Raw genomic sequence first — 71,816 nt, 5'->3', positions numbered from 1 at the left:
TCCACACTGCTACCTTCGTTTCTTGCATTTGCATTCCTCTTCAAAATATAAAGAGTTCCGGGGACAAACAACTCAGCATCGCCTTCCTGTCTCACAAGAGATGATGTATTGACTTTGGAGTTGGAGGTATTAGGAACACGTGGAACCGTAGACTCTGTACAGGTAATATTAACATCTGAGTATGTTGAAAATATTGAAGGATGTCTAGAATCACATACCCCAAAGTCCCCCGACAATTGACAAATAGGAAACATTTGTGAGTGTAATTGGAACATAGAATTAGTACAAGCCATTCCAATGCTCATGAACGTACCAGAGTGCTTAGTTTGGCCTCGTAATTTAGCATAATCAGCAAGTCTCCGAGCTACATCTTGCACAGAAGATACAACCTGCTTTGCATTGGTAAATAAGTCTACGACACCTCTCCAGTCTTCCTTCTGAAGAACACTCACCCTAGACAAGATAAAGAAGAAAACAAAAGGTTAGCGAATGTGATCTCCCTGGAATCATCCATTCAATTTTATACTTGTTCCTTCCACATCTCCTCAGTTGCATACATTAAAATGCTTAATTTTAATCTATGTAAACTTCTGACCCCCAAAAATCCTACAGGTGGTACAAGATGAAACCCAACAAAGAGGAAAAGAGAAAGAAGAAACAGAACTTGTGATTTCAGCATACAGCAAAGCTAGGTCTCGAAGTCTCTCTGCACTTGCCCCAGAGCATTTCATTAATTACCATGCTCTTGCTAGTGCCTTTTTCCCCTTTTAACTCTTTGTAGCAAAGCATTCTCATTATCTCTCTAGCTTATAATAACTTATAAGATTCAGATTACCTCCCTATGGTTTTAAACACTTCCGGTATTGGCTGGTAACATCACATGTTGCTTTCGAAACCATGCAAGCTACATCTTACAAACTTACATCATTAACTATAATTTCAAATGACCAGATCACTATTGCTCCTTCATTCCATTCCCTAGCCTCCTTCAATTCCATCCCCAACCAAGATCTGCTAACTCATGTCCTACTGACTTAGGCTGCTAGAATTCACGGCAGAAGCAATATCATAATCAATGGACAATGGGACAATTGTATGCCAATTTGAACTTCTACAAGGTAAGGTTAATAATAATTCACAATTAACATAACATACTGAACTACTTGACTACCACAAATCACTAAAAGGAAAAAGAAGAAAAGCTACTGCATGAGAGTGCTTCATGTAAAATTCTGGACAAGGTTAAAGGAGAGTAAAATTCTGGAGTTGCGAAGAGACCGAGTTTATCAGGAAACCAAAGATCTTTCATCTTCATTAGAGTGCTTCATGTAGCTTACCCCGTCAACTGACAAGCATCAAGATTGATGACTCTTTTCAACTTATAAGATTTGTATATTCCACGTGTAAGGAGATGTAAGCAAGAAAGGAGTTGTAAGGGGTGGGAAAAAGGAAAACACCATTTTGCAGACCCTATCAATTGTTACTCGTATGTTGTCCTTAATGTAAAAGTCATTCTGACTTTCATATATTGTAGCAACTAGTAAGAAACAGTTGGTTCTAGAATTTTTGAATTACAAATGCTGAAAGGAAAGAGAGAAGAAATAGCAGCAGGATTGAGATACTGAAATATAACCTATTAATTGCATGATATGCAAGTACATTTATATGCAATCTAGGGCCACACTGCCACAGATATCAGCTTTAATGCAACACCAGCAGAATAATTGAGATGAACCAAGGGCCATCCTTAACATTACATTTGCTTACCAGTTAGTTTGAAGAATTTCATTCCTAAGCCTCGTGAGGGAGGCAATACTTAACCTTGGAATAATATCATCCTGCATCACAAAACATAGTGAAATTCCAGCAGTCAATTCAATATGTGATTCAATAAGAACTTAGTTGGGAAACATAATAAAAGTTGATAAAAACAAAAATCTGAGAAAAGTATTCTGCTATTGATTCATTATTAAAATATCTTAAGAAGGAAAAAAAAAACAACAAAATAGACTGTATGGATCGGTTACTGACCTGCATTACCACTGTTGTGACATATTCAGAGCAACTTTCGGCAAGTTCTCTAGAAACACATGGCGGCGTAGCATATCCAACTGCTGACACAATATCAGGACTGAAACCAAGCTCTCGGGCCGACATATTTCGAAGCATGATAGCCAGCAATGAAGCTGTTGCACCTCCAAGGGAATGACCAACAAGCCTTAACCTAAATCCCTGTGGATGAATTAGTCATGCTAAATGGGGATATAAAAGAGGTTTACATACACATGAAAACTAGTCCAAGATTTTTCTTTTTTGTTTTTCTTTCCTCCTTGGTGGGTCAATATAAAGAAAACAAATTGCAAATGAAAAGATGTCCACCTTGTGTTTCTCAAGACAGTTCCTTATGGTGCCCATCTCATGAATAAGGAACCAACGGGCAGCCTCAGAAGTTCCGAAGTGAGTGGAGTAACCCTCGAGCGTGATTTCTTCATGACTTGAAGAAACGATGTCAGTTATAAGATCATATACTGTATGAGTTCCACGTATTCCAAGAATTACAAGTTTTTTCCGCTTGTCAATTCCTATATAATATCCAGGCCTCAACACACTGGAATTTTTTATGAATTTGACAACATTACTTTCCCGGAGCATACAATTCCTTGCAAGTGCTGCAGTGCAATCTTTATAAGAACCCTTAGCCAATTCAGTGTGGTAGATGAGATCTTGAACCTAATCAGAAAGGCTTATCTTGTTAGAGTCACAAATAGCAATACAAAAAAGTTGAATTTTGAGAAGGCAGGCTTAGTCAGAATTCAAACGCTTAATAAGGTTCTAGTATTTACTATCAAATCAGAGTATATCTGTTCACCCGTAACATCCTCAATAGGACTGGTGGATGCTTGCTGAAGATATATTAGATATAGGCCTATGGTAAGATCAGTGAGACTCCAATCCTGAAGTCCCAATTTACTACGTTGAATGCTGGCAAATATCTCTGCAAGAGATTTATTGGTCGGTGGAAGTTTGTCTCCATTTCCATTTCCTGCAACGAATTAAATCAGCCTTCACAACTGGAGCTTAGTTTTGGTAAGACGCAAAAGCATTCCTCTTAAACTTGACATCAAATTTGAACTAGAGTACAGATTAAACCAATTACTTGAAATCTATCGTGAACTTTTAAATCATTTTTCAAATTATCAATATGATCCTAAGGACCTGGAATTACTTTTCTTTAAATCAGCCTTCACAACTGGAGCTAGTTTTGGTAAGACGCAAAAGCATTCCTCCTAAACTTGAGATAGAATTTGAACTAGAGTACAGATCGAAGGGTCTGCATGTCAGCCGACTGGTTTCCAGAACTTAAAGCAAGATGTGAATTCATTTTAATTTAGTATCCATGCCAAGTTGATTGAATCCATTTGTTTTAGATCGATAAATACAATTGCAACCACAGTGTTAAAAACGACAGATGAATTCTAAACATCCTATACGTAGGAGGTCAAACAACAAGTAGAAACCACAGCAAAAATTGATTTATATTAAATATTCACAGCAACAAACTAGTTGAGGAATGTCCTAGTTCATTCTAAATGTCACAAGTATGACATTGGCGGTTCACCCTTTGCAACATGACATTGTTCTGTAGGTCCAAACTCTTGAAGCTACTATAGGAATGGAGCATCACAGAGAAACATCAATGCCTTGTAAAGTTGTAATAGTGGAGGTTAAACGAACCTGTTGACAAAGCCCATCTGCAGAGTTGGACCGCAGGTTCAACAGCTTTAGAGAGCCAAGCAAGCTCTAGTTTCCACTTATTATCATGAAAATCTCCATTGTCAATATTATATTTACCGTGCCCCGGACCATGGCTTATGCTCTTCTCTTCAGGCTTATGACCATCTGTGTTTGAATAATTTGATTGATACCGGTTAAGAATGTTGTAGACAGATCTCTGGTTGGAGACATGTTTCCTTGAGATACCAATACTGAATTCTGCCAGATACAATTACAATTATCTTTAAAATAATTCAAAAGATTAGATATTCTAAATTAAAAGAACAAACAATAAAATACCAACAGATCATTTATCCAGCACATATAACTAGTTTTCGCTTCTGTAACCTTTTAACTTACCCACAAGCCTCCCGATTCAACTGTGTACATACTATATAAGTGTCATTTTCTGTTTCTAACGACGGAAAAAAAAAAGTAGATAAGTATCTAATCAAAATTCTGCTTCGGACCGTGGATTTTATTCTTATGCATAAGAGTAGAAATGTCAATCTTTCTTCCCTAATTCATTTTGTTTTGGTTAACAGGGGAACCCCATTCTATCCGAAACAGCCTCTCTACCTTGTAGAAGTAAGGTCTGCATACACACTACCCTCCCTAGACCCCACTTGTGGGATTACACTGGGTATATTGTTGTCTGGTCGCAAATCACACAGAAGAGGTAAATCGCACTAGGCAAAGTGTGTGGGGATGAGCTCAAGCCAAAGGCCAACCCCCTACTGTCTTTCTTCCCCAATTCTTTTATCAGCTGATTTATCAACCAAACAAGCAATCAATCAATAACTACACCACTACCTGTAGCTAGTGTCAGATATGTGAACCCTATATATCCAGTCAGCTCTATTTCAGCCATCGAAGATCATAGAATTCAGAAAATGAACAAAAAAATATTATTTTTTTCTTGTCATGCTCAATCCCATAAATTGACGCAGCTGCCATTAGATGTTAGGTTTAGGAGAGGAGGAAATGCAGAGAGTTGAACTTCAGAAACTCAAAGAAAACCAAAAATTGGAAACATTAGGGGGAGTTAAACTGACCTATGTTGTTGAGAAAACGCTTCAGAGATCGATTAGCCATCAATTTCAATGCACCCACAATAACAGCCTCATCCAAAAGTGCGAGAATGAAGAAAAAGAAGATATCTTTGTACTCAAGAGTGGAACTTTGCTCCAAATGGAATAAAATTGAGGGGCAAAGTAAGATTATGAGAGAGTAATTTTATATAAAATTGGGATCATAGGCGGTGGAGTTTCGACGCTGCACTTGGGTGCGGCAAATTGGGGCGGATGGTCAAAAATTGATACCCGAAATTTTTTTCATATTCAAAACTCGATTAACGAAGGTTGGAGCACTCCACTATACCACATAGCTATAAGAAAAACCTATTTCACTACTCCAAACCAAATGCCACCTAAATGTAATATATTACTACTACTATTTTCATTTAATAAAAATTTAACTTACCATGAATCTAATAACAGAACTAAATTCTTTATCTACACCAAAATATATTGAGAAACTTTAATTCTAAACATGTCACTATATATTTGAAAATTTCTCTAAAACATATTTAAATATGTTATTAATTGTAAACGAGAATCTTATAAGAAATTTCAATTTTCAAGTTTAAAATGAAATAGGTTTTTCTTATAGCTATGGCCTATGTGGTATAGTGGAGTGCTCCAACCTTCATTATTCGAGTTTTGAATATGAAAAAAAAAATCCGATTAGAAATGCTACCAGTTTTACTACCTGGTTAAATTACTTTCGCATGCTTTCTTTAGCATTTTCACAATGGCAAGTCAACCTCCACATGGGGGCATATGTTTGTTCATAAATTACAACTGATGAGCTACCAGTTTGAAGGGAAAACAAAAAAAAGTAGTAAACCCAGTCTTGCATCCTAAATTTATTTTCATGATTGGGCTAAAGAAGTAGAGGGAATTTGAATCCACAAAAGCAGGTGTAAAAGGGCTTGTAGATTCTGGTATCACAAAGATACCAAGATTCTTCATTTACCCTTCACCCCTCTCTGAAATTCTCAGAGAGGGCATTGATTTCATATAGCGGAAGCTTTAGAGTACCGGACTGCCCTTTGTTTTAGAATTAGAACAAATTTGACCTGAGCAGAATTGAATAGATATAGATATTTTATATAGCATGCCCTAGTAGTTCCTATGTTTTTAAGAGTGGTACTTTTTATTGTTATTGTGTGATTTGCCTCACTTGTGCGATAACACTGGGTATGTTGTTGTTGTGTAATATTAATTTGAGATGAGTTTATTTGGAGCAATATGAGTTGTGAGGATTTTTATAGCAGACACAAACTTAATTGGGACCGGTTTGCGATTGAACGGTCCTTTGGTCTATTGACACCAGAATGACCAAATGATACTGTCATACAGTACAGCTGAATTTTCTTCGCTCTATAAGTCATCTCATTGATATATCATATAACTACAAGTGAATGATATGTATCCGTTGGAGGTGAGCGAGTGAGAGTAGACTAAGCTATGAATATTCAAGGCTCTTTCTTTCTTTGGGTGCTATATATATGGTCATATCATTTTGATACTTGCTTGCAGAAAGGAGATAATGGAAAATATGACCAAGGTCAGAAAAATATAATCGTGCTGGACTTACTTTCAGATGGACGGTCTGCAAAGTGGCAACGCTTTTTATACCTCTTAAAAGGAAGGAGTATCTACGGCCTTGGCCTGAGCCAGAACTGGCCCTTAGGCACAACCACTGGGATTCGACCGACCTTTCTAACAATGTTAGTTCAGGATTCTAGTGGTGGCGTCCAGGTTCTTTATCAAAATATCATAGGGTCGATGTGCCTCCTATACCTGATGCTAAACATTGGAGGTAATTTTCTGCAACATCTTTCCATTTGCAAGTATTTTAGAACTATAAGAGTACTATTTTGTCATGCATGGTATAGCGCAGCTGCTCATTTTACATATGGTAGCTAGCTTGAACTTCTCTCTTATTGTGTGAGGGAACTTTGTTGTATTTACTTACAATTAATTAATATTCAATGTTGTAAACTAAGGCGTGGTTTGAATATCTCTCTCTTCCTTCATGTAGCTTCTAACAAATTAAAATCCCTGTACACGAAACCTCTGTAAAGCTTATGGACTCCTTAACCACTACAACATTTTAGGCTTTCGCCTTAACTAGCAAAAAGTGTGGTCTTTGATAAAAGGCAACACTTTTTTTCTGGGTGGCCTAAAAAAGCGTAACCTTAGGCTACACTTTTCAAGTTTTGCCGTAGCAGCTACGCTTAAAAAGCGTGGCCGATGAGTTACAAAGGCAACGCTTTGTAGCATCTCATTGGCAACACTTTTTTTTTATTCCCTGTAGCCACACTTATAAAGTGTGACAACGTTGTCTAGAATTTTTATTGCCACAATTTCTAATTTTGATTTGGATAGATTCACTTATTACATAATTGTATAATATAAATGATCTCAAACATCAAATAAGCTACTAATAAATAATTCTAAGAATAGTGTTATTTTATAGGTAACTCATATATCATATGGTCCGAGATGAGCTTAAATGTAACACAGTCCTCACATAGTCGAGCCCAGTTTTCTGGGGTTTGAGTTCTATCGGTGGTTGTTGTAGTTTTAGTATCCAACAACACAATTTGGCTTTACATATAATTGTGAAACAGTAATTACTAAATTCTCATGAACGTACTGGAAATGACCTTAATTAAAGAATCCAGTATTAAACTTTTTTTAATATTTCTCCTTTCAATGATTGACCTTCGGAGGCTTTGGCCTAGAGCTGCAACAAATGATAGGTGGGGTAGGTGTAACGTCATGAATTTGACAAATAATATGTTATATGTCTCACTTATCAAAAAAAAAAATGGGGGTGGCAATAAGTAGAAACAAACTTGTAGTGTATTCCTTGTAATGGAATCTGATTCGTTTCAACAGCATTAATCATGTTTTGATTAATTGAAAGAGAAAGGCTAAAATAAAAATAAGGCAATTTGGCAACAAAAATCCAAACATCAAATCCTTTAATAATCGAATAAATATGACAACATCGATCTCTTTCAATCTTACATCAAAGCCATAAGTTAATTTTATTATCTAGACAAACAACTTTTCTTATTAATTTTGTATAATATGATCATAGACTTGTGTGAACTATTAGAAACTGTACGTACAACATCTAATTGATCATATGGAAAATAATTTAGTGTCAAGCTGGTGCAAAAATGTTAAAACTTTGCCTGAAAGTTACATATTCCCAGAAGATCAAAGACCTGGAGAACCTATTGTTCCTTTAAGTGGTAGCAGTCCAATTATAGACTTGACTATTCATGAACATGACCAAGCTCAACAAATAATTAAAGCCAGCCAGGATTTTGGGTATTTTCAGGTTTTCTAATTTCCTCTCTTCTCCATGTTTTTCTCTCGAGTTTAAGTTTTGTACACTGACAAATAAGACATGCATGTTATCTGGGCTGTTATAACTGGTTAATTAAATTATACTAATAGCGTAAAAGTTACTTATAACATATTTGTTGATTTTGTGAAAAACAGGTGATCAACCATGGGATTTCAGAAACATTATTGGAAGAGACAGTAGATGTGTTGAAAGAATTTTTTAACATGCCAGCTAAAGAGAAAGCAAAGTACTACTCAGTTGACCCAAATAGCAAATGCAAACTCTACACAAGCACCATTAATTATTCCAATGAAGATAAACATTATTGGAGAGATGCTTTAGCACATCATTGTCATCCTCTCCAACATTACTTGCCTTTTTGGCCAGAAAAACCAACTCGTTATCGGTAATTTCTTCTATCCTTTTATTTTTGTTGGTCAAGTTTATCGTCTCTACCTTAGATTACGTACAGTTTAAAATTACATATTTTCTTGTTAGTGTTGCCTATTTTGGGGCTCCAACTAATCTAGATTCGTGTCACATAAGGGCTCGAATCCAAGACTTTTGTAACTACTGAATCTTATCTATCCTATCACAACCCTTGGTGACACGAGAGAACATAACATAGGGTAATTTTAAAGCAATAGTTCAAATAGAGGGACAAATTTCATTTTGGTTGACCAATTTTACGTGACAATTAATATAGTGTAATTTTTTCCATGATACTTAATTTGTTTCCTAAATACAAATTTCAGAGAAGTGATTAGTGCGTATTCAATTGAAACAAGGAAGCTAATCACAAAGATTTCAGATGTGATTAGTGAAGGATTAGGACTTGAAAAGGGGTATTTTGGAGGTGAATTAAGCAAAGTTCAAATGCTATTAGTGAACTATTATCCTCCATGTCCTGACCCAAATTTGGCCCTTGGAATGCATAGCCATTGTGACCCAAATTTGTTTACAATTTTGCTTCAAGACAATGTTCATGGCTTACAAATCTTCAAGGATGGAAAATGGATTGCTGTTGAACCTATTCCTAATGCATTTGTGGTCATCATTGGTTGTCAATTACAGGTAAATGTTCATGTTATTATATTATCGTTAGCTTTAAATTTTTTTGTAACGGTAGATAACTTGTCTTATTTTTCAGATTATCAGTAACAATAAGCTAAAAAGTGTGATTCATCGAGCAGTGACAAATTCAAAAGAAACTCGAATTTGTGTTGGTAATTTTGTGATTCCTTCTTCAGATTGTCACATTGAACCTGCAAGTGATTTGGTTAAAAACACAACAAATATTCCAGCATACAAGCCTTATCAGTACAAAGAGTTCTTGCACACCTATGCAATAAACCATGGAGATTTCGAAGCTGTACTTCAGTCTTACAAGCTCTAATTAAGCTTAATTATGTGTGTGTGTGTGACTATATATATCGTTTAATTTGCAATAAAATATATTTCTACACTATGTATATGTTACTCTTGCTTATATATATGATTATTATTATGTTTTATCTATTGGACAGCCAATAGTTCTCTTCCTCTATATACTGACCCTGTCTCGTTTCAATATGAAAAAAACAACAATATTTAACTACGTCTCAGTCTCTCGAATAAATAAATGTCAGGAGAGAATGACAAAACCAAAGCAAATTAGGATAGGGTTTTATTTTTTATGTACTAAAGCATATTCTACTTTTAATAGGCCATGAACAAAAACTCTCTCAATGATTCTCAACCAGTTCATAAGAAGTACTGAACTCATTCTGATCATCTAACATTAAATATAGTTCTTGTTATAAACTTTGTTTAACTAATTAGGTGCTTTAATTTATTATATTTCTATATATAATATGCTTTGTTATTATTTTATATATATAGACTTCAATTTTTTATACTTTAGTATATCATTTTTTACGCAAAAGACATGGGAACAAGCTCGATGTAGAGCGGTCTTTCATAAAGGCTTTGGAAAAGCGTGTTGAATGATGCATATTAAATATCAATGTTAGATACTCGAAAGGTAAAAGTATAATCCATAAACGTATTTTAACTTCAACTAATTAATTGGTATTTATGTTTATGCACATATGATCATTTAAATTTATGTAAAATTAAATAAGTAGACACATGTGTTTTTACAACAATTTGCTTGAGATATACTTATCCATTTTAAAGTAAGTCATAGGGTAATAAGCTCTTTTAAGTATAGGTGTGTGCGTAGTTGGAAATTGGGTAATAGAAGAGTGTTGGTTTTGGAGACATTTGATGATTCTCTAGTTTCTCCTAATAATTCCAAAAGATCATCAATTACACATTTTTTCAGTTTGCTTTGGACTATTATATGAATAATTTCCATCTAATTCAATAATTGTTCTCAAAATTCTTTTTACGATTTCTTTATTTTGATTCTTTTGTCGGTTCTGTAGAAGAATTGCATAGTAATTTAGATTCTTGTGTTATTTTATAATATAGTATTAAATGCTTATAACACGGGTGAAATGAACCTGATCAATTTTTTCAAAATTAGCGTTGCTATAGTCTATGTTCAGTGTTCAGACAGAATATATATTTAACTCATATTGTTACAAATTTCAATCGACTGTCACTAAAAAATAAAAAAAATATATCACGTGTTTGATTCATGAAAGAGAATCAAACTAATAAAGCATACCTGTTGAGACATTCATTTGTTTTTGCGCCTATGTTTAAAAATTGTGTAAATATAGTCTTTTAAAAATTACCTTTTAGATATACGATATTAGACTCTAATTTAATATTTGTTGTTATATGGTCCGTCTAACAAATAAAACATTAAAAACGAGAGGAATGTGAATCTAATATGTTCAACAATGTTATACTAATAGCTATCTTGATGCAGAGCTTAGTATTAGCTTTTGCTTTAATTTCTAAGAGCTATGTGAACATATTTTAGTGTTTACATGAAAACAGGAATTTTTGCAAAAATGCAGAATAAAATTATATTTAACGTAAACTTAGTAAATCGAACTGTCATTTTTATAGTTGAATCAATTTCTGAAAAAAGATATTTCCAAACAAGTGTGATATTGATCAATACTTCTTATCTTTTGCTATATCAATGCAACCTTATGCGTAAAAAGTCTGAAAATTAATGAATTTTATGATTAATACGAGCTTATCAAATTAGTGAATTCAAAATATTGATTATTGTCAAATGAATTCAAGAATCTTGAAATTGTTAGGTATAGAGTTTTACATTATGTCACACATGTTATGAATAATACCTTATATAAGTGATAATTATATAGGATAAACGTTATACAAGTGGTCAGAACTCATTCATAAAAAACCCTCTAAAAAAAGTTAGTGAATTATGTGAGACATATTAAAATGAGAAAAATATGCCGCGTCGGGGGGAACGAATTGTGTTCGCAGTATATATGTCGCCCCACAATCACAATAATATATATATATTGCAAAATTGTCAACGAAAAATTTTGATAGTTGAATTGCTGTTTAATTGGTGGGACAAATATCGTACTAAAGATAATAAATATGGCTTTAGTTGTTGTAAAGCTTATGAAAAAGCAGACATATATCATTTCGTAATAACAATTATTGAGCTTGTTTTATTATATAATATGGTTTCAGCCAAGTTCACGTGATAATCTTTTTCATTTAAAATGTAAGTAAATACAAAAGAAAATTGAATTCTTCTGTACTTGATGTGAAATGTAATTGCTTTTAAAATGTAAAATCAACCCACGGAACATGAGAAATTTTAGTAGGTTAGATGGACGATTATTTGAGCTCTCAATTTATTGACGAAGATTTGATTTTTTAACCCATAATTCCTTTCTCATTTCTCTTACGGTCGGCTATCCAAATTTTTAAAAAGAAAAAGTCCACGTGAAATGCATGGTTCTTTTATCTTCCAACAAAAGGTTTCTTAGGAATAAATTAATAAAAACTATTCTTTTGTTTATGATTGTTGAGAAAGCATGTAAATGAGAAAATGGACTATTAATATGGGACGAAAAAGTATTAGTATTAATTTCTAGGGATGAATATGGCCACAATATTAGTCTCCGTGCTTATATTATAAGATCTTTTTTTATTTAAATTATATTATAAGATCTTCTTTTTTTTCAATCTAAAAAAAAATTACATTTGTTTTGGTCCACTACAAAAAAAATGATGTTTGGCTTAATGGGTTGCTGATCACATTCAATGATGTTTGGTTAATTATGGGTTACCCAATCTTACTCTTGATTTAAAAGTAGTATGATCGATTGCAAAAATAAATCTAATTATAAAAGTTGTGATCCTTCCCACGAGGAGTATGATTTAGCTATAGTGTGAATTCAAAAGTTCTGGTAATTATCTCCGAAATAATATAATGTTGAGATACATTTTAAATTAAAACTTAAATAACAAATTATATAAGCGTACGTTACAGTGGACAGTACCTAAATAATTGAATCAGGACCTACAAATATTATTAGAGCAGAACTTTGCACAGTGATGGGAGAACCTCAACGAATTAAAGGCGATGAGTCACATGGGGAAGCCTTTGAAACTAAAGAGTGGAGGTATATTTATGACACCCATAGCGTAAGTTAAGTTTTTAAACAAGAGATATATATGGAGTACATATTAAACGAATTTCACATTAAAAATAAATAAGAAAAAGGTATATGTCCGTTCTTTTTTTATTTATCAAAATGGACAAATATTTAAGGACAACTAAAGAAGAAAAAGTGGATAAGTAATTAGCGACAGAAAGAGTATCTTAATTAAACTTCAAAAAGGAACTTAAAGATGAAAAAATTACTCAATAAGATCATTCATAGAGTAATAATAAGAATTTAGAATGTGTAATCTTGAAAATAGCACAAAAATTAACTACATTAAGTGAAAATGAAAATATAATACTAGTAATAATTACTTAGATTGTTTGTATATATAAATTAAATTTCATGATCATTATATCAACAACAAAAAAATATTAAAAAATGGACGATAATTTTTCTTATCACATATACACGCGGCAATACGTAATTGAAAGTCAGACTATGACATGTGCTTGTCCAATTAGCTTCATTTCTGCTGAAACTACTTATAATTAGTCACATCACACATGAAGCACGACATAGGAAAATATTACTCCCTCCGTCTTAATTTATGAGTTATTATTTGATCAGACACAAAATATAAAAATAAAAGAAAATTTTCTTATATTTATCAAATTTGTGACATTTTATAATTCTGTAGAATTTTTTAAAAATTAAATATTTTAAAGAAAAAGTATAACTTAGATGCTTAAAATTTTCAAAAATCAATTTCATCAAAAAACAAATCTTGGACTTTCTCGGTAGTAGTGATTATTAATTAGTATGTTTTTGGCATGTCTCAACATAGTAGTGACCACATATGCTACGTTTTTTTTTTTTTTTTTTTTTTTTTTTTTAACATATCAAATAAAAATAATTATTATTTTTGTTTTATTCTCATTATTAATTATTTATTTCCTAAATTGTTTCCAATACTTAAGATTATACATCAAATAATATAAATATTATAATAAACATGGTAATATCTTTTAAGAATTGTGCATAATCCAACTAGACAAATAAAAGTTTAAAGAAGAAGTACGGAATGTAATAATAGCATATACACAAACAGGTAATATCTTTTAAGAATTGTGCATAATCCAACTAGACAAATAAAAGTTTAAAGAAGAAGTACGGAATGTAATAATAGCATATACACAAACAGGTAATATCTTTTAAGAATTGTGCATAATCCAACTAGACAAATAAAAGTTTAAAGAAGAAGTACGGAATGTAATAATAGCATATACACAAACAGGTAATATCTTTTAAGAATTGTGCATAATCCAACTAGACAAATAAAAGTTTAAAGAAGAAGTACGGAATGTAATAATAGCATATACACAAACAGGGAGAGGATGTAACTCTTATTTTGAAGATTCATTGATATTCAGTATTTTCGATATCAAATATAAATGTGAATTAAAATCACAATAAATATTTGAGTTGAACCTATATTTTAAGAAATAGTATAAGTTTGGCGCTAATAATCTTAAATGTTGGAATCATATATATAATCAGACATTTCTATAATCTACATTGTTTATATATAACTATATTTGAATATAATTATAAAAAAGAATTTGAAACTAATTTTGCTATGTTAGATGTACTAATATATTTTTTATTATAACAATCAAAAAATATTTAAACAAATAATATCATTATAAAAAAAATTGACAATGTAAATCTTGAATCATTAACTAGACTTGATTTTTTTTTAAAAAAAAATTGTCAGTATGTCGTTCACATTATGAATGTGTTTGCAGAGTTTCTATCTCCGCATTAATTTGTTTGTCCTTTTCCAATTCTCGTTGTATTGTAATTATCGATGCATAAAAGAAGAAAATAAAAATTAAAACACGTGGTTAGAACCTAGACCAATTTTGTCTACAGGTTATTGTCCATTCATTTTTCTCTGGAATTGATAAATATTCCTATTATCTTTGAAAAAATTAAATGTGTTAATTATTTTTTATCGGATAAAAATAAAAATGTTAATGAGTTTATAGGTTAGATAAACTCGCATGGAGCTGTGATTCAAAGTTGTGACCTGAATTCAAGAGATTCATGTTATGTTTTAATTGTCCTGCGTTGATTTTTTGGTAAAAAATAAATAAATTGAGACTCTTTTATCCGTTAATTCAGTATTTTTAATTGCACTTTTCTATTTGGTTACTGTATGAAGGAGTACTGTAATACATCTAGAAAATATGAATGGTCTCTGCTTATATGGTTGACATAAATATCGAAATAGTATACTGACTTAAATTAATTCTGTTTTGATTCTGTTTTTTTTTTTATGAAAAAAAAAACTTCAATTATTTGATTCGAATTCCTGGATCCGGCTACAATGATACTTTATTGTCAAAGTTTAAACATAAGATCAAATGATAATTTTTTTGCTTTTATCTAATTTCTCAAAAAAAGGGACTAATTTCTCGGTTTTTCTCTTGTTATGTATTTCACCGACCATTTAAACCACGTTTTACTTAATTGTGGTTTATTCTTATTGTTCTTATAATTGATATAATTCATAAATATTGAATTAAAAAACCGAATCAAACTTGAATCAAATCAACTTAATTCAATATTCAATATACCATATTAAAATATAATTTTTCCTTTAAAAAAATTGAACACCTACTTTTATTTGCCAGTATGCTAAAATTTAATGGCACCCATTTATAACCTTGATGGCATAGACAGATGGAATGTACAATTGACTTATTAACAGAAAATGGTCTTTAATATAGTGGGGTAGCTTTATTAATGTACTACGAAGACATATAAAGGAAAAAAATTAAAACATCCTTTTTATACATTAATTGCAATTTTTGGTCATATTTTTCACTTATTGGCTATTAGTTAGTAGGCTGGCAGCCACAATTTAATTATTTCTATAATAATTTGATTTGCTACATTTATTCCGCCAAGTTTAAGAATTTTATTTAATATTAAAAATAATTTATATTTTATTTGAAATTTTAATAATTTTTTAGTGCTCTGCTTAGGAGTGTCCCATGAACGAACTCATTGAATTAAACAAATTCAAATGAAGAAATGAATTGGACTAAAATCCACTCGATAGAGATTGAGTTATGATCCGCCTATTTATTTTTCTTTGAAATGGTCCATACTCAGGTCTATCATTGATTTGTGATCTATCTACTAGCGACATGTATGGACACAACATTTTTGCACATGTCGAAATTCCCCGTGTGTATTTCTCCAAACTTGAAAATCTAACCCACCACTGAATAAAATTTGAAGCTACTCTATCGATTTTAATTTATTTATTGAAATTTGATTTTACACAAAGTTTAAAAGATATATTTTTTATTTTTTTATAATTTTATAATAACAACAATAATAACGAAATCTACTAATAAGATATCAAAAATATGTAGAGTATATCAAAATATTTTTTCATTTACTGTTTTAAACATGCATGTGTAATGTTAGAATTAAAAAATTATATATAAAAAAGAAGAGGATACATTTTTTAAAATTAATCCAATGTAAGGAAGATAAATTGATATGGAGAATTAATATGTAAATATATATTTTATATTAAACTAAAATAAGTTCTTACTTAATAGATAAAGGGTTTTGGACATAATAATTGGATGATGTTTGATTAAGCTTATGAGTAGATAATTTATATTTTTTATTTTGTTTATGCATTTGAAAAATATGCAAAGTGTTTATAAGTCAAAAACTAATTAAAAGTTAAATAATATATTTATTTATTTTTACTAAACACATCATGTTTTTATTGTTGGCTTAAACATTTTGGTTTAAATAAGTAAATAGTACACATGCAATTAATCCTTTGCCTCATTTATTTGTTATCTTCTTCAACTTTCATTATCTACTGAACATTTCAAAATTAAGCAAAACTTGTAGCTCTAGAGATTTAATATTTTAATGTATTTAACGTAGAATTCTACGAAACAAGTTTAATTCATATTCAAATTTTAATATTATTGAGATTTCTTGGAGACTATTTTTTCCTAAATTCGAATTGATCCTTATAAAAAGAGATTATTTCTTTAAATAATCATATTGAATATTTCATAAAATCTTAGATCCTCACAAAAGACATCTCAGTGTTAAGCAAAATGTTAGATTGATGGTCATGGACTCATGGCGATAAAATTTATGCTCACGAATATTTCTCACAAAATTACAAAAATTGTTGAAAACAATAGTAATAAAAAAATAAGATTTATTGAAATTCTAAAAATAACAAAGGAATATACTTTGGATTTGATACATTTTGTCAGAAAAAGTACAGTAATACCATTGGTGGAGTACTATAAACCAATATAGCGTTGCCATTTGTGCGGTAGAAATTAATTAAGTACACTATTCTAGCTGTCTCAAATGATTTGCCTTGATTATAATTTCAAATTATGTCATATTAGAAATTTAAAATAAATTTAATTATTTTTCACATTTTAGTAGTAATAATAATTATTCTTGAATACCTCAATTATAAAAAAAAATGACACATAAATATAGCAAATATGTATTTAAAGGGGCGTGTAAGACAGAAACACAACAAATAATTTGAGATGAATAGAGTAGAAAAGAAAACTTCATTTATATCCTTCAACTTTGATTATACTAACAAATAAACGCATAAATCTTATGTAATAATTCAGGTGAAATATACATGATTTGTATCAGCGTTTTCAAAAATATTTTTGGGGCGAGTCTCGGGGCGGGGCGTACCAAAAATTCTTCGGAGCGTAAATTAAAGAAGTAGATCCATAAGGCGTCAATTCTAAAAAGTAAGTCCGGGCATAAAAACGTAGGCCCGAACGTTTTAAATTTATTTTTTTGTATCTTTTTTGCTTTAAATTATATTTTTTATTATTGGTGTAATGATATTTCTCAAATAGTAATTATAATACTTTTTTTCTTCATTATTGATTATTAATACTTATCTCAAAAAAATCATAATATAATTTCTATATATTATAGGTCATTTATAAAAATTTATTTGTAAAATCATTGAAAGGTTTAATATTAGTAATAAAACTATAAAATTGAATATAAATGAGACTATGCCCCGTCGATCCATGAAACTTACGCCTTGTGTCTCGAGGCTTACATCTCGCCACGTACTCAGGGGCGGCTCAACGTAATCGGAGGCCTAAAGCGAAATCTTAATTAGAAGCCTAAAATCTAAATAAACTTCACATGCATTTATTTAAAATTTATTTTTCTTACATTTTTAAATGCAAAGTATTACCTAATATTTTTTTTATATATAAATGATTTATTCGATTTCTTTTTCAATTATTAGTTTTAAATAAGATTTTATTAATTCAACGTTGAAAAATATTATTTTACTCGGACAATCATTATATGAATTGTTAACAAAGTTCTACAAGTAATAAGTTGACAAATTTCAAATAAATATAAGAGTTAGAACCATAGCTTTGATGAAGTTGATAATTTGGTTACCCCACATTTTACTATGGTTGTTGTAATGCTTGAAAATCTAAGAAGAAATGGAAAAAGAATTTACAATTCAATTTGTTCAACACTTTTTGACTATTAATTGATTAATTGATATAAGAAAATAATGTGAGTATTAGTAGAGAGAGTGTAAGAAAATAATGTGAGTATTAGTAGAGAGAGTGTAAGAAAATAATGTGAGTATTAGTAGAGAGAGTGTAAGAAAATAAAACAATATTTTCTTGATTTTTTCTATTTGAATTGGGTTGAAGAGAATAAAATAATAATTTTAAATATATACTTTTTATCATAAATAATTAATGTTTTTCTTTAAAAAACTAACACATAATTTATTCTTGGTAAAAAATTGAGGCCCCCTAAAATTGGGGGCCTAAGGCCAATGCCTTATTTTCGTATACATAGAGCCGGCCCTGCGCCGTACTGTACAAAACGTCTCACCTTACGCCCCAACCTTTTTAAACATTGATTTGTATTATATCATGGCAATTGACATTTATTGGCCCGAACTTGTCCCGCTTTCCATTACCCTACATCTACGGTCTTCGTAATTTCTTGTAACCAAATTTTTGTACCACTCATTTAATATATTTTCTCGTCTTATGTTATTTATCTAGATTACTACAAATATTTATTTCAAATTACTTAGGTATTAATTTATAAGATCAAGGAGAAATTAAAAAAACTTGCCACTTTTTAAAAAGTATATATAAATATTGTAAAGCAAAAAAAAATCTTCATTATTAATCTTGATATTAATGGATAAAACTCATAAATATAAAATGTATTAAAAGATAAATTAGTAAAAAAAGAATTATTTAAAATTTCTTAATAACGTGTAAAAATAAATGGTTGTTGCATGGTGAAATTTAGCAAGTTGCCGAAAATCGACACCATCTATCCGAGCAAGAGTCATTGTGCTTATTGGATAACTCTTGTTGTTCCCCTATAGCTCAGTGGTAAGCAGGTAGAGTCGATCAATTGCTAATTGATTGATCATAGCCTCATAGGTTCAAATTCTATTCGGAAAGATTTGATTGAATTCTATTAATTCTTTAGCTCAGAATAAAGAGACTCGCTTTGTCCCGTAAGAGTAGATAATCCATTCCTTATTTTTGTTTAATAATATAGGACAGAAAAAGTACTAAGACACAAGTGATATGGTGTATACCAACTTATAGTTATAACAAATGTCTATTATAACACATTAAATTACACAGATAATAAAAATATTTTAATAGGATATGAATGTATATATATAACATGAAATTCATTAAACTTTTGTAGTGTAAATTAATGTGGTTCATATTTCATCGTCTGGGCTCATAAAATAGGACCACGATACACAAATATGGGAAATCATTGTACTCAATAATTCATATATCAACACTAGTTAAATAACATTGTCCTCAGCTTTCTCATTAATAATAGTTACTATTGGAAAGTCCACCCTAATAATTGGATTTGGTGTAATTACATTGTCTGTCTTATTTGGTTGGACATGGAATTATCTGGTAAACAGGTATTGGTATAATTGGCAGAGTGTAATTACACTCTTCAATTCACAAGGATAGATTGTGAATTACTGGTAATTACATGGTGTAATTACAAGCTAATTATTTTTTAATTTCTTCCTCTTATTTTTGTTTTTATTTTTTATTTTTATTATTTAAAATTGTTTATGATTTTCATCTAATATTTTCTAATTTTTTTTTATATTATCTATATTTCATTTCCTTCTTATTCTCAACTTTTACTTTTTGTGATTTCTCGCTATTGACTCAATATTTTACATTACAAGCTATTTTTTCTAAGTTAGACTTGATAGATTATCTTTTTGTCAAATGTTTTATAATTTTATGATATTATATTTATAATATTAATCTTTTTGTGAAACATCCATTCCATGATGTTCATAGAAATTATGTACTTTTAGTTTTTATGAATAATTTAATTGAAATATACTAAATTAAAAAATATAAATCAGTTATTTTTATAATATTAGTTAAGAACATATGTTTATTAATTAATAATTTTCAAGAGACAATATATATCTTAAATATTTAATTTAATATTATTTATAATGTCTCTTATTTATCAAATATAAAATTTTAATTTTAAATAATTAATTTTAATTATTAAAATTCAATATAACCTTATGATTACACTTGTGCAACCAAACAGTACACTTGTAATTACATTGTGGCAAACAAACATGTCGGCATAATTACTAGGCTGATAATTTCTACCATAGTAATTACATCAATTCCAATTACGTGATAGCTTTCCAAAAAGACCCTAAAAGTATTTCTCTTCATGTAAGTCTCTAAAAAAAAATATGTTAATGGATGTGTGATAATTATTCAATACTCAGCATATTTATTCTTGTTACAAATATAATAGCATTGAAAGCGCAGAGTATGCATAATTTAAGTTTCAATTTATTATTTATTCATAGATTGATCAAAATAATATAGACTAAATATTTAATTCATTCATAGTAATGGAAACAAGTCATTTCTCGACTAGTAGTTGCAAAAAATCACTACAACGATAAGTAGTGTTCATAAATACTTAATTTCAAGTTATTTATTAAAATAATACTAACAAGGGATTTAGGGGCAAATTCGAAAATCAGAATTTAAAACTTTGAAGAATCGTTACGTTTTTTTTTTTTATAAACCAAAAGCTTTGATTTGAATCTTAGTAATTAAACCTTTAAAGAGAAATGAAGCTCAATCTTAATCGAACCATGGACAAAAATTATGAGTCCAGATTTTGTTGTCGTCCAGGGACCAGGGCTACTAAATAATGGAGTAATGATACTATGATCATACAGTAAAACATCACTAAATTAATATAGGTGGACCAATGAAATATTATTATTTTGTAGCTATATTATTTAATTGATAAATTAAATAAGTGTTTCCACACTGCAAAATTCATTCGGGGATCAATTATAAAAGAATTCATTTGAATTAACCAACTTACAAAAACGTTATTCATGAACTTGAGGTCATGATTAATGACCTCAATTACCGCAATAAAATAGTTAATAATAACCTGTTGGATTACCCTGATGAAAATGATAAACGTTCAGAGATCTAGAACTTAGAAGAAATTGTGGATACCATCGAGAAAAATAATATTGATGATAAAGTTGGAGATGATACAATATCTTTGGAACTAGTTACGCGTAAGGAAACACTTATCGTATCTAGAACTCTTCACAGTTCTATGGTGCAGTTCGAAAAGACAATCCCAGAATTTTTGAATGAAATAAAAAAAGTTAGACAACACACAATATAATTATATTTGACTAAAATGTCTTATATATATTTATACTTTTAAAGAATTATTAATTTATTATATTAATGGGATCATATATTTATATAGGTCTTCTCAAAATATATTATCTTATTATCTTATCGAAATGAATAATTTTTTCCAACCCAAGTTGAGATCTCAGAAAAATATTATCTTAAAAAATTATTAATTAACTGAGTATTAATTTAATATTTTTTTACTGTATATTAAAATAAGGAAAGTGCTAAACGGCCAGAAAATTAAAAAAACTATAATATTTTTTTAATTTTAAAATAAAGTGATCTTTTTTCCATTTTTTAGTTAAAAGGTATCAAAGTTAAAAGGGTAAAAATATTTTAAAAGGAAAAATAACATAAATAAAATATTTTTCTGGCCAAAAAGATTTTTCCTAAAATAATATTTATAAAAGATGGTTGAATCCAATATTTTGTTAATTGTATTAGTTAGTACAAATCAACCTATATTAAAAAATCATATAGGAAACGGAAAAGGGTCAAAATTGCCCCTAAACTGTGCAAAATACACCATTTATATCCTCCATTACATTTTGGGATCAAAAATATCCCCGCCGTTATCCCAAGAGACCACAAATACCCTCAAGAGTTAACACCCCAAATTTTTAGTGACGTGGCAAGCCACATGGGACTAATACCTTCACCTAAGCATTGCCAACTAAGGTTCACTACAAAAGAACTTGCCCTTTAGTGGAGACAAAGTCGCCACAAATTCCCAAAATATTGCCACTAAAGGTTATGAGTGATTTTTAGTGGCGACTAAGGCTCCAACAATCATTCGCTAGTAAAACCTATTTTTTCAACAAAAAATATGATAATTAATTTTTGATTGCAACCTAATTTTCTAAAATAAATAACTTGCAATATCAATAATAAAAACATGCAATATTATTACGAAAAATCATCAAAATTACTTCTCGATTCAAATCTCCTACTATATAATGCATCATTGTACATTTTATACATTTACATATGACATAAAAATAAAACATACAGTGTCTTCAAACTCCTACTTAATCGATATCATTTTTTATTTTTTAAAAACAATGAAGAAAAAAACACAAAATTAGAATTTAAAGTTAAAAACTTTTAGTGACAGTTTTGTGCGCTTTTGTGGCAACTGTTGTTGCCGCTAAAAGTCTAGTTCTTTTGTAGTGAATCCTAGTTGGCAACGCTAGGTGGAAGGATTAGTCCCACGTGGCTTGCCACGTCAATAAAAATTTGGGTGTTAACTCTTGAGGGTATTTGTGGCCTCTTAGGATAACAGCAGGGACATTTTTTATCCCAAAATGTAATGAAGGGTATAAGTGGTCTATTTCACATAGTTCATGGGCAATTTTGACCCTTTTCCGTATAGGAAATATACTCAACCTATTTTTCTCTTTACACGTCTTTTAAAAAATCATATATTAAAAAGATAACTTTATTCCCTAATTTTTCTAAAAATACTTTTCAAACTTGTTACGTTTACAAAAAAGAACTAATTATAAGAAGAAAAAATAATAATTAATTTTCTCTTTATTTTGTAAATTGACATATAATTCAAATAACTTTTGCTTGACGTGGACAAGTAATATGAAATGGAGGAAATATCTACCCTATTTGTTTTAATTTATGTGATATGTTTCGTTTTTCGAGAATCAAATAGTTTAAGTTTGACTGGAATTTGCGCATGAAATCTTTATTTCTTTTGAAATGAAACTTATATATTCGTCAACTACGTAAAAAAAGAAAAAAAGAAAAATACTAAGTCACAATAATTTACAAGCCAAAATATTTTTAAAATATATAAAAAAAACTTACGATCAAATATGAACTTATTTGAATCTCGAAATCTGAAATATGTCACATAAATTAGGACGGAGGGAGTAGTACGTACAATTTCACTAATATGGACCGAGTAGTATTAATACCAACAGAGCATCCTCGCATTATGCTATATCAGTTTCAAGTTCCAAGTGAAAAGACAAACACAGAAATCAAAACAAGAAACAGAGCAAGTATACAGAGGAGAAGAAAAAATAAATGGGGAGATCTCCTTGCTGTGAGAAATTGGGGTTGAAAAGAGGTCCATGGAGCAAAGAAGAAGATGATTTACTCATCAATTACATTAAAAAAAATGGTCATCCTAATTGGCGTGCACTTCCCAAACTTGCAGGTACTACTAATTTTAGTCTGCATTATTCGCTTTCGACGAAAGCCAATAATGCAATGTTTTGTTACTCATAATGTTTAAATCTTGAATTTCTCCAACACTATGTTATTTCCAGGTCTATTAAGGTGCGGAAAAAGTTGCAGGCTTCGATGGACTAATTACTTGAGACCTGATATTAAGAGAGGCAATTTTACTCATCAAGAAGAAGATACCATTATCAAGTTGCATCAAGTTCTTGGAAACAGGTCTATTTTTATTTTTTTTGACCAAGTTAGATTTGTGCTCCATTCAGAAAAATACTCCCTTTTCGTATTTAAAACTCAAAATCGAAACATTTAATTAAGAGTGCTTAGCAGTTTTATCCGGCCACCGTTTTCTTTGGTGGTGTAAAGGAAAGTAGACAAAAGGATAGAAATAATAGAGGATGTAGGTCATTCAGGATTTAGGAGTTAATTTCTAGCTAGCTTAGACTATGAATAATAATTGGTCATAATAAATTTTAAATATGTATTCTTAAACTTATTGGATTTTTTAGATAATAAATATAATGTTTTAATATAATGGGTCAATGAAAATGTTTGATTTTGACATGATTTTTTTTAAAAATTGTTACAGTTGGTCTGCTATTGCAGCAAGATTACCCGGAAGAACAGATAATGAAATAAAAAACATTTGGCATACTCGTCTGAAGAAAAAAATGAATGAATCTCAGCCTCAAGAAACTCCAGATATACAATCGGAGCCCGAAAATTCTAATGTGGACATACATTTGGAGGAGGCCAACAATTCTAAGGATAATAATTCCGAAATATCGAGTCCTAAAATAAACACCGAGATTCAGCAACAACCAAGTTCATCATCGTCAACATCATCATCAAGTGAATATTCATATTCAAACACAATTGCAACGAGTTCTGAATCGAGAAATCAAATAATGTCGGATAATTTGTTAGAAGTTGATGACGATATTTGGTCCGAGGTAGTATGGGCACCGGTCGATGACAATTATCTTGATTTGTCATTAATGGAGGATAATTACCAGATTAATTGTAGCTTTAATGATAATTGGTTTTGGGATGATCTTTTTACAAGATCTAATGAGTTGATGTTAGAATTGCCTGAATTATGAGCAAAAAGAAAAAGAAAAAAAATGTTAGAGTTTTTTTTCCCTCGTTTTTTCCTGTGTAGAATAATTAAGAGTGTGGATGCTAAATTTAAAAAAAAAAATAAGTTAATGACCGACAGATTAGTGATAATAAATCATTATTAGTTGGATGATTGATGAAATTTCGATGATATTACTTGCACAAAATGTATTGTACATTTTTAATATATTAATACTGTTGATTATAATATTCCTGATGTGCTCACTATTTTATTTTAATGTAAGCAACTATATAATAATTTGTTTAAAAAAAAGGAATGAAGAGAAGAAGTAAATTATTGTAGAAATTTACATATATAAAGTTTACAAATCTTTTTATTTTTTAATAATTTTATTTTCATGTAATCTATAAAAAAATTACAAGTTGTATATTAATTAAACTTAGAAACTTCCGGGATTTTTAGAGACAAAATATGTCTAGATTTTCTCCTCTCTATTGCCTTCCTAATTGTTTCATATTAAATAATCTTCTTATTAGTACTAATAATAATTATTAAAAGTCAAATTACGCCAAACATGCTGCCGATTTCCCTCCTATCCTAATGACAAAACCAGATTCAGAGGTTGTTTCTCTTAAGACGAAAACGTACGATTGCAGTCATTAGAGGGTGTTTGGATTGGCTTAAAAGTTTGTTAAACTTACTTTTAGGCCAGTCTTTTAGTTTTGGAAGTATTTGACAAATATAAAAATAGCTTAAAATAAATAAAAAATAACTTAAAACAAGTTATGAAGATTTTAGCAAGATAAAAATAACTTAAAATAAGTTTTAAAATAAGTCAAAAACCAAAAATAGTGTCCCCTACTTTTTATTTTCTGACTTAAAAATTATTTATGTTTAACTTTTTATTTTTAACTTAAAAGCTTTTTTTTTCACCAATCCAAACGAACTCTTACAGTAACATGTGAAATAGTTATTACCAAGAAAAACTCTTTTTATTTTAAATATATTTTGTTGAATCAACGTGTCACATGAATCACGACGATGTAAATTTATTACCATTTGAAAATCACACAATTCAACTGTACGTTATATAATAATCATAAAAATAGGATTCTAACATTTGAACAATCTCTTTATAGCTTTTCTGCAATAATCATACGATTCAATTAAATTTGATTTCGCACTATATTAATTTTTTTTCTTTTTTTCTGAGATACTACTTTCAAAATCATTATTTTTCATTTTTTTTCAAGCTTGAACTTAAAACTTAATTCATGTTGATGGACTACTTAAAGAGTTAAACTTAGGTGTAAATTTTTTTAATGTTCTTTTACACTACACATTAAACGCGTAACTAATAATTTCAATTAAATTAAATGTCTCCACAGTACATTCATTGAATAGTAAATTTTAGCTTTTAATACTTAGTACCAATTGCATTTATTATTCGAGAAATATGTACAAACAAACAAAAAATCATTTAATTAGGAGATCAAACCATTTTGTAAATTTTTGGACATGTAAAACGTGTGATTGAAATTTTAACCATATCTGCCCACGAGAAATTGACGAATTTGACTTCCAATTTAAGTACTATTGCAATTAAATACAAAAGGTTAAACAAAACTCGTAAATATTTTTATTTTATATATTTGACTTTATAAATATATAAAGTGCACATTTTATTTTCCTTCAAAATGCAGATTGGGAGTGTCTAATTAATATGAATAATTTATTATTCATGTGTTTAGGTGTTCAACTGAAACATATTATTTGTGTCAAATATTTGAATGAAATTAATTAGCAAATTTAAAGGGTTGTAAAATTGACAAGTTATCCATTTATGACTTAACATACCTTTTTAAAAAGCAATAAAATGAAAGACTACTTTTATAATATCACCTCTATTAATTAAATAAATAGATTGTCTCAATGTTGGAAAATAAATAAGGATATATTTTAATTTTTAAACTTAACAAAATATTATAAGAATATCTATTTTAATATAAAAACAAATAAATAAAAGTAGACAAAAAAGTACATAAAGGAAAAATCCTTTTGGCCAGAATTTGACCAGAATGATATTTCATTCTAATTTATTTTTTCCCGTATTTTAACTATGTTATTTTACCTTTTAAAATATTTTTATCCTTTTAATTTAATACCGTTTAATTAAAAAATGGAAAAAAGATTAGCTTATTTTGAAATAAAAAAATATTATAATTTTTTAAAATTTCCGGCCATTTAGCATTATCCATATCTAAATACTCTCTCTGTCTCTAATTACTTATCAACTTTTGAATTGACACACCTATTAAGAAAAAATAATGATTTGACATAGTGAGTTTACTATTTTACCACTATTAATTATGAAGTGGGTGAATTAAAAATTTAAGATTTTCAAAAAGTTTTAGCTTTTAAAAAAATAATTACTAATAAAGTGGATAATAAGAAATTTTTTTATCTTTTTTTAATTTTTCTAAATAAAAAAGGAAAAAAACAAATAATTAAAGACAGAGGGAGTAACAAATTTGAAAAAAATAAAATTAATTCCTTTTTAGTTATGACATGAAACAAACTTTCCAGTTGGCTGATAAAGTAAATATACATACACAGCAAAAGTAGAAAAAAAATGGCGTTATGCAATTAATTTGGTGTAGTGAAACTGACTATACATCTTCTTTTTTGTTTAATTCGATATTGAATTTCATTAAAAGAAAAAATTTCTACCAAAAATATATCGATATTCAGAACTCATATTTTAGATCTATAATTAAGGAAAAAAAAAAACATCCCCATACTACCTCCTTTGACGGTGAATCTGCGACTAGACATCTTTATTTTTAGTACGTATAGCCACGAGGGGTGTCGAACGAAATCCCTTCATCAAAATATTACACTGTATAACTAAAGTAAAAATATTTTTTATGTATATACATTACATTGACACTTCTTAAATTTTATTCGATTTTATTTTTTTATATTTTGACACCCCTTAATCAAAATTTTGACTCTGCCACTATATATAATGAATACCTTCACATACTTTATATATTTTGTGAGTTGGAGAAAAATTACACTCAAATTATAATTTGATCCAAAACAATTTTAAGAACCTAAAAACTTGATTAAACTTCACAAACAAATAATGTTTTAATTAAAGGATAATTTTGAACCTTGGTCACTTCATTATCAAAAGACTCCTTCCGTTCTTTTTTATATGTCCTATTTTTAGATTTCACGTGCATTAAGAAACTAAGTTTACAATTCTACCTTTATTTAATACTCCCTCTGTCCCTATTTAGTTGTTCACTTTAGAAATGATACACATATTAAGGCAACAATGATTAGCATAGTGAAGTTACAATTTTGCCCTTATTAATTATGATTCCAAAATAAATTTATCCAAGATAACTAATCAATGTTAGGGGAAGTTTAAATTTTCAAGAAGTTTAAATGAGGGTATAATAGGAAAAAAAAATTTGTCCTTTCTTGATTTGTCAAAATTGACAAGTAAATAGGGACATCTAAAAGAGGAAATATGGACAAGTAAATAGGGACGGAGGGAGTTTAAGTCAATTTTTCAGTGAATGATAAACAAATTCATTTTTTATTTTTAATTTGTTTGTTGAAATTTCTTTTCAAAATCAGATTTTAGAGAGCAATGCAATGGTGAGAGTAATTAATCAATATATGAAGTAATTACAATGAACATTAATTACTTATTAATTTTCCTAGGTTGGTCAAATATCTATTTTCAAGACTAATTAACTATCAAGAGTATAATAGGAAGAATATTGCAATTTATGCATTAATTTTATGAAATGACAAGTATTTCTTCTGTCCCTAATTACTTGTTCACTTTTGAATTGGTACACCTATTAAGAAAAAACAATGATTGACGTAAGTGAGTTTACCATTTTACCTCAATTAATTATGAAGTGCATGAATTAAATTTTTTAGATTTTCAAGAAGTTCTATTTTTTTAAAATTAATTAATTAAGGATATAATAGAGAAATTTTTTTTTGCCCTTTCTTGATTTGGCAAAATAGATAAATATAAAAGGGAAATTAAACAAATAATTGGGGACAAAAAAATATTATGGACCAATTATATATGACATATAAAAAAGAACAATAATTTATTTTAGATGGCGTCGATGGGAAATGGACCTATATTAATTACTGATATATGCACGTGGTCCACTTCTCGATTTAAAAATAATAATAAAATACAGCAATAATTGAGGTGATCAGATTTTGATGGCATGTATTACTCCCTCGGTTTCTTTTTATATATTATCTTTATTATAAATAATTAGTTCATAGTATTTATTATTTTGTAAAATTAATACATAAATTATAATATTCTTCTTATTTATCCTCGTGAGTTATTAGTTTTGAAAAATACATTTGATCAATATAAAAAAATTAAGTAAATAATTCATGTTCATTAGTCAAATTAATTAGTCAAAACAAATTAATTCATATTCATTAATTGAAAAATTGACTTTAAAATAAATAAATAAATAAGGATAAAATAGAAAACTTACATAATTTCTTAATATACGTAAAATCTAAATTAATGACATATAAATAAAAACGAAGGGAGTACTATTAATACCTAGTGATAGGTGGTATATGTGCTTTTAATTTGCATATAATTTACCGTAAATCCAATACAAATATTGTGATTCTGCTTTGCATATAATATATGGTATCAACTTTGTTTTAAACAAGATATTATTGTACTAATACAAAATATAATATCTACTATCTTATATAATACGATGTTTTGTCCTCTTCTGATTTGATATGTGATTGGACCCAAAGAAGAGACAGAAACAGACACTGGGAAGACAGGGAGACGATTTATTTTTTCGTAGTATATAAACATTCTATTCTTTTAACTTGATTTCAGTTTTTAATTTTGAATATTTAAATTTATATAAAGTTAAACAAATAAAATAATGCATCTTAAGAATATTATGTCACTCAGGACTCACGTGACATCATACTTAAGTGTTTATTTGTACAAATCAAAATTAAAACATATAAATATAAAATAAGATCAAGTTAAATGACTTATAAATATATTATATCTTTTTTGATTATTTTTTCTCTAATATTCGATATTCATATTAAAATTTGAAGTAATTCGAATTTACACAAAATATGACTCATTAGGAGAAACATAATTTCTAGTAAAAAGGAAAATTTGAGATCAAAATTTATAATTAAAGATTCGGTGTATCAAGTGGATACTCCTTTGTTGTTGACAGAAAGCCTCGCATGAATCACGTGTGTACTCTCAAACTCAAGTAGGCACCATCTGCCAACTTATTGACCTACTGATTTGTCTAATCATTTAAAAGCAATTGAATTATTAAGATATTATTTATTAATTTAATTGTTGAATCTTGAAGATTATTATTAGAATATTATTATTCTTACCTTTTATTTGAATTTTTTATATGATGAATTCAAGAAATATTAATTGCTTTTGAATTATTTCTAAAGATTAATTTGACAATAATTAATAAGGACAAAAATAAAAAGTAATATCTAATATATGTTTTAATTTCTTTTCTTTAAGGGTGTGAAACACCCTAAAAATTCAATTATTTTGAAACGGAGAAAGTAGTGTTTTATTATTTAAACTAAAAAGAGTCAGGAAGTGAAAATGAAAAGTACTCCCTTAGTTTTAATTTTAACAATATAGGTAAATTCACGAGCGAAGTCTGGAAAAGATGGTATATACGTAGTTATTGAATTTTATATGATAAGGAATTCTTTTATATAGATTTTTGATTCAAGTGAAATATATACATCTAAATTTATAAGTAAAGTTTGAATAAGATAATATGTACATATTTATAAGATAAATAGATTATTTTTAATAAATTTTCGATTCAAATAAAACATATAAGACAAATACATTAATGAAGACTATTTTAATGTATGTAAATATATTTAATTGGAAATGAAATTTGAGGAAAAAAATAATTTTATTGCTCAATGGACCACACTATGTGTGGTTGTTTTGTATATTTCTATTTGTCGTGTTCCATGACATTCGAACAAGTGTCAATTCATCCTGTGATACAAATTATATCGAAAGAGATTGCAGTAAATTTCGAGCTATTTAATTTGATTAGAATTTTATCCAAAAAATAAATTCCAAAAATGTCTTTGAATTTGTTTGGCCATAAATTTTGGAAGCATTATTTTGGCAAAATTTGTATGGCAATAGAAGTTGTTTAGTTTTAGGAAAAAAATTTGACGAAAAATTCAAACTCCGTTAAACTTTTTTTTGGGGCCAAAATATAGTATTGATTGATATCTTTTTAAATTTTAAAATTTATCCCAAAATTTCATATTTTATATTTTAAAAAATCTATTTATTTACTCACCCAACTAATTTTTATCTACCTTTCTGGTTATTTGGTCTGAAAACATGTGCTCCACGTGAAAGATTGTGTAGAGTGTGAGAAAATTATATTAAAAAAATCACTAGTTATTAACTATTATTATTGTTCGTATTATTTTCTTCAATGATAGATCTCCATAACTAATTGTAATTTGATGAATTGTAGTAATTAGTAATTGTATTATTAATTTTTTTTTTATTGAATATCATGTTATAATTTTAAAATAATATATTACCTGATTTATTATAAATGATAAAATTATGCCAAACTTATCGGTATATCTTTTTTTATTTATAGCTTTTTGAACTTATGAATATAAGCTATGCTTCATGTTTTTTCCAAAAAATAAAAAATAAAAAAATGAAGAAGAAGTGAGATATGTTTTCAAAAACCATGATCAAATATATTTTTTGAAACTTCAATTAAAACTTTACTCAAATCTAATTTCTCAAAAATATGTGAAAATTTATAACAAAATGCTAGCTTTATAGTATCGATCTTTAAAAAAATAAAAAATAAAAATAGTATCGATCTTTAAAGTTTGAAGAATAATTTTTTTGATAGAGAACATTTTTCTATAATATAATGATTGTCCTCATTTGTAACCAGGGCAATGAAATCAACATATTAACAGGAAAATTCAATCGCCATTAGAGTTTTCCACGTTCCCTCAGATTCCAGTAACCAATCAAATGTCTACGCTAAGCACCAGTCGTTGTAGTGGTTTGTTTTGTCTCTGGTATCCAGATTAGCAAACTAGAAAAAAGAAAAGAATCATCTGAGCCCACATAACTCACTGTGCGTCATTAGTAAATTTAATTTAATTCTCTCAAGTATTCGAGGTTATAGTCGTTTAAGAGTTTAGTTTATGAGAAGATTTATTCTCTCTAAAGTTTATAATATTTTTCTTTTATATTAGTTTTCATATAATAATATTATGTTTTTAGTAAAAAAAAAAAAAAAAAAAAACTTGTTGGGTTCTGAAGGGTGATTAGGCGTCATGCGGAAGCTTACAATTGCAAATCATATGAGGATAAATTAGACGACACATAAAACTATACTAAAAGACATAATATTATTATATGATATGACCAATTGCCTACATAATTAAAAACTAATAAAAAGACATTAAAACTGTAGAGAGAAAATCTCCCCACAAACAAAACTCTTAAATGTCTACATTGTGGATGTTATTGTTGTGTATTAGAAGAAACAAACATATATTTATAGAATCCTAAAACATTTCCTACTAGAAAAGAACTAGCTACTCCAAAACATTTTCCTAAGAGGAAAGAATAAACCAAATATGAAAGAATATTATGTTTTTCTTCCAGGAAAAGTAAAAACATTTATGGTAATGTTTTGTCTTTTCATTAAGGAAAAATAAATTTTAAATTATGGTAAGAAAATCAGGGCAAAACCCTAACAACTCACTGTGTGTCATTAAGAAATTTAATTTAATCCTCTCAAGTATCCGAGGTTGTAAATCAATTCCTCCCAAGATAAAACGGATTAACCATTAAAGAAGTAGTGGTGCCTCAAACTTCGATATTTTCACACACACAGACATGATGATCAACTTTTTTTTGAAAGAAATATATGTGAAAAAAAGGAAGAATTCGATTTCCAAAAGCGAGATCAAGCCTCTCTATTTATAGCCAACAAAGAATAATATAAAAAGATGTTAATTGTGCCTTATCGAAAAGATCACAATTCCTTGGAAAAGAGACAACTCCCTTTGGAAAAGACACAATCCTTTAGAAAAGACACAACCTTGCGTAAGTGTCACAAGCCTTCGTAAAAGTAGCAATCCTTCATGAGGGTCACAACCGTTCACTTTCTATTCACACCTTTAAAACCCAACCGTTTGCTCATGCAATGCAGGTTTATATGGAACGGATTGAAAACATCACATTATGCTACGTGGGGTGGGTTTCAGACTTCACGAATTTACCCAGCAACCAAAGAAAAAGAAGATAAAGACTTATTTGACGTTTATTATTTCATATACTATATTCAGATGTATGTGTATGAGTTGTCCTTGTTCAGGCTGAGCCTAAATAGCCCACGTTGTGAAGTCTATTAATCTCCCCACAAGCAAGAGAGTTATCAGTATTATATTATTTGTTCTTTTTCATAACAATGTCACTACCCTACTATTACCCGAGACGGCTCAAATAAATCAGTAGCCTAAAGTTAAAATCAAGCAAAGGTCTTAATCTTAAATTATAATAACTTTTATATAATTGATTTCTTTTAATACTTTTTTCAATTGATAATATTACCATTCTTATTTTAAATTATCTTTCATAAGATCAGATATAGTACTTCAAATATTTTATTTTTCTTCTAATAATTCTTTCATTTTATATAAAAAAAAATTACTTTTTCTACAAATAGTATTCAATATTTGTTAAAAATAGCAACTTATAACCTATTATTATTAAAAAATGGGCCCCTCAAATTGGGAGCCTAAGACTTTTTTCTAACACTGTTGAGCCCCCCATGCTATTATCATGATATGTGTGTATTTAAAGTTTATTCGAGAAAATGACATAAATAGTCCCTCAACTATAGGAGTAGGTCTAAAATGGTCCCTGAACTATACACTTAACGAATTTAGTCCTTCAACTATTCAAAAATTTGTCAGTTTTGGTCCCTTAACTATACACTTATCGATTTTAGTCCCTTAAATATAAACTTACCGATTTTAGTCCTTTAAGTATTCAAAAACTTATCAAGTTTGGTCTTTGTCCATTTTTTTAATACAAATAGCTTAGGTTTATATTAACAGAATCTATGCCTCGAGAAATTAAATCATTTAGCAACTTTTTCTGTTGGTTCTCTCTCCATTACTTTTTCTTCAAATAAACCTTACGCGAAGAACCTTAACCTCAATGATTTAAAATAAAATTCACGAGGAAAGAAAATATAAGTCATAATTTTATTCAACAGCGGATAAAATGAAGCATATTATTATTACTAATGACTTGAATATGTTAAACTTTATTATAAAAAGAAAAAAGTTATTATCCGTTAAATTCAAAGTTTGTACTCCAACGATTTCATTGAACGGAATTTGTTTAATTTTTCAGAAATGGTAATTTATAAAATGGTAGATTTGCAATTTTTTAAACTTTTTTTAAAAATAGATCAATTTTATTATTCTATTCATTTTATTTTACGTAAAGAAATTTGAGTAAATTAAATAAAATTCGCATTGATTAGTATGATGCATGATAAGTTTCTCGAACAAAAACTATCAAAGTTTAGGATGGTGCGTATTAAAAACCAAAGCTATTTGTATTAAAAAAATGGACAAAGACCAAACTTGATAAGTTTGTGAATACTTAAAGGACTAAAATCGGTAAATTTATAGTTAAGGGACTAAAACCGGTAAGTGTATAGTTAAGGGACCAAAGCTGACAAATTTTTGAATAGTTAAAGGACTAAATCCGTTAAGTGTATAGTTCAGGGACCATTTTAGACCTACTCCTATAGTTGAGGGACTATTTATGTCATTTACTCAAGTTTATTCAGTAGTTTAAAATGTTATCATGAGTACATATTTATTTATTAGATTTGAAATCTATTATTTTTATATTTTTATACAGTGAATATATAAATAAAATAAAATAAGAGAACACGAATACAGGCTCCAGTGATCTTGTCTTTGTCTTGGTCTCTCTCGCATCATATTAATAAGTTTGAGAATATTGTTACCTATTAGAGAAGACATATGCATGTGTTTACTCAAAATAGTGATAGTTTAAAAATAAAGATACATAGCGAGAGTTTTGAGTTTTATTTGTTTTGTTTTGGTTAGAATTGTATTGATTTGTTCTACTTTGTATTTGTTGTTTCTTATTCGATTTAAAATGAATAAATGCTAAGCGAATTGATACATGGAACTATTGCTACTTTTGATAATTAGTCAAACTATCACTATAATTGATAACTAAGCTCAAAGTATCGCTATTTCTAAAATTTCCTCCCACTGAGTTGGATATGTTTTTGAGGTTGGATATCTGATGCAAAGTTGAGCAATTTAACATATAACAATCATAAAAATCATATTGGTATGTTATTGCTATAGTTTGCATAATTCCGAACCATAACAAATTTTATGTTTGCTATGTAGCTTTTTATTTGTATAATTCACTAGATACATCCAATTTTATACAAATTATTCAGTTTTGTATAAATTCATTTGTACATTGTAATTTGTATAATAAGATCTGTATTTGTATAATTATAAGTGTATAAGACGAAAATATATGTATTTGTACTTGTATATACACTTTTCTCTCGCTTTATACAAAAACAAACGCATTTTATACATTTTATACCGAAATGTATAAAATAACTAATTGTATACCGAATTAGATGACAAAAAAATGGGATGTTCGCTGCGAATTACAAATAAAATAAACTATGGCTATAGCATTTAATTTGAATTAATAGTTTGCTATTTCATACAATTTTTCCTTTAGAGTTTTTTTATAGGAAAAACTACCTATATAGACATACTATACTATCCAATATACATATTTTATCTTTGCTTTAAAAATATTACATAGAGTACCACTTTTTAATAAATATACCATATATTTTAAAAAATTAAATCAGATGCACAATTCCTTAAAAAATGATAGTAAATAATTATCTTAAAATTACATCTCCTTAATTAGTGGGACATTAATAATTCAAATTAATTTTATCTCTCTTCAATTCAGCCGCTTCCCTCTCCAATCTCAAAACGTTTGTATCCTATTCACACTATCCTACCCTCACCCCTTCTTCCCCACTCCCACACGTATCCCTCATTACCCCTCCTTCCTTAGTAGTTCAATACACCTTTTGCATTGTTTGAGTTTGTTATTTCTCCATTTAAAAATTTTTAGCTGATAGATTTTAGAATTTTTACATTGTTTGAGTCTGTTATTTCTCCATTCCATTTTAATGGCTCATAATTCAAAAAATGGTATGAATCTTGTTAAGGAATTGTTAATGAACAATAAATTTCCGATAAAGAAATTTTTATTTGTTTCTTTTCATAACCATTTTGTAATGGTTGTAGGATCCGAGATACATGATTTTGAATATAATGTATGAAATTGATACTTGATACATCAAATTAATAACAGATACATGAAATTAAAATTAGATCATATAAATAGATACATGAAATTAATATTATATCATATAAATAGAAACATGAAATTCATACTAGACACATATAATAAAGACACAAAATTAATATTAGATACTTGTATGATACATATGAATGTACTTGTATGATACTCATGTATCTAAGTGTTTTGTTTGTTGGATACATCATATATTGATAATAGATAAATCAAATTAATGAATTTTATTATTTTAAGAGTAATAAAATGAAATTAATCAAATTGCATGACCAAGATATACATGTTTTTTGTCTTTTATTAATAATATTAACGAATTTATTATTTCAAAATAATAATAAAAATGAAGTTAATTAAACATAGATACACTCCTTGATTTCCGCCTTATATTAAGGAAATCAGTTACAACCAATTAATTTAAACAAATAAAATACGTATCTCGATTTTAAAATTCGGCAATTACATGTATCTTACAGATTCAAACTCATGTATCCTAAGTATGAAATATGGTAGAGAAAGTAATATTTAAAACTATCGGGAATCTGAGTAATTAAGACCTAAACTAGTGGGATTTATGTAGTTTGCCCATTTTTTATAGGGCAAACTACATAAATCCCACTAGTTTATGTCCTAATTAATAAGATTCCCGATAGTTTCAAATATTACTTCCTCTACCATATTTCATGTTTGAGATACATGAATTTGAATCTGCGAGATACATGTATCTGCCGAATTTTAAAATCGAGATACGTATTTTATTTGTTTAAATTAATTGGTTGTAACTGATTTTCTTAATTAGAGGAGTCATTGAGGATTTTCAGATTTCAGAATACATGGACAATTAATTTAGAAATTTAAATTAATCAAATCCCTTAATATAAGGCGGAAATCAAGTAGTGTATATATGTTTGATTAATTTTATTTTACTATTCTTTGAAATAATAAATTTTATTAATATTATTAATAAAAGACTAAAACATGTATATCTTGGTCATTTGATTTGACTAATTTCATTTTAAATTCATTAGTTTGATGTATCTATTATCAATATATGATGTATCCAACAAACTAAACACTAGATACATGAGTATCATACAAGTACATTCATATGTATCATAGAAGTATCTGATATTAATTTCATGTATCTATTTATATGACCTAATTTTAATTTCATGTAACTTTTATATGTATCTAGTATTAATCTGATGTATCAAGTATCAATTTTATACATTATATTCAAGAACATGTATCTTGGATACATAGTAAGCATATACATATAATTATATGTATCTAAATATGGAATGTAATTAAAACGCATGAACTTAAGAATAAATCACGAGTGTAGAATATTTGTCTTATCATTAATCCAAAATTTAAAAAAAATCAAATCGTTGTACGAAATTAATGACAATGTAAATTTTCATCCATTGAAAAGTGTGGAAAACTAATAGATTCAAACAATGTAAAAATCCTAAAATTGAACTTTAAAAGAATTAAAGCTTCGAATTAGATACATTAACATGGTAAGAACAAAGTTACAATACAATATTTCGAAATAATTGAACAAAATCTTACTTTACCTATTTATATAATGTTGATTATAGATAGTTGATTATGAATTTAGTACATGCAAACATGTATTGAGATGCTTGAGGAAGAAAGGGGTAATGGTAGATGTGTGTGAAACAAAACGTGTATTGAAATGGTTGAGGAAGAAGGAGGGTAATGGTAGATGTGTGTAAACAGTGAATAACGTGGGGAGTGGGCTGATGGTGTGAAGAGAGAGGAACTAATTTGAATTGTTAAAGTCACATTAATTAAGGAGATATACTTTTAAGATAATTATAAAAAACCATATTTAAGGGGATTGTGTATCTAATTTAACTTTTAAAAAAATATGATATAATTATTAAAAAGTGGTATTATATGTAATATTTTTAAACTAGAGGTAAAATATGTATATATAATAGTAAATTATGTCTAGATAGGTAGTTTTTCCTTTTTTATATCCAATGAAATTGAGAGCCCAAAATATTCCAGGCCCAATGAAATTGTCATGGGGTTTCTGCTTTCACTATATAACCCGGCTTCTTATGAAACAAACCAAACCCGACCCATAAAAGGGATAAAACCCGGAACCCGATAACCAATCAAAGAATCACCGCATTGTTCGAATCAGAGAGTTATCTCTCTAGGTTTGGTGTTTGATTCATTCATTTAGTGATTTGTATCAATCATGGCTACTGCTTCAGGTACGCATATTTTCTATATTGCAAATAGGGCTAATATTTGCTCGACTGCAAGTTTTTTGGATATAATTTCTAATATTTGCTCGACTGCAAGTTTTTGGAAATAATTTGCTAATATTTGCTCGACTGCAAGTTTTTGGAAATAATTTGCTAATATTTGCTCGACTGCAAGTTTTTGGAAATAATTTGCTAATATTTGCTCGACTGCAAGTTTTTGGAAATAATTTGCTAATATTTGCTCGACTGCAAGTTTTTGGAAATAATTTGCTAATATTTGCTCGACTGCAAGTTTTTGGAAATAATTTGCTAATATTTGCTCGACTGCAGTGCAAGTTTTTAGATATAATTTGCTAATATTTGCTCGACTGCAAGTTTTTGGGATATAATTTGATAATATTTGCTCTAATGCAAGATTTTCTTGGTTATAATTTGCTAATCTGTCATTTAAAAAGTATAATTATTGAGTATATTGAATTATGCAGGCGCAAAATAGAGCTGATGGATATATGGAGAAAAGATTTTTTTAGATATACTGGATTTATATGTTTGGAATTGTTGTTCTAGCTGCATATTGTTATCCTTAAATTAATTTGTATTTAGATGGAATAATAGATTTATCATGGATTCAGTTGCTAACCAATTGATGTTAACGTTATGTTTGGACAAGTTTCGAAAAAAAAAAAAAAAACAACTATCTGAAGGGATCTTTTTTGAGGAAAAAGTTTGTTTAGAAGAAAAATGTGTTTGGGGAATTTTTTTATAAAGGTTTTGGGTGTTTTGTTAGTGGAAGAAGTGTTTTTCTATGAGAAATACCTCATAAGTTATGTCCTTTCTATATTGAAAAAGTTTTTTGAAGATACTTCCTGAAAAAAATTTAACACATGTTTTTGGAAAAAAAAAATCTTCTAAGAAACAAACCATGCCTAAAGTTTGATGCTTTAATTGGATCAAGTTCATGCTGCATAAAGCTTTTCTTCATAAGAGAGTGGTTGCTTCCATGATAAAATCTTTAATATATCTGATGCAACTCTAATTTTGTAAAAATGCAGTGGCGTTTAAGTCTAGGGAGGACCACAGGAAACAGTTGGAATTAGAAGAGGCGCGAAAGGCTGGTCTTGCACCGGCAGAGTTGGATGAGGATGGAAAAGAAATTAATCCTCACATTCCTCAGTATATGTCTTCAGCTCCTTGGTATCTTAATGCAGAGAGACCAGTATGTGTTTTCTCCTTGTTTAGAGTTTCGGTCAGTGTTGCATTTCTTGATTGCCTTGGCGCACTTTTGACATTCACTTGCTCTATTCCATAGAGTTTGAAACATCAAAGGAAATGGAAATCTGATCCAAATTACACGAAATCATGGTATGACAGAGGTGCAAAAATATATCAGGCTGACAGGTATAGAAAGGGTTCATGTGAAAAGTAAGTAAACCATTGTTTTTCTTGGTAGTTTCCGATGTATTGTTGATTCACATTCTTTTTGCTGGCTTTCATAGATGTATACATTATGTCTCTTACCTTTAATATGGTCAAAAAGGACTTCAATCAAAAGAGAATCCTTTGATCTGGAAATTCAAATCTTGTAGTCATTGTCTGGTAGGTGCCTGGCTAAACTTCAATTTTTGGTGTTTACTTTTTACTCTGGGAAGTTAATAGAAAATTAGTATACTCATCTGATTCCAACTCTAAAGTTGGAAAAAGGCCAATAACTTTTTTGGATTCAAGAAATAGCAAATCTTCTATGTACTTTGGTGTTGAAATAGACAAATAATATTGCTTAATGTGCTTTCTCACATGATAATCTGAATATGATGTGACTGACACAGCTGTGGAGCAATGACGCACGATGCTAAGTCATGCATGGACAGGCCACGCATATTAGGAGCAAAATGGACCGGAAAACATATTGCTCCTGATGAGAAGATAGAGCAGTTTGAGCTGGATTATGATGGTAAAAGGGATCGTTGGAATGGTTATGATGCTGCTTCTTATGCTCATATCATTGAACGATATGAAGCAAGGGATGAAGCAAGAAAGAAATACCTTAAAGATCAACAACTAAAAAAGTTGGAGGAGAAAAATAACAAAGAGGATGAAGAAAGAGGTGACAGCGAAGATGAAGATTTTGAAGATGTTTTGAAGGTAGATGAAGCCAAGGTTGACGAAAGCAAGCAGATGGATTTTGCAAAAGTTGAGAAGCGTGTACGAACCACTGGTGGTGGAAGCACAGGAACTGTTAGGTCTGTCTTCCTTAATATTTTTTCATCTTTGATCCCTTCCTGCCTATTTACTTTTGGGCTCCTGTTTTTTTTTTTTATTTGGTTGGGGGGGGGGGAATGAATGAGGGGTTAAATGAATGGCTGACTTGTACTATGTAGAAAGTACATAGTACACATATTGGTCTGAGTGCTACTTTGTCAAGCTACTGATGCTTCTGCATCGTCCAGGAATCTACGTATCCGGGAAGATACAGCAAAATATCTTCTTAATCTTGACGTCAATTCTGCACACTATGATCCCAAAACCCGGTCCATGCGTGAAGACCCTCTTCCAGATATGGATCCAAATGAAAAGTTCTATGCTGTAAGTGTACATTTGGTCCACCAAATAGTACTGGTTTTCATTGTTCATGTTTTTTGACCTAGTCATCCTTTTATGTTTCCTCTTATAGGGTGATAACCAAAATAGAGTTAGTGGTCAAGCATTGGAGTTCAAGCAGCTGAATATTCATGCTTGGGAAGCTTTTGACAAGGGGCATGATGTTCATATGCAAGCAGCTCCATCCCAAGCAGAACTGCTTTACAAAAATTACAAGGTTAACAAGGAGAAACTGAAGTCACAAACAAAGGAGGATATCATGGAGAAGTATGGTAATGCTGCCAGTGAAGAAATACTCCCGAGAGAACTACTGTTAGGTCAGAGTGAGAGAGAAGTTGAATATGATTGTGCTGGTAGGATTGTGAAGGGCCAGGTAATTCTTTCATCAAAGACTGCATAAATAAATTACTTTGCAAGTTTTAGGACACTGGATTGAATGGCATAACGTAATGGTATATATTAAATTACACTGAGATTGAAGCTTAATTGTTGTTGCAATTGCAAAAAGGTATCTGAGTTCATTTGGGTTCATTCTGCTTCATTCCAATCTCTGCTGGGTTTAGGTTCCCTTCACCTTTCAGTTCCAGCAACATAATAAACTTCATCACTATTTCCTACTTCAAGTATTGAGAGCAGAATAATTCAAGAGATCATCCTCTCCTTCCATCATATCTAGCAATCCAGTCTTCAATCATACGGCCTTGTTTACCTCGATTGAAGGCAATTCGACATCTTTTTTTATTTTGTCTTTTGAAGATGTGGGTATTTCTATTCTTCTCCTAACCAAGTTCATCCAAACTGGAAACAACTTGATATATAAAGAAATATTACTTATTAAACTCTCTGAGAGAATTATTCATTAAAGAATGAATGTATACTGATACCTCAAAGAAAACTATCATCTGCCTTTCATACAGCTAATCAGATTCAACACTTAACTATCCTCATTTACATAAACATCTGGACAGCACGGTAATTTTCAGATACCGTCTCCAAAACCTTCCCAAGTTGTTACGACTAATCTGTGTGACGCAAAGAAATACTTGCTCCATTTTCTGGGGAAACAGGATAGAACTAGAAATAACATTTATTAGGAACATTAAGTGTGGATAATGTCTATAAATGTTTCTAGATTCGTTTGTTTGGCATAACTTGTGAGTTGCTTGCTGTAGGAGATGTCTATTCCTAGGAGCAAATATGAAGAGGATGTTTTCATCAATAACCACACCGCAGTTTGGGGTTCATGGTGGAAGGATCATCAATGGGGTTACAAATGCTGCAAACAGACAATCAGAAACAGCTATTGTACAGGTGCTGCTGGAATTGAAGCAGCTGAAGCTTCTGCTGATCTTATGAAGGCCAATATTGCTCGCAAGGAGTCTGCTGAAGGTTAGTGTTCTCTATTGAAATTCAGGTTGCTACACCCCCTCGTTAAATCAATAGTATGTGCACTTTAATCATACTGATAATCCAGTTTCCTGATAATGGAACTTTCACAATTCTTTATTGTTTGATTTCAGATTTTATGATGCATATGATCCGATACCCAAGTCTCTAGTTTCTCAAATCCAAGTATTTCCCATGATACCCAACTGATTGGGAGTATCCTTAATATGTTTACTTTAGATCTTATGCTTTCTAGGAGTCTTTTAGCACTATTAGAGATTTTTACGCAATAGGAAAGATGGAGAACTGCTGGTATTTTTATTTTCTTTTATATTTATTACTTCATTTGAAGTTGGCTTGAGATGAATTAAAAGGGAAACCTAGTCAGTGAGGATTCATATAGCTGAGCCCAACTTGTTTGGGACGGATACAGTTGTTGTTTTGTCACTTTGTGTTTGAAATCTATGATCAGGATTCAGGATCAGATGTTGTGAATGTTTCGGGTCTTCTTACCTATAAATACAGAGCATTTATTTCGTAAAGACTGCTGAAATTTTGTCTGTCGTCCTCTTCGAAGTTTGGTCAAGAATTTGGTTATACTGGAATTAGCAACCTTCTACAGTTTTTCTTTGATGAAGAACAACCTTCTACAGTTTTTCTTGGGTCAGCAATGTAATATTAGAATTTGACATAAGTCAAAGGAGTTAACTTTCCTCCTTTGTTCAACCACCCTCTTTGTTCATTGTGTTATGAATCTACACACTACTGTGGGGGAATTGCGTATTTGATGACACAGAATTATCAGTGAAGTGTCTGATTTCCTAGCTTTTCTAATTCAAATGTGTACATGTTTTCCTAATGTGGCATGAACCCCGTATTTGAAGGTGGTTTTTTTTCTTACCTGTCACTTTGTAGGTATACTTGTATGCAGTGTAGCCATTTATCTCAAACTTTTATATATATATTCTTTTCATCAAATATGTGATCAATCTAGATACACATGCGCTGGTTGAGGAGAAGAGGCTCGCTACTTGGGGAACTGAAGTTCCTGACGATTTGGTTCTGGACCAGCAAAAGCTGGCTGAAGCTCTTAAAAAGGTATCCCCTTTAACCTATTCTTGGTGATTTTGAAGCGCCACTCTTCTTGGCTTCTTGCACTTCATGATGATGAATTAACTCAGTTTCCTCTTCTTCTTTTTGGAAACATAATGTAATTTCTTTTTCTTTTCCTTGTTTACAAAGAATGATAGTGGAAAAGTGTGGGTGGTGGTTGATATGCCTGACTGAATCCATGCTTTAATCTCAGTTGGCTCTAGCTCACATGTATATCTGGATGGTCTAACACGATCTTAAATTTGTATTTCTTGTCCGAGCAGGAGGATGAAAAGAGAAGAGAAGAGAGGGATGAAAGGAAAAGGAAATACAACGTGAAGTACAATGACGAGGTACATGTAATTCTTTGTTTTTATGTTTCCCTTCTTTTCTTTTGGGCTGTCTTACCACATTTCTCTATGTAGGTTACACCGGAAGAAATGGAGGCCTACAGAATGAAGAAGGTCCTCCATGACGATCCAATGAGGGACTTTTTGCACTGAGTTAAACAGAAGAGACAAGTCCTGTGCTGCTTGGGTGGCAGTGCACCTTTATAGGTAGCACTTGCCATTTGCATACCCAGGAGAATGAATCCGTTTGTCAGTTCTTTGATTTGGTTTGCAATGCTATTAGTAAAATACACACCATCCATTATACTAGTTAGTTAGGGTAAATAAAGGACTTACACGTCTTTGGATGATTGACACTCCTTCTGCGCGTATGTGTATATATAATAATATGTGTTGCTTCAAACCCACTTTTTTCTTATTGCAATATAATTGCTGTCAAGTGTTGTACATACGCACTGGGTTTTGTGAGATCATATTTACTACTCTTTTCTCTTTAATAGCTCCAAATTTGAAATATCTAGCGTCAGAACTCTTTAATTCCATCATTTTCATTTTATTTTTTATTTTTATTTATCTACACTGGATAAAGATTTGAATTTGAATCATTCAAATTTTATTCACCAAGTTATTTGTTTTCAAGTCTCAAATTATAATACTAATTATTTAGACATTAATTACTAAGTTTATTTTCCTTTACACTATAGACCACCACTATCAATCACCGTAGCTTGTCGTAAATTACTACCACCATTATCACATATCTTTTACCTACAAGGAAATCATATTATTAATTACCACGGTTACTAGGTTTAATTGATTGTTTGTATATTATAAATGGAATTCAAACTGACACTACAGCATAACCCACAACGGTCCATATATATTTATTTATTTATTTGAGACGGACAACGGTCCCTATATAAAGAAAAAGAAGATTGAAAGGAAGGGATAAATTATTCGTGCAAGGTAAGCTATCCTCCACGTCCACGTGGGACTGTCATTAGCTACAAACAAACACCTGTTCCATCATGAGTAATATAAGTAACATAAAAGCAAATAAAGTTAAAAACGGTGAAAGTGATAGCTTCAATAAAAGCAAGCAACTTCAAAATTGCACCACTTTCGAGGACGACCAAAAGATGGATGTGTTTTTCTTCAGATCCAAATATACATAACTTCACTAAAGAGTTTTGAGGTAACTGCAAAAGCTCCAAAGAAAATGCTGAAGAATCGTTTGGCTCTTCTAGTGCTCTTATTTACTTATTACTTCTACTTGGGAGATTTCAATGTATCGGCTCAACAGTTTAGACCTGGATTTGTGTACACCAGAAACAGAGGAAGATGCACTCCTCAGTAAGAAACCCTTCTTCTTTCTACTACTCTATCACTAATCTAAAAAGTAGATAAAAACCTGTTATTTTGCTATTGGTGAATAGGTATTGGAGCAGCAGAAGAGAGTCATGGCCAAAAATGGTACCACAGACATCGACAGTATCTAAAATATTTGGATCCAGGGCCTACGAGCGATACAGGTATGATCTAACACTGCTAGAAGCTGCTGGAAGAAACGACGATGGGGATAATGTATTTGCCAGATTAGTGAAGCAATCAACAGCTGCATTGTTGAATTCATATGCCAGACACAATTATCCCTACAGTGCTTGGGAAGTAAAGACCATGCTCATTCAAGCTTTGGTTTCTGAAAAATCTGCTTCTCTTTTGGCTCAACAGTTATCTCAAGCTAATGAAGCCTGCAACTAATTACCTTCTTGTTGATTGTTACTTAGCTTTTCCAGTTTGGTATTAAGCTGTAAGGCACATTTTTGAACATTAGTTCTACTTATGTTCGGGTGCTATTATAACATTATCATGCTTGACGATTCTCAGACTAAATCATCCTTTCATGTAACATAATTCGTTTCATGCGCTCTAAGTGACGGGTGGTTAGGAAGATTTCAAAGCAAAGAAGTAGTTCTTCAAATCATAAGTACTAAAATACATTCAGATACTAGCCACTCTATTGGCGTGTAGCAACAGCGTTGTGAAACTTCAAACGACTGGGAACATGTATGTATGTATATAATGTTAAAGATCACTTATATACCAATCTACACTACATTTGAACTGTTATATTAACCACCACCAAATATCTAAACATCGGTGAACTACGAACAAGAGGTTGGACTTTCACGATTCCCTGTACTTGGTCAGATCAAATGTCAATGTGCTCGAGCAACTGCAAGAAGAAAAAAGAAAAAAAAGAAACAGCATGTTGACGTTATCATCATAAGTAAGAAGAGACAAGGGAAGTGAGTGATAGAGAGGCTGCAGAATCTTACCCTCTCTCGGCATCCCTGTAAACACCAACCAAAGCTTCAGCTTTGTCATAAAAGCTGTCTTTGAGAGAGATAACAATGCTTTGGAAGCCACATCCTTCTTCAGGATCCTGAGTAAGCCTAGCACCTCCACACGACTTTGATCGAATGAATCCAGCAACTTTGGCAACATTCAGATTATCCAATGCAGCATCAACTTCATCCAGTATGAAGAATGGAGAAGGTCTAAAACTGAAAATCACACAAAAAAGTGTGAAACATTTTTTGCACAAGTTCAAATTGGAAGGAAATAAGATAAGTATTATCACTAGGACAATATCTACAATGCGCTCACGCTAGCTGATATTTGCATATCAAGTGGATGTAAACTGTGCCAAATGAACATAGTAATTTCTGAGACTAAAACAAGTATTTCCCTACTTCCTGCTGGCACAATGAGTTCGCGAGTAGCCACATAGATTACCTGTGGATAGCAAAAAGCAATGCAAGTGCTGCAACCGTCTTCTCTCCTCCTGAAAGCTGTTCCATATCCCGAAATCGTTTTGTTGGGGGCATAGCGGTATACTTGATACCATGTAAAAATGGCTCATCTTCATTATCCAAGTTAAGATATGCTGTCCCACCGAGAGGATGTGTATTGCTCTTTGTGAGTTGCTTGTATATCTTGTCGATTTTGCCAGATATGTGATTGAAAGCTTTCATAAACAACTCACACCTGCAAGCAGAACATGCAGACTTCACCAACAACATATTGTTTAATCCCACAAGTAGGGAACATACAGACTTCAGATCAACAAAATACGATAACAGATATGGTAGTCAACTTTTGCTATTTTTTCTACAGGATTAGAATATAAAAGGACTATCCCACCATTCTACATCTAATCAAAGGCAACAAATATCCCTAAAGACCACACCAAAGACGGGAAAAAGAGAAGGGACCTACAAATAGGAGTATATTGTCTCATGCACATATCAAATAATCAAGAATATGGCCACAAAGAGTGCAAGAAAGAACACACTTCAACAAAAAAATTGAAATAAAAAAATACATATATGCTTCAGCAATACGTAGATTTTTCTAGTTCTTTCTTTTATTTTTTTTGGTGCCTCATGTGTCTTTTCCTGTAGATCCTTCATCCTTGCAAAGGATAATATAAGGATAGATGAATTAGAGATTGGTTTTAATAGAAGATCAATAAACGTGATCTCAATCACATGGATCTCAAAGACTTATCAAAAGCAGAATTCCCTTTCCAGAAAATTTTAAAAACCCCATTTATAAAAACATTAATTGAAGCAGGGATTGAACAACCGTAAATAAGCAAGCATACATAGATCAAACAATTCTATAGGGTAATGCTCTCCTGACAGCATACTACTGTAACCTCATCTCCAACAAGTAGAGTAACCACTTCACTTGATTTATACTCTGACGTTCAGGAATATCATGGTGAAATTATATAGAGATACATGTGAATTTCAGCATTTGAGATTAATAATACCTGGCCCCTTTAACTCTATTAAATTCATCAGTAACTTTCTTCTCCTCATTTTTGGCCACTTCAAATTCTTTATTAACATCTTCCTCTTTTTTCAGTAGATCTTTGTATTGATCAAGGGCCTTCAGATTTGGAGCTGTTCTTTCTATCTCTGACATCAAGGAAGCAATTTTCTGAGTAAAATCCACCTCACGTTTCTCCCTTTCAGCGGGTTTCGTAATCTGCTGATACATTCTATTCAGTTTACTGAAATCGAAAACAGGGCCAGGTGTAGACTCTCCAATATCCATTGGATCAGAGATAGTGGGCAGTTCTATTTGCTCCAGTTCGCATTTCTCCAATATTTCCTGCTTTTTTGAATTCAGTTGTTCAATCTGTGCCTCCTGTAAAACAAAGAACAAAAGCACTCATATACTCGTATTTTTAAGAGGAAAGCACTTGCCTACTCCTTTTCAACATATATGAATGCAATTGGCAAAAATGAGTGGCTTCTCAGAAGCCATGACTAGTATAAGAAAGAACTTCTCCAAGAAATTATCATTGATCAGAAAAACCTTTGATTTAATTTGACGGTTATGTTTGCTAATGCTAGTTGTTTCAGCAGAAATCTTTTTCTGCCACTCCTGCAGCTGCTTTTCACACTCTTCTGATTTGGACCTCCATGCTGCAGAAAAGAAAGGAATAAAATTCTCTTAATGTACAACATATTGGGAGAAAGGGACATATTGCCTATTGCATAGTGCGAACATAGGAAACGGAATGACTAATACTGGGCATTCAGTTGCCTGACATGACCAGAAAAGGTATATTCAAAGGAGGAGATGAAATATAATTGAATTGGAAGTGAATGTATAACTAGTTAATTACCAAAATCAGGAAGTGATACTCCCTCTTTACCAATTTATGCGAACACAGTTGCATTTTCGTTAAGTCTCAGAAGTTCTTTTTTTTAATAGGCAAGAACTATTAATGTTTAAAAAAAGCACTAAGAAAGTGCTGTGATAACATCCAAAAATTGCAGAAGAGAAGTTTACCCTGTCTATTTATACAGAGTTTCTGTGCACTGTAACAGGGTTTCAGCATCTTCAACTAATACCAATTTGCACCAAAAGGAAGAAAGCATGACACCAAAACAATAGCTCCAATTCAACTTCTCATGTTTCAAAAATGTGAACAGGAAAAAAAATTGTTTGAAGTATCATGCAATGCTATTTTCCATGTTTTAGACTAATTAGAAATTGGCAGTTGTTGCTGTGATCTGATTTATCATAAAAGAAGCAGAACATGGTAGAGTTTCACCCTATCAAAATATGCACTTTATCTGATGAGGCTTTTACAGAGTTTGGAGAAGTAATCTTTTGTAATACTTCTACAAAGGAAGTACAAGCAGAAATATCTAGTCCAACAAGACTGAAAAGCTAGTGAAAGGGGTCTACAAAAAAGTGAAACCTAAAGCATACCTAATACTTCTTCCTTGTAATCGTCTATCTCCTTTGTAGCTTTCTCCATGGACGACTTCAGATCCGCCTCCTTGGTCTCAACCTCCTTTAATTTCTCTTTTAAGTTATTAAGGGTTGATTCCAGTTTTACAATTCGTGAATCCATGTCCCGCTTCTGCTCATATTCCAACCTGAAACATGCTTGAATTAAGAAAGTGGCATGTGCCATAAGCCCATAACTAGGCCGAAAATTAACAATGCAACTTTTAAAACCGTAACGAGCTTTCAATATTATTATTAGCTTTATAGCTCAAACAATTGATGCGGACAGCAAAATACTCAATGAAAAGCAAGTTCAATTTTTTTTTTAAAAGATGGACGCTTGTTTGGCTTAAGGGCAGAGAAATATGATTATGAGAAACAGTATCAAAATGTCAGATGATCAGGTCGAGGTCGGTGTCTATTTATCTTTGAATTTATTCTAATGGTTATAAGGAACCGACAACATTAATCAGAGAGGAAACATACTGTGACTTAAGCTTCGATTGTTGATTATGTAAATTGAGCCTTTCTTCAGACATTTCCTGAACAGCTTTGAGCTGATTTTCTTCATACTCCCTAATATTTCTCACCCCAACGGATTCACTGAACTTTTTGTAGATTCTGTCAACAATGTCATTGATCCTTTTCTCTCGTGATAAGATCTCTTGTGCCCTTGCATCAATTTTTCTGTTCAACTGCAAAAACTCCTAGTAAGAGCCATGTTACAAAATGAAAACCAAAGAAACTAAGATAGGAAGTATAAACACCTGCTCAAGTTCAGGCTGGATATGTCCAATTTCATTTTCAATACTCCCCTTTTCGCGTTCCAAATTTTGAAGTTTGTCTGCAATACTTTTCTGCAAGACAAGTCAAGCTAACAGCATTACAAGATGCAGAACATAGACAAATGAAAAGGCCAATAAGCAACAGTATATTAACAGGGATACAGAATTAATAAGCTATGAAAGAAGTGAAAAGCTAGGGCAAAAGACACCACGAGTGTTGAGCCACTATGTTGCTCAGACTCTCCAAAAATGTTGTAAACAGAAGTAGATCCAAAGTGTAAATAAAGTTTATTTTTCAAAGAATTTGAACATTTGGAAGTATAAATAAATGTGAGTATGTCATCTTCTTTACCATAATGTATCAAAGAAGAAGTGAAGAGTACAGACAGAGTTCCTTCTTCAGAAATTGTCCATCAACAAATAAGTTGCAGCAATAAATCAGTCGAGTATAAAAGTAAAACTTTAACACCTTTTCAATTCCAAAGTGCCATCAACTTGATGAGCAACTAGATTGAGACTGAAAGAACCAATCAACATGAGGATATGGTGCTCAGGTGGCCCTAAGAACAAAATCCTAAGGTCTGTGATCATAGGAATTGATTATTAAGCAATTGTTTATCCTTATTTATATATATAAACTAGTTACTCCCCACAAAGAAACAAAACAAGCTATACTATTGGCGGTCCTCACTAATAGCTTACTTCAGTCTGTTTAATGCTGACATGAATTGATTAGACAGAGTTTCACAGTCCACTTGACTTGTGTATTAACAGCAAAAGCAGCAGAAAATATTAGAGTAATTGAAACGTTAGAGCAAAATTTGGATTTAAACTGTTAAATAAATTTTATTTCTTGAAAGAATTGAGTTATATAAACCATATTATTTCTATAATGTGTCTGAGTACTTTTTTATCAGCAAAACATGTCAAGTATTTGAGACATCTCAAAATAGTGTTCTAGAAATTGGAACAAAGGCAATAAAGATGGAGTTGGACCCAAGAAAAAACACAAAAACCTCAGCAAACTACAAAGTTTAGAGATACAATAAACATATTCCCCCTTCACTACATCAAACTTTATCAGGAAGAAAGTTGCTATATAAGAAGCTACAAGGGCATCTTAAACCGAAAATTGATGACAATGTAAGAATCTCAAATGACTAATAGGAGGGATGCAAAACGAAGGCTGCTCACAAAACTTTAAGAAAAGATAGTCAAAAACCTTTTCAATCTCAGCATAGTGAATCTTTTTCTCAAGTCCACTGATTCTGCCAGATGCTTCAGACTCCTTAAGCTGCATCTCCCTTATTGATCCAAGCTCCTCCAACTCTGACTCAAGACCTTCTTTTTTCTTCTTAAGCCCTACAAACCGGGGAAAAAGGAATCAGGACTATGCAACCAACCAGACACATGGATAACAAACTCAACTGACCGTCAATTTTTTTGTCATCCCATTTGTGAGAGCGTGCTTCCATTCCACCACTAGTACCACCAGTCATTGTACCAGATTTTGTTAACAAAATACCATCAAGAGTCACAACTACAAGCAATATGGGTGTTGTTAAACCAAGATTAACTTGTATAGTAAGAAGGGAAGTACTTTTTGTTGTTCATCAGTGAAAAGCGCTGTGTTACCTTTAAGTCTCTCACCATCCCAGCTAAGATACTTAGCTTCTTTTAAGTCATTGCAAACAATGGTATTCTGAACAGCAAATAATATAGCCTTCTCCAATGCTTGATCAAATCTGTGTTACTGTTAAGCATAAAACCTCAGAGTTTCTGATAAGAATTTCCCATCATCATAGACAGGTGTATGGTTGAGGAATATGAATAATCAACATATTAGGTACAATAATTAATATAACAGCACAGGATACTGTATGACATCAAAAACCAGCATTGCAGTCCCACCCAATGTGCGCAGCCGCTCAAATACTGGCTTTATACGGACCGACTGAAGAGGTATAAATGTCTGAGGAGGAAGTCTTTGCTCTTTCAAATACTACACATAAAAAAGAACGTAGGGGCACAATTAACACAATGGAAAAATATAGGGGCAATAAACACATCAAAAGGAGAATCTCAATCTATGGGCAATGAATCAAGCGCACTGTCTCAGGGTCAGAGAAATGCTCCCTAGTCCAGTTGTAGACAAAAGCATTTTAAGGGAATATCACATCCTAAAACCTATCCCATATAACATCACTTCAAATACCATTGTTCTTTCTTATACTACACTGATTAAAACAGATAGAGGTACAGTTCACTTATAGAAGCATAATCCACCCCAAGGAAATAGACAAATGTGATGAAGTTCATAGTAGTATAGATAACATAAATCTGAAAACAGGACCACTGCGACCAGCATTATATTAGGAGTGGCAGAGGGATATACAGCTTAAGAATCCACTTCATTGTCATTTGATTGGGTATAAGACAGCAGAAATTGATAACGTTAAGTGACATACCCAAAATTGATATGTAGGGTAAAAGTTACATAGCATTTTAGGACGTGTACATTATTACCACAAACTTAAGCATAGATAGCATCTCGTGGCTACAAAGCAAACATGTGGAGAATCATATGACTTACAGCATTTGCTTTTTTCCAGAGAGGTAGCATGTTAATTGCAGTCTCTATGAAGGAGAAAGGTAGATATTTTAAAGGAGTATAACATCAAAGACAAAAATGATAAGACCTATCCCACTCCAAAATGAACCTCTAAAGCAAGCACAGCGACATCTATATAAAATACATTAATATATTTACATAAAGTTAAAATGCTTCAATTAACAAATAAAAAGAAGGAAAACAATGAAGTGAATAAGGAAGGAGCGGTCCCTGAAAACAGAAGGCACTTTTAGAAGAAATTTCTTTCTAGGTCAACATCACCAAGTTGCAGTATCACAAGTTATCAAACCAAGATAGAAGTTGAGAAATATAAACAGGTAATCCTAATTAACCGTGGCAAGAGAAACCAGACTAGCACCGCTTAACTACTTGATATTAGAAGTATCATTACTATGACATAGTTGCTTTCGCACCTTGATGCATTCTTTTCCTGTTTGGTCATCCTCAACTACTACTGCATCCATATATCTGCCCATTGCAACTGTTACAGCAAGGTTATACTTCTTATGTGTTGGCCTGCAGAGATCTGTCATTCGACCATGAACACCGGGAAACAGACGCTTCAGCGTTTCAACTGCTTGAGACAATCTGGCATCTCTCTCATTTTCATGTCTCTCAGCCTTCAACTCACGTAGTTGGTCCTCTACTTCATCAAGTCGTTTGCGCAGATTGTCATGTTTTTCTCTGTCAAAAGAACAGATATTTCTAGTTAGTTACACAAACAACAAGTAAATGCAAATGCAGTTACTTGAACTTCCATATAACCAGAGCCCATTAAACAAGGAAATATGTCATGGTATTCAGTAGCATGCATCATAGCTCAATCTGACCAACCTGGAGCGTCGAAGTTTATTTTTCATTTCACGCTGTTCTTCTTTCACCCGTTTCAGTTCTTCATCATGCTTCTTAACTGCATCAAGAATTTTCTTCAATCTTGTTTGCATCTGTTTCTCCTGAGACTCAAGCTCATGCTTCCGATTTTCAAGCTGCTGAAGATTTTCTTCCAGATTCTTCTGAGCATCAATATCAACACGCTGCTGCCTATCCAAGACCTCTTTCTCATCTCTTAGTTTCGCAGTTTTCATGCCAGCCTCTTCTTTACTGTAAAACCAAATCCACGAAGCTTCATCAAATGAAAACTAGCACTTGATCTCTAGACATTTATTTCAAAAAGAATATAGAAAAAGCAGATCATGTGTCAATGCAAACATTTCCATGCTTTCACCTTTCTCCTCTGTCTAGGCAACCTGAGAGAGAAGATGACAATGTAAAAAGCAATTTTTGATCCCATGACAGTCCATCTAACGACATTGCGATGGGTAATAAAAACATGAGCTTCTGCAGCACAAGGAAGCAGCTTTTCCCACCTCCCCAATATGGGCACAAGGGCAGGGCAGAAATAGAGCATACATAAAAACACTGGTGATTTTTTCCATCTGCCTGAACCTTGGAAGGAAGTGTGACCAGGTACCCGTGCTCTTGGGAGGTAGCAGGTACCCAGTGAAATAATCAAGGCCATTCAAGCTGGCCCGGACACCACCATCACAAAAAAAATAATCTAAAATTCCATGTAGTATTAAAGATTAAGGTTTAGAAGAACATGGTAGAGAGCATCATAGGAGCTTACATCAAATCAGAACCAAAGAAGGTCTGTACCATGATAACAAAATGTGGTACATTTGCAATTTAGAAGTTCTTGCTTCAAGTAATAAGCAAATAAGATACATCCAAGTCATGGGCTGAGCAACACAAAATGTTTTGTTACACAAAACATTTTGTGTATATTATTTTGAGGTCAGAGGCACAAACACATAACCAACGGAAACTAGCAAAAGTTTCAAAAAAATCAATGACTATGGCGTCCGGGCCAGCTTGCATATACCTCGACTGTTCCTGGGTACCTTCTACCCCCCTCCTGCAGAAATATCAGGTAACTCTACCTGCCAAGGCTTGCTTCAGCTGGGATTTGAACCTGAAAGGCTGAAACATCATGGTTCTCCTCCAACTTAATTGACCATAAGCCCATAACCTTAGGTGCGCAAAAGTTTAAATGTCTTGCCTTCAGAGAAATGTAATGTCCCCTTTGTTCCGTGTTGAAATAGAAAATTTATTCCTTATTACTAGAGTTTAGATTGTTAAATTAGTTAATCATTAGGTATTAGATAAGATTTTATGGCGGGGGGGTTGGTTTTCTTTATAGGAGAGGACAAATTTATTTTTTTCGATGCGGATTTGACACGACATAGGAGACGCTTCCCTTTATCAATAATTATATTATTTTTAATAATAAAATGGGGTCCCAACATATTAAAGTATAGGTGTTCCCTCAGATTCAGAACTTCTTTCAATACTTATGGTCTTAGCACTTTGAACCCCCACCAACCCTGACTATAAACACAAACCTAAGTCTCCAACTAAAATTAACTACCGGAAAAATTAATGATTCCTGCCTAGATCGTCAATTATCATCCAAAGACATTTATTTTATTAACAAATAAAGCAGCAGTAAAACGTTAAAGAGATTACACAAGCACTCATATTCCTTCATGTAAAAGAGTTTCTCAACCATAAAAGAACTCACATTTGGTGATATGTCTCCAATTGACTGTCAGCTAATTGAAGTTTCCCCCCTGCATCTCGACTTCTTTGACGCAACTCATCCAGCTGCTTTGTAATGTCCTTCAAGTCATTTTGAAGCTTCTTCACCTCATCTGTATGTCTTCTTTTTTCATCTCTCTTCTTATCAAGCTCTTTACTTGTACTTTTGATTTTTGAAGTAATCCGCGATATTTCTTCCTTTAACTTTACAAGATCAGGTTGCTGTGAAAAGATAAATGAATCCTTGAGTGAGCACATTATAAATGGTGTAGTGAATAAAAAATAAGTGCAGTTCACAACTCTAGTGATGACAGAGCAACAAGGACACAAGAGTATATCTATTTAATGACAACCGAGATTTTGTTTTTCTATGGCAAAAAAGGTGAAATTCTTGTGTGACGCCACATAAACTGACTGAGTTGATTAATGTGGCACATCATCAAGCTTAATAATAGAAATTAAAAAAATACAAATACATTCGCACGCCTTCGATAGAACATTGTAACTATCAGAATAAACAAGTAATTTTAGGAAAGCAATCAATAGCATTCGCCCAAGAAGTTTAACTCATTAAGCTTCTAAGCATTCAGTCAGAGAAATCTCTTCGAGCCAACAGTAACAAATTTCATGCACAAAATTCAGCGAACCAGCAATATGGAATACCAGGCAAAAAGTGCTATCCTGCAATAGCTCATCTTGAAACAGGTTATTCGGTTTTGTCCAGTCAGCTTTTCAGTTATCTAAACCTTTAGAACAATTGCTGAAGATTTTATCTCAGATTGGAATAGCACAAAATGTGGTTCAAAAGAAATAATGTTACTCCGAGCATCATGCACCAAAATTTGAAACTGTGAGTCAAAGCTTCACTTCATAGGCAAACAGAAAATAGCATTAACATCACTCATAAAACAAATGTGAAAGACTAATGAATTTGAGAATAAAATTACATTCTTGTCAAGTTTGTTTTTTCTATCTGCAATCTTCCTCTCGCGCAATGCAATCTCTCTCATGTATCCGCTTAGTTCTTTCTTCTTTCTGCTAGATTCACTTTCATATTCCCCAAGTTTCTCCACAATTTCTTTGACTCTTGCTTCTTCGGCATCAAGTTCCTCGTTTGTCTTAGCAATATCCTTTTCTATGTTGAATAATTGCCAAAGAAAATATTCTTGCTTCAAAGATTTCTGCAATAAAGACAGATGACGAATGATGGGGACTCACAAGAGGAGTAGCCATAAAGGAATAATAGAAACAAGTTAAACCAAGCAAACAACTGTTTTTTACAAAATATTTTCTCCTTCCACTAATAGCAACTAACAAGAAAAAACATCATCCACTACATGCCAGGAAAAAAAAAAATCTTGATATATATACCCTTGCATTTATATATACATATAATGAATACAGACAGAGGCACGTATTTTAGATAAGAGGAAATCAAAGATGTATGAAACTCCTTGTTATAAAATTTAGGCAATCAAGTGTGGATAAAAATGTTGTGACTGAAGAAGCACATATGAAATGATAACTTGATAAATCCAAAAGACAATTAAGTTACCAATTTCCAAAAAAAAAAATAGAAAGACAATTATTGAAAAAAATAAAAAAAGAGTTCTTATACTTATTTAAGAACAAAGAATGAGAAGCACAATACTCACGCAGACAGCTGAAAAAATAGAAATTCAAGGATATAGACAAAAACAACACTTCAGCACATGACTATAAACATGAATAATGCTTTAAAATATAAAAGCAGGTGAATCTTGCATTAAAATCATAAACAAGACGCTGCACTCAAAAACAGATGTACTGAACTCATACCAGTTGATCTTGTAAACGAAGATGCTTCTCAGCTTCTTCTTTCTGTTCCTTTTTCTGTTTTCGCTCCATAGTTACAGTTTTCTTTTTCTGGTAAGCAAGTGCCTTCTTTTCTTCAGCTCTTGCTTTTTCTTCTTCCAATTCATCATAGCGTCTCTTGAACTCTTCAGATCCAGATATTTGCTCAAGGAGTGCAGAGAGTTCTTTTGGATTTTTAGATGCAATAGACTCAACGTCACCCTGCATCAATTCTCCATAGGTAAAAGAGGCATCCATTAACACATGCAGAAGGAAGTAACTGCTATTTCAGTTTACTAACTCCAGAATAATAACATAGGTAGTTAAATGTCATACTCTGAACTTTCCTTTTTCTACTTATATTCATTTGCCAGCTTATAAGTGTACCACAGTTACAGAACGTCAAAGGAATACAATTAGCAACTCATTCACGTGATGGCAATCAATTTTTGCAGTGACCTATAGAGCAACTCAGATTAGCCAGATACCTTCATTTGATGGCAACAATAACAACTTGCCTCTTCTTTCAGCTAATACAAGCCATTCTTAATACTGTCTTTAGTGACACTTTGCGCTTTATTATGATTAGATAGGAATGTGTTTTGAACTACAATTACAATGGATGAAAGATAGTTCACTTTTTTTCAATCCATAAAGATAGTTCATGATTCTTTTACACCATTTATTACACCATCATTCATTTAATCGTCTCTATTTATCCTAACCAATGTGAACACATGTTATGAGGTGCAGAGGACTGCAATGGTCCATTCAAAATGCAAAAGGAAAATCATAACGCGCGAAGATATTCAGACTGGTATACGCTGTGAAGTGATTCATTCCATCTGGATTGAAAGAACACAAGGATATTTGTGAAGAAGAGAAGACACTGGAAAGCTGTTGCAAAGGATACATATGCATCAGGGGTGTGAGCCTCACCTGGAATTAGAATTGGACTTCAATCCTTTAAATAATGAGTGAGCTTGAGATATGCTTTGGAGTTGTAACTCCTGTTATTATTAATGCCTAAGATAGCAAGCTGTGTGAGTTTTGCTATGGATTTGTAATGACTCATTTGGTGATTAATACAACAAAGTTAGTTAACCTAAAAAAAATATATGAGGTGCAGAGGTGCTCTGGCTGTTTAAAGATGGTTAATTCTGCTGCAAACCAAGACACACTGTCAATGTAATAGAATTTACATTATATGATGTCTGTGTACACGCTATCAGAGTGTGATTGTATAAAATTAGATGTGGCAAGTTACCCATCTTCTTCGGGTTCCACTTGTATACTTGCTATACAAGGTAAGTTGGCAATTAAATGACCTATAATATACTGTCAATGACGACAACTTGCTTCGGAATGAGAGTTGTAGTTGTTTCTTTTCGAGAAATAGTCGTTGTTCTTACATACTATATAATGGCAATGCAATGAAGTTAAATCTTAAAACAATTAACCACCACGTACCTGAAAGACAAGAAAATTCCGCGCTTTAACCAGAATATCAAGGGACTTCAACTTGGCATTATACTCATCCCAATTAACAGCTTTCCCATCAATCCGATACTCACTAGCACCAGCACTCGTAATAGCACGCGTAAACTGAATTTCCGTACCATTAGCAAGCTGATAAACTAGCCTCACGAAAGCTCTTCGACCTCTCTGCTCCTTTTCACGGTCGTCAAAAGCATAAATTAAGTCCTTCAACTGTGCACCTCGAAGTTGACCCGTACGAACTCCAAGGACGAAGCTGATTGCATCCATTAGGTTAGATTTTCCTGCTCCATTTGGCCCTATAATCGCTGTAAAGTCGTAAAATGGGCCAATTGATTGAAATCCTTTGTAGGACTTGAAATTCTCGAGTTCCAGCCGGTGGATTTTTCCCGGCGACGCCTGTGACGGCATTGCTGAGTCGAAACCCTAGGTCTTCAGTGAGAATTTTGTGATGAAATGGTGAATATGAAACTTGAATTGAGTTGATGGAGAGTGAAATTAGGGTTTGAAGTGAGGGGATTTTTGTTTTGGCGGGTATTTTTCTCGGAAAATGTGTCTTAACTCATGGAGCGTCGGAGTCGGAGCTGGAGTCGGGTTCCCATATTGGAAGAGTATGAAAGACGAATGAGAGGGAAAAATCGAATTATAGAAAGCTTCTTTTCGTTTTCCCTCGAAAATATCGAACGCCATTTATTAAAAGTTAAAAAATGGTAACTAATTTACTACACAATTTTTCTTTTAATTACTATATATATGACCCTTTTTTTTTCTACCTATAATTGGTCAAAAAAGATCATTTCATTTGCCTTCTTGCCAGTCACCACGAGTATTTAGATTCATGTTGGGATAATCGATTGTTGAAGTCATTCATCTTGTACGAAGATTGATAGAAAATTATAGAGAAAGAAAGATGGACCTACATATAATGTTCATTGATCTTGTAAAGGCCTATAACAAAGTCTCGAGAGTTATCCTTTAGAGGTGTCCTAATGATTTATATTAGGGTGATAAATGACATGTACGATGGAGTCAAGACTCGGATTAGAACGATGGGAAGAGACTCAAAGTAATTCCCATTTGACATGGGGCTACACCATCAATGATCTTACCTTTTTCCTCATTTGCCTTGGTGATTGATGAGTTCACACGGTCAATTTAGGATGATATTTCATAGTGTATTTTATGTGTTGATGACATGTTACTGATTAATGAGAACAAAGTTAATGATAGACTGAAGGTTTGGAGATAAACTTAGGAGTTCAAAGGTTTTAGGTTGAGTATATATAATCAAGATAGAATATTTGGAGTGCAAATTCAGTGTTACGTGATGTATAAAGCAAATGTGGAAGTGAGGCTTGTCACACAGACTATTCGTAAGAGAGAAAGTTATTGAGGGTACTCATAGGGGTAAAGGTAGGCCAAAAATGTATGTGGGAGAGTTGATTAGATAGGACATGCATGGCGCATCTTCATAATACCGAAAACATGTATGTAGACAGGAAACAATGGGGATCGGATAGTAGGATAGAAGGTTAGTAGAGGTAGAGTGTTGTCTATAAGTGTTTGTGTACTAGTCGCACCCTTATAATTCGGGTCATATGTTATTTATTGTGATTCAATTATCACTTACTTAGTGGATTTCACTAGATACGTTGTTTGTATATTAAATTTGTGTGACATTTTTTTTAATGATTTTTCCTCCTCGGATTATATGCTCAATGTAATCTTACAAATTATAAATTGGATTTGTGAAGAGTAAGTGTAAGAAAACTTTATCCATATCTTACGAAGTAGAGAATAAGATTGTTTCCAATAAACTTTTGACTCGAGTATATACTGATATAAATTCAAAATATTCTTTTGGCCCTGCATGTTTTTTTAAATTGAAACCTTAGAAGTTAAGAGTTTTTGAAGTTATGCTTTTCAGAACTTGAAATTGTGTGCATTTTACTTAATTTAAGTTTTATAGGTAGAAGTAAAATGTGTGAAATTAGATTTTCATTCTTTAATCAAAATTTATGATCACGTAAATATTTGTAGATAATTTTTAAATTTTACAACGAATGGTAGCTCAAAGTTTGTTATTCATAACAATTGTTTAAGAAAATGATATTAGACTATCAATTAATACGTGTACACATGATCAACATGTATGAATTGCAGACCTATAAATGGTGGTTAGAAACCAATAAACGAGTTAGGGCTATAGCTGGGGTCTAGTCTTTTGATTCATTTACTTCAATGCATTAAAAATTACTCCATTTGTACGTAGTATTTATATTTCCAAACTATTGAACTAATAATGACGCAAATGTATATTTCAATTCTCATGTTCTTCTTATATCCAGAAATTTTGATTGAAAACAAAACTCTATCAACTTATTTAATTTGCAATTTTAAGATTTATTTTTGTTATGATATATTTGAGTTGAAGGTTTTTCAGAAACAATATCTCTATCCTCACAAGATAAGTATAAAATTTGCATACACTATACCCTCCTTACATAATACTTGTAGGATCAATTACATTGACTTTATTATTGACGTAATTTATAAAATATGAGAAATAATCTCACATAATTAATTAAATTAATCAAATCACGAATAAATTAGAGTATTTACCTAATTAATCTAAAAAATGAATCATTTCATTGCAAGTTGCGACGTGCTTAAGGTAATAATAATACAAATAAATCAAACGACATAGAAGAATCTTCAATGATAAAAAAGACTTTAAGTATGATGTAATATGAATTTGGTCAATTAACTTACACATATAATACTAATATAAAAATTAAATATTTTAAAATCGGAAAAAGGTCAAAACTACCCTTAAACTATTCAAAATAGATTAAATATACCCTTAAACTATATTTCGGCTCAAAAGTGTCCTTCCCATCTAACTATTGGACCACACTTACCCTTTTGTTTAACGGAAGAGTGATGTGGCATCCATGTGTGTATTAAAATGCCACATGGACCTCCACATGTACACGCCAACACACCCACCTCCACATAGAAGCCCTAATTTCGCTCCTTTTCCCCACATTTCATCCTTTCACCAATCCCAATTTCATCCCTTTCCCTTGTTTCATCCCTTTCTCTTTTAAATAAAAGCTTCTTAGGTCTTTTAATGGAGAAATGGATGAAATGAGGGAAAGGGGTGAAATTGGGCCTTGTGAAAGGATAAAATGTGGGAAGAAATGAGTGAAATTAGGGCTTCTATGTGGAGGTGGGTGTGTTGGCGGCACATGTGGAGGTCCATGTGGCATTTTAATACACACATCAACATAACTCTTCCGTTAAAGAGAAGGATAAGTGTGGCCTAATAAATAGACAGGAAGAACACTTTTGAGCTGAAATATAATTTAAGGGTATATTTAAACTATCTACACTTTGTTATTTTTAAATTCGATAAAGTCATGAGATTTCACTAAATATATTTATGAAGCAGAAAACAAGTATGACTAAAAAGGAAGAGAGAATATAAGAGAAAATTAGGTGATGGGAAGTGCGTACGTAAGTTGTAACAGTGCATGGCTCGTTCGGCGTAAATTCAGATATGATAATTAATTAGCCAATTCTATTATTTTATATATATATATATATATATATATATACTCCGTCCTATCTCTCTAGCTAATTAGACTTTATTATGAAAGGAAAGCCAACGTTTTTTCTTCACATAAACTGTGATAAACATATGTATTTTTTTAATTTTTGTACCCTCAAATAATTAACTACCAGAAACCATGTGGTTTTGTCTTTAATATGGACGACAGAAAATAAAGCAATTTGTAAAAACTATTGGTCTCGAACAATTTATATTTTATTAAAATAATTTCACAAACAACTTCACTGTATTTTCAAAGGACTCTCATGTTATTTAAGATGTAAATGAAGAGAAAATAATATATATTTTTGATATTTTTATTTTATTTATTCATTTAATATTCAAAATTTACTAACCTAATAAACAATTAACTAGGATTTGTGCTTAATAAGCTCATGTGAAAAATGTTAACTACTAAGTTATTCTTCATTACTAAAATTTGAACCTGAAATTTCTAGTCCAACTTAAAAGGACTCCGAGCAGAATGTTTGGGACTCCTACCGTGTGTGATACTTTAGATTTCTCCACTCTTAGGACCCGTTTGGTCATTCGATATGTAATTTTTGTGTTGTATATTTTCTCATAAACATAAGAATATCATAAGTTGTAAAACTATTAAAATAGCCCCATTTGTTTATTCAATCTTACCAAATAAACAATTTTTTATAAAATCTCATAATAAATTATTACAAAGTTATTTGTTCTCCACTTAAGTAACTGTTTCATCTAACTTTAATTGATCAAACTTTAATCAAATAAAAAAAATTGAACATAAATTGTAGTGTACTAGTCTTAATATAATCCTCCCACATAGTACAATCAATCTTCTCACGTTGAGCTTGCATTTTTCGATCATATGACCTAGAAGATGAACCAACATTGCTACTTTGAGTCATTTGTTGGTCAATATCATTCGCAACTATATTTTCATGTTCATAGACCATAAAATTTCACCACTCTTTTGGTATTCTTGCAAATAATTATGTAATACTACAAGCTATGACAATTTTCACTTGTGTGTCAATATCATAATGTTCATGCCTTGTTTCACTTGCGTGCAATTACACATTTTCAGTGCATTAATTTGTGCTAAAATCAAACATATTGGAAGTAGTGATTATCAAACATACATCACCAATTTTATCCTCTTTCATAATAAATTGCTTTAAACATTTTCATATGTAGCGGAAAGAGAAGTTTTTATTATTATGAATAACCAAAAAAGTATTACTCCTCCGTTCTTATTTATACCAAATCAATTCATACTTTATCATTCATGTTTACCAAATTTAAAATAATAATAAATTTTATGCTGGTGAGAATAATAAATTTTAAAAAGTAATGATGTGGTTATTAATTTTATTTACATATGAAATAAATGGTTAGTAGATATAAATGTGGTGTTATTTTAACAAAATATAAACTTGTGGGTCAATTTTTGTATTTAAAAAATCTCAAATCATGATATGGAATTTCCAAATCATGATTTTTGGAGAATATGGAATTTCATCTCATGATATGAAATCATTAGATGGAATCAACGTGAAATTGCATGTCCAAACGTTGATTTCATCTCACAATTCCATATCATGAAATAGTATCGCATGGCCAAGCACCTACTTAATCAAATATGTGGGTTTGAAAGTTGGCAATAAAGAGTGTATCCATACAAATAACTCTCTTTTTTTCATTTGATATTCGATAAAATTTGTGTCGCATGCAGTTTCATTAAAACACAAAAACACTCTCCATGCTACTAATTAAAATTCTTTTCATTCCAAAACTTAGACCAAAAAACTTGTATTAACAGTAGAACATCTTACCATAATATCTAATGTTTGACATACACCCTTTTTATTTAAACTGTTGGAACCTAAACTAGTTAGATCCAAAAAAAATTAAATAAGCTAAGGTGATTAAACACACAAAAAAGTCCATCATGCCCATAATTGTCAACCAAATATCAAGTTTTATATTTATAAATGAATATATAGGAGTAGTAGTTAGTAGAGAATGGGAGTAATTAATTATAGAACAGTACTATTTAATTTCTCACATGTAGCAAGGGCATTTTGGTACTTGGCATAAATGGAAGAAAACAACATGTCCTACTCCCTTTATATCACATTATATTTTCACTCCCTTCCATTTCATTTCCATATAAACCCTAAACAAACAGTACACTTCCCCCTCTGCTCTCTCTTCTCTACCCCATTAATACCAAAAAAAAATTGCTTCCCCAATTTTAGCTAAAGAAAAAGTACCAATTATTGATCATTTTCAGAAAAAAACAAAACTAGCTATACCAGTACTCTTCCAATTTTTTCTAGTATTGTTCAAACATACGAATATTTCTTCACTTTCCTTTTTTTTTTATAATTTTGTTACTCTGACGATGAACAGTAACAAAATCAATAAAGCGACCGATCTAGAATAAGGAAGATAAAGATCGATCCTAAAGACGTATTTATGGCTTCTTTTACGGAATTAGTTGAGAATTCGAATCATCATCCTCAGGAGAAAATCAACATCGAAACAGTTAACAACATCGAGATAACTTCTTCTTCTTCATCTGCTGCTGCACCGGCGGCACCAGCTAGCTCAAGTAGCAGATATGAAAATCAGAAGCGGCGGGATTGGAACACGTTCGGTCAGTACCTGAGAAACCACAGGCCTCCACTCACGCTCTCTAGATGCAGTGGTGCTCACGTCCTTGAATTCCTTCGTTACCTTGATCAATTCGGCAAGACTAAAGTTCATACTCCGGTAGGATTATCCGATTATATTCTCTCCAGAATTCAGTAACTTCTTGCTTAAATTTTGTATATGTATTAAAATAACTAAAAATATTTGAATTGAACTCAATTTAAAATTGTATATTAATCTATTGTTACTGAAGAAACTCATAAACATCGATCTTACATTTGGTACTATATATATATCTCTCAACTCCTCAATTTATGTGATACTGTTTGACTAAAAGCTTTTAAATATTCAATTGTGATGTTTAGGGAGTAATATATAACTTTTTCAGCCGTTTGTGATTCAGATGTGTCCGTTTTATGGGCATCCGAATCCGCCAGCACCGTGTCCGTGTCCGCTAAAGCAAGCTTGGGGGAGCCTTGACGCACTGGTAGGACGACTTAGAGCGGCTTATGAAGAAAATGGAGGGAAGCCGGAGACGAACCCTTTTGGTGCTCGTGCTGTTAGGCTTTATCTTCGCGAGGTTCGTGATTTGCAGTCCAAAGCGAGGGGAGTTAGTTACGAGAAGAAGAAAAAACGGAAACGCCCTCCTCCTCCACCACCACCGCAACAACAACTGCCACTGTCATCGCCACCACTATCAGGTGAACCTGAACGTTGAATTATTGTTTTCTTTACCATTTTTGCTTCAATCGAATAGATTTTGGTATCAACTTTTGCCATTCATGAGATACAAAAGTGTCAAGTCATTTACAGACAATAAATATGCCAAAAAAGTTAAAAGAAGATTCAAATGCTAAAATTTGATGGTTTAATTTTTTAAGGGGTTGTTTGTATGGGTATTGGCCTATTGGGATAGATAAAGTTATTCTATATTATATTAATTGAGATACTTCACCAGATAATGATGATTTAAATAATTTCATTACTAACTAATATCCCAATAAATAACTTTTTATCCCGTAATTATATATTATCCCTTATTCCTATGTAGCAAATGTCCCGGAAGTTTGGAACCATGAACACAATGTAAGATTCCTGCTAATAATAATTTATACTCAGGGTGTTTGGATTAATTTGTGCGCGATTAATTTTATGAATATATGTTATCTATTATCAATACTAATGCATGCCGAATATCTCTTTCGAGATTTAGGCAAATGAAAAGTAATTGCTTAATGTTTTTGTTTCCAATGAAATTTGAATCTAAGACCTCATAATATACATTCTTTTGCTCTTCCGCTTTCCAACTTTTACAGCTTTAATGTACTTTCCAATTGTTGCATGCTCTTATACTAAACCTGTTCATGCTTCTTACTAAGAACGTTAATGAAATTGCTACACAACATTATGATGTTACACTTGAAAAAAATACTGTATTTATCTCCTTTTTTACTTTTATTTTTTCTAGCTAATCTTAGATTATACCTATATATGTTGCTCAAATTCTTTAAAAATATCGATTAGTTTTTGTCATATACTCCAAAATAGTGTATTTTGAAAAATCCAATACAAATACAATAACAATTTTGAGAAGTCCAGACAACTTAAGCTGGACAATAAAGAAAAATCAGGGTCACATCTATAAAGCAAGATCCTAGTATGTTTGATTGAACTGTCTCTAATTACTCGGATTGAAGTGAAAGTTGGCATATAACTATCACAAAAATAACTTTTAGCGGCAATAAATAGACACATTATAAAAAGTGTTAAAGTCTTTATCTGCATAAATTAAGTGGCATTAGATTCAATGTCGCACAAGACTTTAGGGACATACACAAAGAGCGTTAATTGCCGCTAAAAATACATACATATTTAGTGACAATTGAACTATTGTTGTTAATTAATTATCGCTAAAGATCATTTTTGATGTAGTGTATGGTCTTTGTTTTCTTGAAGCAAAAACTGCTCATTATATGTGACAAAGGCTAACGACCACAAGCTAATGGACCAGATCAGACTATATTTTAGCATGATATAATTATAGAGAGAATAAAACAAAGGAATGAAGCTAGAATAGTTAAATATTCTTTGTTCAAATAAGAAAAATTTAGTTGATTCCAACTTGTTTGAGATTGAAGATGTTAGAAATATCAATGAGTTACTTGACTTGTAAAGATATCCATATATTAATTATTTGATAAGAGTTACTATTACTATAGTCATGATCATAATTTTAAATGAGTACTCCATAATACCTATATAATTTACTCTTAATTTTTTTTTCTCAGTATATTTTACATATATTTAGCTCACTATCATTTGTTTTTGTTTTTATTTTTCCCTCTAAAAGGTAAAGGTGTATTACCATTTGAGTTATGACTATTCAGCAGCTTTACCTTCAGGCCGCGCAAAACCATGGGGATTAATTTGAGGTTCAAATAGTGACGAAATCAGAAATTTTAATAAATTAAACTTGTGCGGTGCTATATTGGCCTTTTTACTTTGTTCTATATATATACTTTATTTCAAACTCCCTCAATTTTAATTTGTTTGACATATTTTGACTTGATACTAATTATAAGAAAATAATGAAGACTTTTAAATCTCATAATCTTAAATTAAAGATATGTCAAATATATCAAAATATCCTTCAATTTAGTAATCTTAAGCTTGTCATTTGGAAAGTTAGAATTAAAATATTTCTAAAAAGGGGGAAAAACATTCTTTTTAAATGAGCTTAAAAAAAAAGGGAAGTAAATCAATTAAGTGCAACTGCTTAATTATTCATGAAATTAATGTATCAATTACTTGAATCCTTAAGAAAGGTCTATGAAATACATTGGAGAGAGAGAGAATACACATAAATTCAAAACCACAAATAAATAAATAAATATATATATATAGTAGTGTACTCTTCTGAAGTAGGGGACAGAAAATCAAAGCTCGCATTTACTATAAATTTTTGCAACTGTTTCTACAGGAAGAAAAGAGGGTCTCTAACACTATTTTTCCATTTCAATTTATTTGTATGATTTTGATTTAGTATGAAGTTTGAGAAAGTAAATAAAAGTTTTGAATCTCAAGGCATTAAATCAGATAAATTTTCTTTTTTAAACTTCATACCAAGTTAAAATCAAATAAATAAATTGAAACGAATAAAAAACTATATTTAGGGATCTTTTGGTTGAGAAATAGGGGCGAAGCTAAAAGTACAATGGTACAAGTATGAGTTGGCTGAACCCAATACCATTATTTATGTTTAAAATTTTTTATTAAATATGCATGCGTTAATATTATATTCAGAACCTAGTTATGAAAATCATTAGTTTAAACTTGAAACTCATATAAAGTTTGAAACTTTAGTTTCGGTTCTGTTGAAAAGCAGGTGAGAGCTATTAATATACAGAATATATAGTTATTACACCTTAGTTTCAACCAAAACGAGGTTAGCTGTATAAATCATTATCACTTCTTCATTTAAATTAGAGAAAATACATAAAAAATAATAATATAAACTTGACAGCAAAATTTACTTTAGGCGTTTAAATTGTTAACAATTCTGAACTGATTAAATACCACCCTAAGAGCTGACGTGGCAAAGTGAGTGTATTCACTCTCCTCAAAGTGCGTGAAATAATAAAAATAAAAAGACTGAAAAGTAAAATCATACACATGACATTTTATTATTGATCAATATATAACTAATAATTTTTAATTTTTTTTTATAACTTAAAGTTAAAAAAAAATGTGAAATTTCTTGTTTAGAAGTAAATGAAATTTGTGGGTTCAATTTTTTTAAAAAATATTTAATCTTTTTGTTCTCTCATTATTTTGTTGTCTTCCCCAAATGTCTTCTTTCCAATTGAAGCACTCCTTATAGCTTTCTTCTTCCATACCAAAATTTTTCCTTCATCTCCCACCTCACCCGCCCTTCACTAATCACAAAATTCACCACCTAATTCATATTATTGAATGTAAACTTTCTTGAATATAAGTAACTCATTTTGAATTCTATTAGTTGTGATGCAAAAAATGTGGGTCTATCAACTTTCTTATACAACCTTCATTTTTCATTTGAGTTGTTAAGAAAAAAAATAACTTTCAAAAAATATTATTCTCCAAGAGGCAAATTTGTGGGAGAGAGAGAGGGTTCAAAGAAGAAAAAGTAAGTGTAGTATTTTAAAAAAAAATAAAAATTGACGAATGTTGAAGAAGAAAATAACTATTGAAGGCTGGAAATTTGGGGAAAAAAAAGAAGCTAGCGAAGGTTGAAAGTGGTGAAAATCAAGAAAGAAGAAGGGGAGGGGGGGTAGAAGAGAAGAGTCCGAAACCAAAAAGGCAACAAATTTTTTCGAAAATTCCAAAAGGGCAATTCAATTAATTATGAAACCAAAAGGATAACAATACCGTTAAAATTAGGTTTTCTAAAACGAGGCTCAAATTCCAATGAGCCTTACGAGGCTCAGCCGCCAATGAGCCTTGTAAGGCACAACATTTTTTTTAAAAAAAACCCTGCAAGGCTCATTGGCGGCTGTGCCTTACAAGGCTCATTGGAATTTGAGCCTTGTAAGGCTCATTGAAATTTGAGCCTCATTTTAGAAAATCTAATTTAAGCGGTGTTTAAAATTGTTACCCTTTTGGTTTCATAATTAATTGAGTTGCCCTTTTGGAATTTTCGAAAAAATTTGTTGCCCTTTTGGTTTCGGACTCTAGAAGAGAAGGGGTGGAAGAAGATGGGCAATTTTGATTTAAAAATACATTTTAATTAATTGATTAGTGTAATGAATTTTAAGAAAATGTTTAAGAAAAAAAGGTAATAAGCAAAAAAAAAATTGAAAATTAATGACATGGTGCTTACATGGTTGTGATGTGGTGCTTACATGACTATGATGTGCTAGGTGAGAGTGGTATTCTATTCTCAGAATTGTATTAAATTCACTTCAAAGATGTTAAAGGGGTATTTAAACACCCGTGTAGTTTAAATGTTAAAGTAAGTTGTGCTCTCATGTCAAGTTTAAGAGGGTTTTTATGTATTTTCTCTTTAAATTAAGGGTTAGTTTAGGGTTTTTCCATCCATTATATCTTTATCTTTAGCTAGTATATATATATGCATTAGCACCAATGATTTGTCGATCTTTACTTTTTTACATGTGATTTTACCTTTAGCTAACACTTATAATTACCTATATTACATTGGTCGTGGTATCATGATATACACAAATTGACAATATTCATCTAATTATATTTAATATTAGGAATTTTTACATAACTTTGCACTGTAGTCCGACACTCCATCTAATCTGTATTTGTACCGGATAGGATCGATCAAGAGTGATATTTTTTTATTAAAAAATTAAAATCGAGATTTCTAATTAAAAAAAATAACGACTAACCTTATCAATTATTATGGTGGTAACTTTTGCATAGTATGGTGCCTAAATATTGTAGGAGTTAGAGTAGTGTGGGTACGAAAATGGTGCATTCAGCAGTCAACTCAGATGGGACCCACCGTATATGATTCCACGTGCATCCCTGTCATTCGTGTCGGGTACAGTAAATCCGTACCCGAATCCTGTTGAGTAGTGGGCACGACCTTTTTTGGATTTTTCTTCACCCAATCCAATTCATCATTCATGCAACTTTATCTGGTTATTTCCACTTTTGTCCTTACTTTGTGTTTGATTTTTTTATTTTTATCTTTGGGGTAAATAATTTGTTTGCAGGTATTATAAAATATAAATGCTAGTATATCTTTGGCCAAACACATATGCAGACCCTTAAACTTGTCCCTAAATTTCATTTTGACACTCCAACTCAACCTTGTTCCATTTTAACCTTTCAACTCCAAATTTTATGTTCCATTTTGGCACTTCTAAGTGATGTGGCAGAGAGTGTGCATCACACATTCTCTAAGAGAGTGAAAGACAAAAATAAAGTATTTTAAAAAAAAATAATAAAAAGATTACCCTTCAACTCTATTTCTTTTATGTAACATTTAACACAAAATACTAATTTTATGATTTCTTTATTTCTATATATGTTATTCAACTGCAATTTTGCATTTTAAAAATCGACGATCATCTGTTAATTATTGTAAAAAATTAAAATTGACGGATTATCATTGATTTTTTTATAAAAAAAGTAACAATTTCTTTTTAAGAGTTTTCCTATATTTTTGCGTGAAAAATAACCGACGAAAGTGCGTCGATTTTCTTTCTTAAAAAAATCAATGACAACCCAAAGAAGTCTATCGAGTTTCAACATTTTTTTGTAGTGTTATTAATTAGCAATGAACATGAGTTTTTTTTTTACTCGTATTTAGTTGAATGGAAAATTAGAAAGCTTATATTTGAGCTAGTCCAAGTAGACTAGATATGAAAAAAAATAAATATGTGATGTTATTTAAATTAACTAATTGTTTTTTTTAAAAAAAACAACACACTTTCACCGATTATTTTTTCACACAATAATGTACAGAATCTCTAAAAAAAATATATTTTAAAAAAAAATGATGTTCATCTATTATTTTTTAACACAATAATGGCATGTGAAGTACACACATCCCACTTTGCTGATTCTTTGGAAAAAAGTACCAAAATGGAACATAAAAATTGGAGTTGAAGGGTTAAAATGGAACAAGGTTGAGTTGGAGTGCCAAAATGAAATTTAGGGACAAGTTTAAGGGTCTGCATATGTGTTTGGCCTATATCTTTTAACTTGATTACATACATTTAAAATATCATATGCTAC

General features: G+C 31.1%; 7 protein-coding genes across 10 annotated transcripts in view; 5 read left to right on the top strand and 2 right to left on the bottom strand.

Annotated features, from left to right (window-relative positions):
• The window catches only part of LOC102587071 (uncharacterized), a 5,783-nt gene extending 573 nt beyond the window's left edge, over positions 1–5,210 (bottom strand). The window contains exons 1-8 of the mRNA XM_006352682.2: positions 4,830–5,210; positions 3,736–3,993; positions 2,844–3,043; positions 2,380–2,730; positions 2,032–2,232; positions 1,768–1,838; positions 314–453; positions 1–154 (exon numbers count right to left, since the gene is read on the bottom strand). The exon at positions 1–154 is cut by the window's left edge and continues 573 nt beyond it. Coding sequence (XP_006352744.1) covers positions 1–154; positions 314–453; positions 1,768–1,838; positions 2,032–2,232; positions 2,380–2,730; positions 2,844–3,043; positions 3,736–3,993; positions 4,830–4,869 — 1,415 coding nt within the window. The 5' untranslated portion in view covers positions 4,870–5,210. The remainder of the gene's footprint in view (positions 155–313; positions 454–1,767; positions 1,839–2,031; positions 2,233–2,379; positions 2,731–2,843; positions 3,044–3,735; positions 3,994–4,829) is intronic.
• Positions 5,211–7,918: 2,708 nt separating this feature from the next.
• On the top strand, positions 7,919–9,673 carry LOC102586726 (hyoscyamine 6-dioxygenase-like). The gene is made up of 4 exons (XM_006352681.2): positions 7,919–8,196; positions 8,361–8,611; positions 8,961–9,279; positions 9,356–9,673. Exons 1-4 carry the CDS (start codon positions 7,999–8,001, stop codon positions 9,599–9,601), a joined length of 1,014 nt encoding a protein of 337 aa, XP_006352743.1. The 5' UTR covers positions 7,919–7,998; the 3' UTR covers positions 9,602–9,673.
• Positions 9,674–23,546: 13,873 nt separating this feature from the next.
• On the top strand, positions 23,547–25,082 carry LOC102586398 (myb-related protein Myb4-like). Its single transcript, XM_006352680.2, has 3 exons — positions 23,547–23,789; positions 23,902–24,031; positions 24,402–25,082. The coding sequence occupies exons 1-3, from the start codon at positions 23,657–23,659 to the stop codon at positions 24,913–24,915; spliced, it is 777 nt and encodes a 258-aa protein (XP_006352742.1). The 5' UTR covers positions 23,547–23,656; the 3' UTR covers positions 24,916–25,082.
• Positions 25,083–38,591: 13,509 nt separating this feature from the next.
• On the top strand, positions 38,592–44,640 carry LOC102586065 (pre-mRNA-splicing factor SLU7-like). 3 transcript variants are annotated; one of them, XM_006352679.2, is made up of 10 exons: positions 38,592–38,723; positions 39,770–39,933; positions 40,027–40,139; positions 40,544–40,957; positions 41,165–41,300; positions 41,389–41,688; positions 42,488–42,704; positions 43,696–43,799; positions 44,078–44,146; positions 44,219–44,640. In XM_006352679.2, the coding sequence occupies exons 1-10, from the start codon at positions 38,708–38,710 to the stop codon at positions 44,294–44,296; spliced, it is 1,611 nt and encodes a 536-aa protein (XP_006352741.1). In that variant the 5' UTR covers positions 38,592–38,707; the 3' UTR covers positions 44,297–44,640. The 3 variants fall into 3 exon arrangements, with proteins under 3 accessions (XP_006352741.1, XP_015166538.1, XP_015166539.1); XM_015311052.1 differs by lacking the exons at positions 44,078–44,146; positions 44,219–44,640 and adding an exon at positions 42,836–42,917 and having other exon boundaries at positions 43,696–43,783; XM_015311053.1 differs by lacking the exons at positions 38,592–38,723; positions 39,770–39,933; positions 40,027–40,139 and adding an exon at positions 40,147–40,313.
• Positions 44,641–45,202: 562 nt separating this feature from the next.
• Positions 45,203–46,023, top strand: LOC102585732 (uncharacterized). The gene is made up of 2 exons (XM_006352678.2): positions 45,203–45,496; positions 45,580–46,023. Exons 1-2 carry the CDS (start codon positions 45,363–45,365, stop codon positions 45,902–45,904), a joined length of 459 nt encoding a protein of 152 aa, XP_006352740.1. The 5' UTR covers positions 45,203–45,362; the 3' UTR covers positions 45,905–46,023.
• A 92-nt stretch (positions 46,024–46,115) lies between these two features.
• On the bottom strand, positions 46,116–59,475 carry LOC102585394 (structural maintenance of chromosomes protein 1). Its single transcript, XM_006352677.2, has 18 exons — positions 58,781–59,475; positions 57,296–57,532; positions 56,425–56,658; positions 55,461–55,699; positions 53,714–53,980; positions 53,293–53,563; positions 52,125–52,249; positions 51,883–51,992; positions 51,680–51,787; positions 51,470–51,609; positions 50,230–50,319; positions 49,949–50,157; positions 49,442–49,611; positions 48,536–48,645; positions 47,985–48,364; positions 46,943–47,194; positions 46,483–46,710; positions 46,116–46,379 (listed from the first exon to the last, which is right to left on the bottom strand). The coding sequence occupies exons 1-18, from the start codon at positions 59,216–59,218 to the stop codon at positions 46,331–46,333; spliced, it is 3,657 nt and encodes a 1,218-aa protein (XP_006352739.1). The 5' UTR covers positions 59,219–59,475; the 3' UTR covers positions 46,116–46,330.
• Positions 59,476–64,559: 5,084 nt separating this feature from the next.
• Positions 64,560–67,622, top strand: LOC102585062 (protein LIGHT-DEPENDENT SHORT HYPOCOTYLS 4-like). Of its 2 annotated transcripts, none has more exons than XM_006352676.2 (3): positions 64,560–65,186; positions 65,470–65,767; positions 67,417–67,622. In XM_006352676.2, exons 1-3 carry the CDS (start codon positions 64,890–64,892, stop codon positions 67,443–67,445), a joined length of 624 nt encoding a protein of 207 aa, XP_006352738.2. In that variant the 5' UTR covers positions 64,560–64,889; the 3' UTR covers positions 67,446–67,622. The 2 variants fall into 2 exon arrangements, with proteins under 2 accessions (XP_006352738.2, XP_015166537.1); XM_015311051.1 differs by lacking the exon at positions 67,417–67,622 and adding an exon at positions 67,023–67,385.
• The last annotated feature ends 4,194 nt before the right edge of the window (positions 67,623–71,816 follow it).

The sequence above is a fragment of the Solanum tuberosum genome, unplaced genomic scaffold (assembly GCF_000226075.1).
Source record: "Solanum tuberosum cultivar DM 1-3 516 R44 unplaced genomic scaffold, SolTub_3.0 scf00150, whole genome shotgun sequence".
Classification (NCBI taxonomy): domain Eukaryota; kingdom Viridiplantae; phylum Streptophyta; class Magnoliopsida; order Solanales; family Solanaceae; genus Solanum; species Solanum tuberosum.
The sequence above is the reverse complement of the archived record's forward strand: the minus strand, read 5'-3'. Positions and strand labels throughout refer to the sequence as shown.

Coding starts and splice junctions, on each gene's coding strand:
- LOC102586065 (XM_006352679.2), top strand. Junction 39,934..40,026: donor ATCTTAATGCAGAGAGACCA/GTATGTGTTTTC, acceptor TCTATTCCATAG/AGTTTGAAACATCAAAGGAA. Junction 40,958..41,164: donor GGAAGCACAGGAACTGTTAG/GTCTGTCTTCCT, acceptor TGCATCGTCCAG/GAATCTACGTATCCGGGAAG.
- LOC102585732 (XM_006352678.2), top strand. CDS start 45,363: ATGCTGAAGAATCGTTTGGCTCTTCTAGTGCTCTTATTTACTTATTAC. Junction 45,497..45,579: donor AGAGGAAGATGCACTCCTCA/GTAAGAAACCCT, acceptor ATTGGTGAATAG/GTATTGGAGCAGCAGAAGAG.
- LOC102586726 (XM_006352681.2), top strand. CDS start 7,999: ATGGAAAATAATTTAGTGTCAAGCTGGTGCAAAAATGTTAAAACTTTG. Junction 8,612..8,960: donor GAAAAACCAACTCGTTATCG/GTAATTTCTTCT, acceptor TACAAATTTCAG/AGAAGTGATTAGTGCGTATT. Junction 9,280..9,355: donor TCATTGGTTGTCAATTACAG/GTAAATGTTCAT, acceptor CTTATTTTTCAG/ATTATCAGTAACAATAAGCT.
- LOC102585394 (XM_006352677.2), bottom strand. CDS start 59,218: ATGCCGTCACAGGCGTCGCCGGGAAAAATCCACCGGCTGGAACTCGAG. Junction 51,788..51,882: donor GGATGGTGAGAGACTTAAAG/GTAACACAGCGC, acceptor TATTGCTTGTAG/TTGTGACTCTTGATGGTATT. Junction 48,365..48,535: donor ACCGTCAAATTAAATCAAAG/GTTTTTCTGATC, acceptor TTTGTTTTACAG/GAGGCACAGATTGAACAACT.
- LOC102586398 (XM_006352680.2), top strand. CDS start 23,657: ATGGGGAGATCTCCTTGCTGTGAGAAATTGGGGTTGAAAAGAGGTCCA. Junction 23,790..23,901: donor TGCACTTCCCAAACTTGCAG/GTACTACTAATT, acceptor TGTTATTTCCAG/GTCTATTAAGGTGCGGAAAA. Junction 24,032..24,401: donor CATCAAGTTCTTGGAAACAG/GTCTATTTTTAT, acceptor AAATTGTTACAG/TTGGTCTGCTATTGCAGCAA.
- LOC102585062 (XM_006352676.2), top strand. CDS start 64,890: ATGGCTTCTTTTACGGAATTAGTTGAGAATTCGAATCATCATCCTCAG. Junction 65,187..65,469: donor AGACTAAAGTTCATACTCCG/GTAGGATTATCC, acceptor TTTGTGATTCAG/ATGTGTCCGTTTTATGGGCA. Junction 65,768..67,416: donor GTCATCGCCACCACTATCAG/GTGAACCTGAAC, acceptor TCCCTCTAAAAG/GTAAAGGTGTATTACCATTT.